Source organism: Carassius auratus, chromosome 25 (assembly GCF_003368295.1).
Source record: "Carassius auratus strain Wakin chromosome 25, ASM336829v1, whole genome shotgun sequence".
In the NCBI taxonomy this organism is placed as follows: Eukaryota; Metazoa; Chordata; class Actinopteri; order Cypriniformes; family Cyprinidae; genus Carassius; species Carassius auratus.
In genome coordinates this window covers 2493497-2565585 of record NC_039267.1, presented here as the reverse complement: position 1 = coordinate 2565585, position 72089 = coordinate 2493497, and the positions used below count along the sequence as shown (strand labels likewise).

General features: G+C 38.6%; 1 protein-coding gene across 2 annotated transcripts; it reads right to left on the bottom strand.

The window, feature by feature from the left end:
* Positions 1 to 15498: 15498 nt before the first annotated feature.
* LOC113042984 (PDZ domain-containing RING finger protein 4-like) lies at positions 15499 to 61858 on the bottom strand. Of its 2 annotated transcripts, none has more exons than XM_026202038.1 (10): positions 61637 to 61858; positions 35493 to 35746; positions 32272 to 32359; positions 30403 to 30501; positions 28467 to 28529; positions 28020 to 28121; positions 26833 to 26949; positions 17388 to 17717; positions 16957 to 17294; positions 15499 to 16810 (listed from the first exon to the last, which is right to left on the bottom strand). In XM_026202038.1, exons 1-10 carry the CDS (start codon positions 61703 to 61705, stop codon positions 16396 to 16398), a joined length of 1875 nt encoding a protein of 624 aa, XP_026057823.1. In that variant the 5' UTR covers positions 61706 to 61858; the 3' UTR covers positions 15499 to 16395. The 2 variants fall into 2 exon arrangements, with proteins under 2 accessions (XP_026057823.1, XP_026057824.1); XM_026202039.1 differs by lacking the exon at positions 61637 to 61858 and adding an exon at positions 43419 to 43488 and having other exon boundaries at positions 15500 to 16810.
* Between the last annotated feature and the right edge of the window lie 10231 nt (positions 61859 to 72089).

Genomic DNA, 72089 nt, shown 5'->3' with positions numbered 1-72089 from the left:
CTCCCTTGTGCATATTAACCAAAATCATTAGACACGATAGAAAAAGGGCGGAACGCCAAAGTTTCACGTGGAGCATTCTGAGATTTTTTTTTTCTCCATGACAGGCTGCTGGCTCCCACTGTTAATTTTTTTTTTTTTTTGTAAAAGCACTCTCTGTATTAGCTTAAAGCCATCCAGTTTACATTGGGTACTGTATTCTTTCAACTGCTCTAAACAAGTATTTTGGGTGACCTTTTTATTGAATGCTAGACATCAAGTTGTTGTTATTTTCATCTGAAAGAAGAACTTTTTTCAGTAAGCTAGGCCCTATGTGTTCAGGAAGCTTGTTTCAGTAAGCTATGTGTTTTCAAGGCTTCAAGGCTTTATTGAATGCTATCTCTATACAAGTGCAAAGTAATGCATTCTTGATCAGTCTTTTATTTTGTAATTTTAAGAGCAATAAACATATATTGCAATGTTAAGGAATTCATGTTTTTTTCATTCAGATATGTAAATCAACATGTATAAATTGTTAGTAGTCAATTAATGGGGACATAATCTAAATTGAATCGGTCTGAATCAAATAATCGTTAGATTAATCGATGCATCTGAAAAATAATCGCTAGATTAATCGTTCAAAAAATAATTGTTTATCCCAGCCCTAATGTTCAAGTGTTCTGAGACGCCTTTCTCTGCGTGAGCCTGAACACCAGAACACCGCGGTGTTTAATTGGGCTCTTTCACATCCTTTTGTTTATTCAAACTGTGATGTGTATTTGTTCGTTCAGGTGCAGGAGGGACTTCGCAGAAGAGAGCTCGGTTCAGTGTCGCTGTCCGTGATACGCGTCTCTCTCTCTCTCTCTCTCTCTCCCTCGCTCTGTCTCTCTCTCTCGCGCTCTCTTTCTCTCTCTCCCTCGCTCTGTCTCTCTCTCTCTCTCTCTCTCTCTCTCTCTCTCTCTCCGCACCGAACACAGCGCGCGAGTAACCAGCTGGATGCTTTAATGTTAAATCAACAAGCGGTAAGCCTTAAAAACACGTGACTTTGAGAATAGTTTAACGGAGATAATTTTTTTATCGACTGATATGAGTCTCGTATTAACGCAGCACGTTAACGCCGATAACGGCCCACCACTAATATATATATATGTGTGTGTGTGTTTGTGTGTATGTATGTATGTATGTGTGTGTATATATATGTATATGTAGATTTTTGTCAGTTTTGTTGTTTTTGTTCATCAAGTTAAACGAAATTAAAGACATTGGCAACTAAAATAAAAAAAAGTTTATATTTGCAATATTTTATTTCTGTGTACATTTGTATGTTGATGTTATTTTTGTTGTTTTTGTCAGTTTTATTAGTTATTTTAACGCCTATGTTTTTATTCTTTTTTTTTTGCCTTGCCAACAAGCTACAATAAAATAAGTTTTCTTTTTAAATCTTTATTTCATTTATTTTATTTATCCTTTTATAAGTTAAGTTAAATAAAATGTTGCCATAAGAATTTGCTGAATTTCAGAAGTTCACAATTTGTATATTTTATTTCAGTTAACATTTGTTTATTAATTATTAATTTATTATTAATAATATAATATTGTAGTATTAATATAAAAATTATTATTCATTTTAATTCATTTTGGTACATCAAGTTCAATCAGAATAAGAAATGTTGCCTTGGAAATATATAATTATATTTATGTAATTTATTTCAAGTAATGAATTTTGTATCTAAATAGTTTTTCATGCAAGCTAAACAAAAATGTCCTGAAATGCATTAATATTTAGTTTCTGAAGATGAGCTCATGTCGAAGTGAGCATCACAGTACTGAGAGTAAAATATCAGCACGACAGAAGTCTCATATTTGGATATGTTTGTATGCAGCAGATGCATTATGATCCATAAAGACCAGCGTGTGTCTGTGCTGAATGATAATAGAGCGGGAAATGACCTGATCCCAGAGCAGATCTGAGCTTCACAACTCATATTCTCCGATCAGCACAGGAAATAATCAAACTGATAACTGCACTGCTTCATACAGAGACACAAAAGAGAGCATGTGGACAATGCTTTCATAATAATGTTGTGTCAGAATTAAAACCGTCTTCAGTCTCTCAGACATTAATAACTCTGCATATGAATGTCCAGATCATACAGATGATATCAGTCGCTCTTCTCCTTCACCGCATGGAGAAGGAATCAGTGAAGTCAGTGTTCAGGACCTAATATTCTGCCTTTGTGTTCAGCAGAAAGAAGGACACCAGGCATTTTCAGATCTATTATTCCTTTATGAGATCAATATGAGATTCATAAACCCTAATAAGAGATTTCTGGACAGTGACGAAGCCTTAAACTCTGTTTCATAGAGCTGTATTGATTCTGTGAGTGTGTGTGACAGATATAGAGCTGAGTTCTTGTGGGAGTCAATTCTGTTTGAATATCAATAGAAATATTAGTTCTGTGTAATAGCAGGATTATTGATGTTTCACACTGCTCATACTCCAGCACAGATGGATTATTAATCCTGGGTGTTTATAATCTACTCTCCTCAACCCAGGCTTATCTTCTCATTTGCATATTAGCTGTGTTGCTGTCGTTTGATTGGACGATCATATGGCCTGTTTACATAATAGCTCTGGCCTTGCATTTCCTCATTACTGTGGAAGCATTGCTTTACAAATGAGTTTACATCTTGATATAATTCTGAAGTTATGTTCCAGCATTTTTCCTCTTTTCTTTAGAATTCTGAATTTGCATCTTAGTTTTGCAAAAAATAAATAAAAAATATATTATTTATAAATTCAAATTTTTTTATAAATCTGAGTTTACATGTCAATATTTTGTCTTTTTTCTTGTGAGATCATATCTCAAAATCTTTTTCATAAATCTGAATTTATGAGATCTTGAGATATTCCCCCTCATTAATCTGGATTTACATCTTGATATCTTCAGGTTTTCTTCTGATCAGTGTGCGTTTGTGTGTTGGGTCCTGGGAGCGCAGTGAGGTCTTCTTCTCCTCCTCCTCCTCCTCTCTCTTCTTCTCCTCCTCCTCCTCCTCTCTCTCCTTCTCCTCCTCCTCCTCCTCCTCTCTCTTCTTCTCCTCCTCCTCCTCCTCTCTCTTCTTCTTCTCCTCCTCCTCCTCCTCTCTCTCTCTTCTTCTCCTCCTCCTCCTCCTCTCTCTTCTTCTCCTCCTCCTCCTCCTCTCTCTCCTTCTCCTCCTCCTCCTCCTCTCTCTCCTTCTCCTCCTCCTCCTCCTCCTCTCTCTTCTTCTCCTCCTCCTCCTCCTCTCTCTTCTTCTTCTTCTCCTCCTCCTCTCTCTTCTTCTTCTCCTCCTCCTCCTCTCTCTCCTCTTCTTCTCCTCCTCCTCCTCTCTCTCCTTTTTCTCCTCCTCCTCCTCTCTCTCCTCTTCTTCTCCTCCTCCTCCTCCTCTCTCTCTCTTCTTCTCCTCCTCCTCCTCCTCTCTCTTCTTCTCCTCCTCCTCCTCCTCTCTCTTCTTCCTCCTCCTCCTCCTCCTCTCTCTCCTTCCTCCTCCTCCTCCTCCTCCTCTCTCTTCTTCTCCTCCTCCTCCTCCTCTCTCTTCTTCTTCTTCTCCTCCTCCTCTCTCTTCTTCTTCTCCTCCTCCTCCTCTCTCTCCTCTTCTTCTCCTCCTCCTCCTCTCTCTCCTTTTTCTCCTCCTCCTCCTCTCTCTCCTCTTCTCCTCCTCCTCCTCTCTCTCCTCTTCTTCTCCTCCTCCTCCTCCTCCTCCTCTCTCCTCCTCTTCTCCTCCTCCTCCTCTCTCTTCTTCTCCTCCTCCTCTCTCTTCTTCTTCTCCTCCTCCTCCTCTCTCTCCTCTTCTTCTCCTCCTCCTCCTCTCTCTCCTTTTTCTCCTCCTCCTCCTCTCTCTCCTCTTCTTCTCCTCCTCCTCCTCCTCTCCTCTCTTTCTTCTCCTCCTCCTCCTCTCTCTCTTCTTCTCCTCCTCCTCCTCCTCTCTCTTCTTCTCCTCCCTCCTCCTCCTCTCTCTCCTTCTCCTCCTCCTCCTCCTCTCTCTCTTCTTCTCCTCCTCCTCCTCCTCTCTCTTCTTCTCTTCTCCCTCCTCCTCTCTCTTCTTCTTCTCCTCCTCCTCCTCTCTCTCCTCTTCTTCTCCTCCTCCTCCTCTCTCTCCTTTTCTCCTCCTCCTCCTCTCTCTCCCTCTTCTCCTCCTCCTCCTCTCTCTCCTCTTCTTCTCCTCCTCCTCCTCCTCTCTCTTCTTCTTCTCCTCCTCCTCCTCCTCTCTCTTCTTCTTCTCCTCCTCCTCCTCCTCCTCTCTCTTCTTCTTCTCCTCCTCCTCTCTCTTCTTCTCCTCCTCCTCCTCCTCTCTCTTCTCCTCCTCCTCCTCTCTCTCCTCTTCTTCTCCTCCTCCTCCTCCCTCTTCTTCTCCTCCTCCTCCTCCTCTCTCTTCTTCTTCTCCTCCTCCTCCTCCTCTCTCTTCTTCTTCTCCTCCCTCCTCTCCTCTCTTCTTCTCCTCCTCCTCCTCCTCTCTCTTCTCCTCCTCCTCCTCCTCCTCCTCTCTCTCCTCCTCCTCCTCCTCTCTCTCTCTTCTTCTTCTCTTCTCCTCCTCCTCCTCCTCTCTCTCCTTCTCCTCCTCCTCCTCCTCCTCTCTTCTTCTTCCTCCTCCTCCTCCTCTCTCTTCTCCTCCTCCTCCTCTCCTCTCTCTTCTCCTCCTCCTCCTCCTCCTCTCTCTCCTCCTCCTCCTCCTCCTCTCTCTTCTTCTCCTCCTCCTCCTCCTCTCTCTTCTCCTCCTCCTCCCTCTCTCTCCTTCTCCTCCTCCTCCTCCTCCTCTCTTCTTCTTCTCCTCCTCCTCCTCCTCTTCTTCTTGTGTGTGGTGTATGAAGGCTGCTCTCACGCTCTCCGCAGGTCTGAAGGAGAAGCGGAGGTTCGACTGGAGCTGCGGTCACATGCAGAGCGTTCAGTGATGATGATTGTGTCTGTGGTCAGTGGATGTGATGAGATCATGCTATCACTCAGTGGATGAGTGTAATCCTGTAGAGACCGCAGTGAAATACTGATGCTCTTCTGCCTCATTTACCTGCTTTAAACACACAGTATCTGCAGTCTGTGAGTGTTTGTTCCTGATCTGATCTGATTTCCATCTTTAACACTGGGACAGGGTTTCCGCGGGGTCTTAAAAAGTCATAAATAGCGTGTTTCATTTTGTTTCATATTGTCTCGCCACCATGCTAGTGGATCTGCCGTAGAGTCAATTGGTTGATCTTGGAGATAGCGGGTTAACTCCGTGTCAGCGCGCGCTCTGATCGGTAAAGGGGCAGAGATTTCAGACCTCCGTTTATTAAGGAGATCTGTCACAAAACTCATCATCCGCGCCAAAGTTTTTTGAGCAAATTTCAAAGCCGCACCCGCCCGCCATCCGCTGATTGTTTTGCGGTCTATGCTTTGCTGATGCGAGCCGCAAAAAAAAAAAAAAAAAAAAAAAAGCCATTGTCTGTTCTGGAAAGGATGCAGCAAAAATATTTAATGCTAGAGTATGAGGCATAGGCCTACGCTGAGTTTCATTTGCGATGAGATGCGCTCTAGTTCACAGTACTTCCATGTCACGGTTATCATTGTCTGCTATATTTGCTTTTTATTTATTAAAATACATGCAATTGGTTGATGAAACATCTATTAAAATTAAGATAAAATTTGTTCAAAACGAAATTCGTTTTTAAGAAAGGTTTTCTACAAAGCAAAATTTTATGAAGTGGTAAATATCATGTCTGACGATTTACAAAACTTCATTAAGTGGTAAAAACCATGTCTCCCGATATATTGCGCATCTGATGATCCTATCTAAAAAATGAAAATAATTTTTGATAAAAAATGTTTGTAAAAAATATTTTAGTGACACGGTTTTGGCGGTTATAGAGTTCTAATGACGGTGTTCAACTATAACCGCCGGTCTCACGGTTATATACTAACCGTCACACCCCTACCAAACACGAGACGCTGAAAAGCTGAACTGAGTGGTTACTCTCGCTCTGTTCGGTGTGGAGAGAGAGAGAGCCGCGTATCACGGACAGTCCCTCCTGCACATGAACCAACAAATACTAATCACAGTTTTGAACAAACACAAGGATGTGAAAGAGCCCAATTCATTACCACGGTGTTCAGGTGTTCAGGACTCACGCTGAGAAAGGCGTCTAAAAACGCTTGTACACTGAATTTGTGCCGACAAATACATACAAAATATCTCAAAATACCCGCCTTGGAAAGTATGCTCGAAAAAACATATTTATTTGTCAGTTATTTCTTAAGTGAAAGTAAGCGTTCAAGGTCTCTTAAAGGGACCGCGCCTAATTTAGCTACTAGCTGCTGTAATGTTAATCCAAGAACATGAAAGAAAGATCACTCACTGCTCTTGACTGCATTACTTTGTAGTTTTAACAAGAATTTATGCACAGTCAAACCAAAAATTATCCAGACTCCAGATATAATTTTTGATATACATATTTTACTAGTAGGTAAAGGACACTAATACAGTTATGTAAGTGAGTATAAGCAAACTGTGACATATTATACCCAAAGAATCTTCATACAGTGAACTACTAGTGAAATAGATATAAATGTTTTATCTATCTATCTATATATAAAATTGGGAACAAATATTATTCAGCACCTTATAAAGCACCATGCATTGTTTATGTGTTTTGTTTTTTTCTGAATTGCTAATGAAAGCTTTTCACACCACAGTCTGAACAAAATGAAGCATTGCTTGGTAATTGGTCAAAAAGTATTGATAGTTGTGTAAATATTGTCATAATAATAGTTTTGGTTGATTACGTAGATTTCTATCAAAGTTATGACATTATCAAGACGAATTTGTTCTGACAGAGTTTAACTCTAAATTCTTGTCATATTTATAACCATTTTAGAAGCAATGCCAAATAAACTGTAATAATGTGAGAAATGTGTCTGAATAAATGTAGGTTTGATTGTATATTTCATTTTTATTTAATTTTATTTCATTTTACATTTAATTATTTAGTTTCTGTACCTTGACACCTACAAACTTGAAAAAAACATAAACATTCTGTAAATAGCAAAAACCCTTCACCGGTCCCTGCTGACCCCAGCTACGTCCTGTGGGTGTTCAATACTGTGACCAAACACCAATAACACTTATTTTGGAAAGTAATGCCATAAAATTGTTAAGTGTTCCTGTGTTCTTGATACTCAAGGAAAAGAAGGCGAAGGCTTCAGTTTCTTAATCTTAAGAAATAATAGAATAACTCTTCAAATAATAAAACTAGTTACTTTCAATGAAAGTCAATAATAAAGACTTTTGAAAGGAATTTTAAAGACTGAAGTTATTTATGGTAATTGGTGTAGGTCATAAATTCAAATCCTAATGTTCATGAAAAGGTCTTAAAAAGTCTTAAATTTGCCTGATGAAGCCCTGCAGAAACCCTGTGGGAACGACTCTGTTTCTGCTTCAGCTCAGTTTTGTTGAGCGCTGCACATTCGTCTGAACGCTCCTGATTCCTCGTGTAGTCCTCAGATTTGACTCCTGCTTCCAGAACCTGTTCACGTGTGCATGAGTCTCTGATCAAGCTTTGGCTGGTGACTACTGTTCTTTCTGCTTTTACTGTGAGATGTTTATGTGTGTTAAACAGCTCAGTATCAGTATTACTGGCCTTACATTACTGAACAATATCAACTTTGAATCTGGTCACACTCAAATAATTATATATCAACTAATACTGAAGATTATATTTTTACAACATTTTAAACCACAGAATATATATATTTTTCTGTTGTCTTTATAGGATTTTAACACTTTTTCAATTATTAAATCTAAGTTTATGTGATACAGTTGTGTGTGTGTGTGTGTGTATATATATATATGTAGTAAAAAGTAGTTTAAGTACTTTTAAAATGTTTTACATTATTTTTTGTCCATCTTATCAATTTTTTCAATCTTCGTATTATAATTTCATAATGGCAGCAAAAAAATAAATAAAATAAAAATGAACTAATAATTAATTGTCAAGAAAAATGTGTTCACATTATGCCAATGGGAAAGTTTAAAGTGTGTGTGTATATATATATATATATATATATCAATCAATCAATCAATCACCTTTATTTATATAGTGCTTTAAACAAAATACATTGCGCCAAAGCACTGAACAACATTCATTTGGAAAACAGTGTGACAATAATGCAAAATGATAGTTAAAGGCAGTTCATCATTGAATTCAGTGATGTCATCTCTGTTCAGTTTAAATAGTGTCTGTGCATTTATTTGTAATCAAGTCGGTTTCCTGTGGTCTTGTCCTGGTGGTCCTCTGAGACAAGGTCTTTACAGGGGATCTGTATCTGGGCTCTAGTTGTCCTGGTCTCCGCGGTCTTTCAGGGCAGTAGAGGTCCTTTCTAGGTGCTGATCCACCATCTGGTCTGGATACGTACTGGATCCGGGCGACTGCAGTGACCCTCTGATCTGGACACAGACTGGATCTGGTGGCCACGGTGACCTCGGAACAAGAGAGAAACAGACAAATATTAGCGTAGATGCCATTCTTCTAATGATGTAGAAAGTACGGTGTTATGTGAAGTGTTCCGGTTCCAGTTTACCTAATTAATGCAGCCTAAAAATCCTTTAACGGATTTGGATATTAAAAGCATATTAGTATGTTATGTGTATGCCAGGTTAAAGAGATGGGTCTTTAATCTAGATTTAAACTGCAAGAGTGTGTCTGCCTCCCGAACAATGTTAGGTAGGTTATTCCAGAGTTTAGGCGCCAAATAGGAAAAGGATCTGCCGCCCGCAGTTGATTTTGATATTCTAGGTATTATCAAATTGCCTGAGTTTTGAGAACGTAGCGGACGTAGAGGAGTATAATGTAAAAGGAGCTCATTCAAATACTGAGGTGCTAAACCATTCAGGGCTTTATAAGTAATAAGCAATATTTTAAAATCTATACGATGTTTGATAGGGAGCCAGTGCAGTGTGGACAGGACCGGGCTAATATGGTCATACTTCCTGGTTCTAGTAAGAACTCTTGGACTAGCTGTAGTTTGTTTACCAAGCGTGCAGAACAACCACCCAATAAAGCATTACAATAATCTAACCTTGAAGTCATAAATGCATGGATTAACATTTCTGCATTTGACATTGTGAGCATAGGCCGTAATTTAGATATATTTTTGAGATGGAAAAATGCAGTTTTACAAATGCTAGAAACGTGGCTTTCTAAGGAAAGATTGCGATCAAGTAGCACACCTAGGTTCCTAACTGATGACGAAGAATTGACAGAGCAACCATCAAGTCTTAGACAGTGTTCTAGGTTATTACAAGTAGAGTTTTTAGGCCCTATGATTAACACCTCTGTTTTTTCTGAATTTAGCAGTAAGAAATTACTCGTCATCCAATTTTTTATATCGACTATGCATTCCATTAGTTTTTCAAATTGGTGTGTTTCACCGGGCTGCGAGGAAATATAGAGCTGCGTATCATCAGCATAACAGTGAAAGCTAACACCATGTTTCCTGATGATATCTCCCAAGGGTAACATAAAGCGTGAAGAGTAGCGGCCCTAGAACTGAGCCTTGAGGTACTCCATACTGCACTTGTGATCGATATGATACATCTTCATTCACTGCTACGAACTGATGGCGGTCATATACGATTTAAACCATGCTAATGCACTTCCATTAATGCCAACAAAGTGTTCAAGTCTATGCAAAAGAATGTTGTGGTCAATTGTGTCAAACGCAGCACTAAGATCCAATAAAACTAATAGAGAGATACACCCACGATCAGATGATAAGAGAAGATCATTTGTAACTCTAAGGAGAGCAGTCTCAGTACTATGATACGGTCTAAATCCTGACTGGAAATCCTCACATATACCATTTTTCTCTAAGAAGGAATATAATTGTGAGGATACCACCTTTTCTAGTATCTTGGACAGAAAAGGGAGATTCGAGATTGGTCTATAATTAACTAGTTCTCTGGGGTCAAGTTGTGGCTTTTTTATGAGAGGCTTAATAACAGCCAGTTTGAAGGTTTTGGGGACATGTCCTAATAACAATGAGGAATTAATAATAGTCAGAAGAGGACCTATGACTTCTGGAAGCACCTCTTTTAAGAGCTTAGATGGTATAGGGTCTAACATACATGTTGTAAGTTTAGATGATTTAACAAGTTTATACAATTCTTCCTCTCCTATAGTAGAGAATGAGTGGAACTGTTCCTCAGGGGGTCTATAGTGCACTGTCTGATGCGAAACTGTAGCTGACGGCTGAATGGTTGCAATTTTATCTCTAATAGTATCGATTTTAGAAGTAAAGTAGTTCATAAAGTCATTACTGCTGTGGTGTTGGGAAATGTCAACACTTGTTGAGGCTTTATTTTTCGTTAATTTAGCCACTGTATTGAATAAATACCTGGGGTTATGTTTGTTTTCTTCTAAAAGAGAAGAAAAGTAATTAGATCTAGCAGTTTTTAATGCTTTTCTGTAGGATATGTTACTTTCCCGCCAAGCAATACGAAATACCTCTAGTTTTGTTTTCCTCCAGCTGCGCTCCATTTTTCGGGCTGCTCTCTTTAGGGTGCGAGTATGCTCATTATACCATGGTGTCAAACTGTTTTCCTTAACCTTTCTTAAGCGTAAAGGAGCAACTGTATTTAAAGTGCTAGAAAAGAGAGAGTCCATAATTTCTGTTACATCATCAAGTTGTTCTGAGGTTTTGGATATGCTAAGGAATTCGGATACATCAGGAAGATAACTTAAAAAGCTGTCTTTTGTGGTAGAAGTGATGGTTCTTCGATACTTGTAACAAGAAGTAGAATTTACAATTTTGGCTATATGAAGTTTACACAGAACTAAATAATGATCTGAGATATCATCACTTGGCTGAATAATTTCAACACTATCAACATCAATTCCATGTGACAGTATTAAATCTAGAGTATGATTTCGACAATGAGTAGGTCCTGAAACATGTTGTCTAACACCAATAGAGTTCAGAATGTCTATAAATGCTGATCCCAATACATCTTTTTCATTATCGACATGGATATTAAAATCACCAACTATTAAGACTTTATCTGCAGCCAGAACTAACTCGGATGTAAAATCACCAAACTCTTTAATAAAGTCTGTATGGTGCCCTGGTGGCCTGTGTACAGTAGCCAGTACAAACATAACAGGGGATTTATCATTAACATTGGTTTCTCTGGATAATGTTATATGAAGCACCATTACTTCAAACGAGTTATACTTGAAGCCTGCCCTCTGAGAAATCCTGAAAACTTTATTATAAATTGAAGCAACACCTCCCCCTTTGCCTTTTAGACGCGGCTCGTGTTTATAACAATAATCTTGGGGGGTGGACTCATTTAAAATAATGTAATCATCAGGTTTTAGCCAGGTTTCTGTCAAGCAGAGCACATCTATATTATGATCAGTTATCATATTATTTACAAAAAGTGTTTTCGTAGAAATGGATCTGATATTCAATAAGTCAAGCTTTATCATTTGTTTATCCATATTGCATTTGTTTTTTATTTGTTGAACCTCAATTAAATTGTTAATCTTAACTTGGTTTGGACGTTTTTTGTATTTTCTAGTTCGTGGAACAGACACAGTCTCTATAGTGTGATATCTAGGTGAAAGAGTCTCTATGTGCTGAGAATTAACTGACCTCTGTGACGGGAGGCAGCTAGCAGACGGTCGGTTTAGCCATTCTGTCTGCTTCCTGACCTGGGCCCCAGTTAGTCAAGTATAAACACTAAGACTATTTGCCATATTTCTAGACAGAAGAGTGGCGCCACCCCAGGAGGGATGAAGACCATCTCTTTTAAACATTTTTAAATATATATATATATATATATATACAAAACACACACACACACACACACATATATATATATAAATTTACGTCTGTTGATGACACCAGAAATCATTAGAAAGGGTGTGATTGTTCTGAATTGTGTGCAGAAGGCAGTGGTTTGAGTGTTTCAGTAGTGCATTAATCTGATCTGAGGTCCTGAAGCTGAAGGACTGATGAAGACGTGCTCCGATGATCTGATGGGATAATGTGATGTCATTATCACACGCTTTAATTAGCATATCAAAGATCATCTGCTCCATAAATACATGAAGTGACACGGCTGGAGCTGGTAAAGACTGGAGTGTGTTATCACTCTGACATTTCTGGGTTTGAGACCGAGAGAGAGAGAGATTCGAATGCATATTTAATATTAATGTTTTTGTGTATACATTTTATTTTTTCTTTGCTTAAAGCTAATTAAACTTATTTTAGGACCATCAAAAATAGTTCTGATATTTTAAATAAAATTTTTATAAAAAATTGATTTTAAAACAACCTTTTTTGACATTTAGTTTTAATGCATGATTGTGATCCCAAAGCCTCATTATTGTAGGGGATATAATTTTTTCTTTTTTTTTTTTTAACCAAATGAAGTCTATGTTAAGACAAACATTTCTCAAATCATAATTATGGTAATGCAGTCGGACTATGAAAGTAAGAAGCGGTTTTGAAGAAAAGATTTATTGGGTGTCAAAATATCACAATGACCACACATTCACCTGGCCAAGAGAGACGACTACAGATTACTAACTCAAACACACATCTACAGACCTAATGTACAACCACTGCTCCGGATTAATCCAAACACAAACAGAATCCTAACATGGCTTATAGTTAAACCAGTCCAGTGATGTCAGTATAGTCGAAGCTTAGGAAGCGTTTCTGAGCGCAGCAGAACCAGTTCCTCTCAGAGAAGAGATGTAACCCAGGCATAACTCAACACTACTAGATCAGGAAGAACTGCACGAGAACGCTTCTCTGTCTGTAGTCTGATCTAGCACTACATGTGTTGAGCTGCTGGTCATGATGAGGACAGGCCTCTGAGGAAGGGAAGCGTGTCTGAGGTAGAGTTAGTCCTGGACGGTTATCTTCAGTCGTCCACCGCTGATCTGACGAACTACACAAATCAACCCTAAAACAGCTGAACTATAGACCAGCAGTGCTGATTAAAGGCAGCAGATTGCACAATAATTCACTTTTTGCTGAAATGTAAACATTATCTTCAGATCCAGTGAGTGATGAGAAATAAAACAGAAATAAAAGCATTTATTATGAGTGACTTTCAGCAGAACAAGACGTAATAAAGGCTGATGTGAACTGCAGCTGTTAAGATACAAAGTACCATAGTAGTCAATAATAGATCAGGGAAATATGAGATGGGAGAAAAGTATATTTCATACGGTGTTCTCTCACAAAAGATTTGCTCCCTGAGAAACATTGGGGAAGCAATAGAGCAGAAATTAACATGCAGACAAGTCAATCAAAGACATCTGGAAAAATTTCACATTTCAAAACAAATGTAAAGTTCACATGATTTTTTTTTCTTTTTTACAAAAACAAACATTGATCATGATTAGATGAGCAAATGCAAAACACAAACTTAAAATTTTACAGAAACAAAAAATCTAAATTTGTAAAGCAGAATACAGTGTGCAAGGGGGTGAATGCAAAGTACAAATCCAAGCTAAAACAAGTATTGGGTAAAAGCAAATAAAAAAAAAAAAGTTTAGGTGAAAGCAAAAAAAAAAAAAAAAAAAAAAAAAGTAAATGCAAAGTTCAAAATCTAAATATATAAAAAGCAAAACCTAAGAGAGTAAAGGAGCCAATGTAAAGCACAAATTCACAATTTTGACAATGTTCAATGATGAATGTGAAATTTGATTAAAAGAATGAATGCTATGGAAGTAAAAAGCATGCTGAATAGCACTAACTGAAAAATAATGCATTGCATTAACATTACTTGCATTTTAATGCTTTGTATTTCCAGGGCTTGCATTTTTAGGTCCTGAAATTTTATATATTTGTTCATTTAAGCCGTGAATATTTCTATTAGGGATGTGCAACAGTGATCGAGTAATCGAGTACTCGACAGCGATGATCGATCACGTAAACGATGATCAAAATTATTATTATAATTTTTTTTATTGGTTATGGCAGCACTTGATGCCTCAAAAGACGTAAGACATAATCATTTCATCAAAGTCACGTAGTGATGACTGGCTTGCCTTTGAGAAGAACGAAGAAAAAACAGTTCAGGGTAAGCTGTGCAGTGCCAAGCTGTCACACACATCTACAACAAATACAATGCGCTATCATCTAAAATTTGTACATAAAATATCTGGCGATAACAATGCGGCAACTCAGACGAGCATTGAATCACCTGCCGTAAGACCTAAATGCAACGCAGGCAGAACCGAGAAGACGACAAAGCTGTTCGCTGAAATGGTGGTGAAAGATTTGCTGCCCATTAGTTTCAGGGACAGAGAAGGTTTACTTGTCCAGTGGTGCCTGGCTGTTCCTGCAACATCTGTTCCAGCGGAGCGAATTTATTCCAGTAAATGTGAACAGACTGCGCACTCGGCTCTCATCTGAGCACGTAGACCGCCTTATGTTTTTGAATAGACATTTGAATGTTTCACCGGTCGTGGTAAATATAATATCCATTTTTTTTTTATAATATTATTATTTTAGTTTTGAGCTTTAGCCATAGTTCAAATATCTATGCTATTGGTCTCTGTTTTATACCTTATAATAGTTGTCTGGTTAAACTTGGTGAACTTTTTTCTTTTTTAAAAACTAAGTTTCACCGCTGGATCAAAATATGCTGCTAAAGTTACACTGGAAGACAATGTTTTGTTAAAAAAAAATGCCGTTGAATAAAGCAGCAAAAAAAGAAAAAGTATCTTTGTGTGTTAATTTTTAAATCACAGACAAATACTGAAATGGTCTTTATAAAATAAAAATGCACTGGATATATTTGTAGCCTAATTACATTAAACATATTCGTAGAGATGACGAAAATCAAAATTATTAGTTTGTATTAGTTTTTATCTTAAATATATTTAAAATGTTATTCAATTATTTAGCAATAATCAGTGATTTCCATGCTGTTAAATAATATTTAAATAATATTTTGGTTGATCAGAAAGTGCAAATTGAATACAAAATATTAATTAAATATTAAAATACATAAAATAACTATAGTGACACTAATGTGAATTAATTGTACTTTCTTGTTTGTAAAGCACAATTCGATCGAGTTACACTTTCGGTCAAGTTCACATCTGCATCAGCAAATTTTATTCAGATAAAAGTTGCAAGAGCTAGTCTTTACGTCTGATTAATTAACATGAACAATTATGCTGCATATCATCGATTCGTTTCTTATTATTGATATTTTATTATTGATGTTATAATAATGCAGCCGAGCTTTTTTTTTCGTCATATTTGTGGGCATAGGCCTAATTCAATTATTATGGCTTTGAAAACATGCAGGTGGTTTATGGAAAATAAAACTTAACTTAAAAATAAAACTTAATTACAACTATTACACTTAATAATTAATTGAAATATTCACAGCTTAAATGAACAACTATATAAAATTTCAGGACCTAAAAATGCAAGCCCTGGAAATACAAGGCATTAAAATGCAAGTTGTGTGCAAGTACAATGTGCTATTCAGCATGCTTTTCTGTTTCAAAGACATAAGTCATTATTTTACTTCCATAGAATGCAAAGTAAAAAGTTTAATTTCTGAAAAATTATCTTGTGTGAAAGCAAAATTAAATAATTAAATGAGAAAACATGAAGTATAAATAAAATTGTAATAAAAAAATATCTTGGGCAAAAGCTAAATTTAGAATAATTTTTTTTATTAATAATTAATTTTAACTAATTAGAAATGTGTAATTCAAAAGAGTGAACAAAGTATGAATTAAAAAAATACAAATAAATAAAGTTGTTGGACGAAAGTTAACATTTGGTGATTAATTGATTTGATTTTCAGTGAGCAAACAGTGAAAGTTCAAATGTAAAATTAGTAAAAATTGCTCTTAGGCAAAAGCCAAACTTTAGTTGTCAAGTCAAAGTACAAATTCAAAATTGTGGAATAAAAATGTCTTCAGCAAAACTGAGATTTAAAAGTTTTCTTGAGGGACGGGATTTAAAACAGTAAAAATTCACTTGGACAAACGTTAAATTTAAGTAATGAAATGAGCGAAAGCAAAGTATAAATTTAAATACACATTTTGGAGTTTCGTGGGGGAATGTCAAACTACTGTTAGCACACTCAAAAACACTGAAGTAATATTTTCTCCCATGTCATATTTTTCTGTAGAAAGTCACACAGGTTTAGATCAAAAGTGAATTATGTAATCTTTCTTCATGTAGCCTACCATAGTTGAAACATTTCCGGTAACAAAAAAGCATAAAAAATGCAGTGAATCTCATTGAACTGCTTAGAAAACATTAACAAAGTGAAAAATATTAGTGTCTTTCTGATAAAAATGGCCGCATTGAACGAGGCAAGAGTTGATCGTACCACATGGGGTAAAGAGTGAGGAGTGATCTATACAGTGGTGACGGACAGGAAGGCGTTGTGGACGCTGGATCCCTCAGGTCTCTCCCCGTGCGTCATCAGCTCCTGAATGGTCATCCAGCTGTCCAGGATCTTCTTGTTCCTCTTCTTCATCATCTTGCGGTGGCTGAGCTGGAGGATGCTGGGCTCGGGGCGTCCCTCTCCGCTGCTCAGGGGGTTCTCCCGCAGACTCTCCAGCCGGCTGCGCTGCATGAACTCTCTCCTCCGCCGCTGCTCTTTGGCTCTCAGGAGATGCTGCTTGCGCTGCTCCTTGCTCCAGTAGCGTCCCATCTTCATCTCGCTCATGGTGTCATCATCAGTCGTCATGCCCCCGCTGCGCTCCTCCTTGATCTTCAGCGCTCGCTCCCGCAGGAGTCTGTCCCGGACCGGACGCTTGGTGATGTACCTGCCACAGATATTACACAACACTACTCCAGTAACACTGTCAATGGTGAAGAACTTGGCAAAATACATGAGGAGTTAGTGTTCGGTAGGGCATATTCAGATAGCGTACAGTGACTTGAGTAGAGTAAGAGAGTGAAGCGCTGGTACCTGGTGCCGTCGCTCCGGACCTTCACCTTCCACTCCAGCCTGGGTTCAGAGGGACTGACGAACTGCAGCGCCGTCTGCTGCTGGATCAGATGCATGTAGCTCTGGGGGCCCTCGGGGGCCGTCTGCTCGGACTCGGACGGGTTGCTGTGGTCGGGGCTGTCGCTCGGGGCCCGTCCGAGTGTTAGCAGGTTCCTGCGGTTGGTCAGGCTTACCCTGCGGTGCTCCGGAGAGCGGTCAGCGGCGAGCGGTGTGCTGCGTGAGCTCTCAGCCGTGTTATACGCACTCGAGCTGTCCTTGTCTGACCTCTCGGGACGCTCACGGGGTCCCAGCTGGTGCACCTGCAGGTAGGGACAGGTCTCATTTTAACAGTATTCTTACACAAGTGCCTAAAATGTTTGAGAGCTCTGTAGCTCCGCCGGTGGGTTCTGTACCTTCATGATGCTCTGGCACTCCAGCTGGATGCTGCGCAGCTCCTGGTTCAGCATCCTCAGCTCGTGCTCCACACCGCTGCCTGGGACGCTGCTGCTGCTGCTGCGTGTGTAGAACAGGTCGTACTCGCTGCCGCCGCGGATCTGACACTTGAGCTCCAGCAGCTGCCGCCAGCGCTCGTCCTTCTCCGCTCCGTCGGCTGAGCTCCGGCCCGACAGACACCGAGACAGCTGCTTCTGGATCTGAGCCAGGACGCTCTGCTCTGGGGCCGTGCTCGTCTCCTGACTGTAGGAGCAGGACGCCGCCATGCTTTCTTCTTGAGTAGCTCTGGCCTGCCGAGAGATTCGGAGAGAAAACATTTTTAAGCTCAACCAGAGTCAGCTGAGGCTTCATTAGCCAGCGTCTGTGCTCGTTTGGGAGATGGCAGGAATACATGATTACCTGGCTTTGTTTCAATTATTTCATACAACAAGAAATAATGCAGATTGTTTATCTATCATCTATCATCATTTTTGGAAATGTACGTTATATATATACATACAGGTGCTGGTCATATAGTTAGAATATCATCAAAAAAGTTGATTTCACTAATTCCATCCAAAAAGTGAAACTTTTATATTCATTCATTGCACACAGATTATGTTTCAAATGTTGTCTCTTTTAATTTTGATGATTATAACCGACAACCAAGGAAAGTCCCAAATTCAGTGTCTCAGAAAACAAGAATATAACTTAAGACCAATACAAAGAAATGATTTTTAGGAATCTTGGCCAAAAGTATGATCATGTACAGCACTCAGTACTTAGTTGTGGCTCTTTTCCCTGAATGACTGCAGCAATGCGGCGTGGCATGGAGTCGATCAGTCTGTGGCACTGCTCAGGTGTTATGAGAGACCAGGTTACTCTGATAGTGGCCTTCAGCTCTTCTGCATTCTTGGGTCTGGCATATCACATCTTCCTCTTCACAATACCCCATAGATTCTCTCTTGGTATTAAGGTCAGGTGAGTTTGCAAGAACAGGGATACCATGGTCCTTAAACCAGGTACTGGTAGCTTTGGCACTGTGTGCAGGTGGAGGTGCAGGACCTCAAGCAACGTGGATTGTGTGCCTCTCCTCTCTTCCTCCAGACTCTGGGACCCTGATTTACTTTCATCAGAGAACATACCTGTGCACCACTCGGCAGCAGTCCAGTCCTTTCTGAAGCGAGACGCTTCTGACGCTGTCTGTTGTTCAAGAGTGTCTTGACACAAGGAATGCGAAGCTGAAACCCATGTTTTGCATACGTCTGTGTGTAGTGGTTCTTGAAGCACTGGCTCCAGCTGCAGTCCACTCTTTGTGAATCCCCCACATTTTTGAATGGGTTTTGTTTCACAATCCTCTCCAGGGTTATCCCTATTGCTTGTACACTTTTTTTTCTACCACATCTTTTCCTTCCCTTCTCCTCTCTATTAATGTGCTTGGACACAGAGATCTGTGAACAGCCAGCCTCTTTTGCAGTGACCTTTTGTGTCTTGTCCTCCTTGTGCAAGCTAATTCTCAGCACATAGAGACTCTTTCACCTAGATATCACACTATAGAGACTGTGTCTGTTCCCTGAACTAGAAAATACTAAAAATGTCCAAACCAAGTTAAGATTAACAATTTAATTGAGGTTTAACAAATAAAAAACAGATGCAATATGGATAAACAAATGATAAAGCTTGGCTTATTGAATATCAGATCCCTTTCTACGAAAACACTTTTTGTAAATAATGATAACTGATCATAACATGAAATTACAATAACTTTTTCCCCTGGTGGCACTTGCGCTACTAACTTTTTCAGTTACTGGCACAAAACATGATTTGGTCACACAAATTATTTATAATAATTACTGGATAATAATGAACAATAATGAAACTGTATTGCATACAGATCTGCTTTTTGTTTTACTTGCCATCTTTTAAACCACATGCCTTGTTCTATTTCTTACAGTACACACAGTGCATTGCTCCGTCTTGTAGCTGGGGTTAGAGGGGCCCCGGTGCAGGGTGTACAGTGGGACATGTTTAATTTGTACTGTATGTTCATTCTATTTATTTATTTGTGCTATTTACACAACACATTTAAGTTTGTTTTTGTTAATTTAAAATAGCACTGCATAGTCTTCACTGTAAAATAAAATACACAATCAAACCAAAATGTATTCAGACACCTTCAACATTTCTCACATTATCACAGTTTATTTGTTGTAGTTTAGAAATTGGTAATAAAATATGACAATAACTCAGAACAAATTCATCTTGATAATGTCGGATAACTTTGATAAAAAGATATGTAATGGAATCAACCAAAACTTCAGACAGCTGTCAGTATGACAGTATTTACACAACTATCAATACTTTGTTGAACAGTTACCAAGCAAGCAATGCTTAATTTGGTTCAGTCTGTGGTGTGAAAAGGTTGCATTAGCAATTAAAGAAAGAAACACTTAAGCAAAACATGGTCAGGTCCCTAATTTTTTTTTTAATCAATTTCACTGGTAGCATTAAGACTTTTTGGGTATAATATTTCACAGAGGACTATCACAGCCAAACTATGAAAATATTCCGGAAAATACGGTACTTTCATTTTCATACATTAAAGACACTGACAGCAGAGCTAGTAAATAAGGCGCGGTCACTTTAAGAGACAATGCATCCATTACACATCCAATTTTTTTGTAACTCTTTACTTTCACTTAAGACATAACCACATACTTTTTCGAACACACTATCCAAGATGGGTATTGACTTTTTGTATGTATTTGTTGTCGGTACAAAAGCAAGAAGACTTTGAGACGCGTCTCTGCTTGCTCCCTGAACACCAGAACACCGAGGTGCTGAATTGAGCTCTCTTTCACTTTTCGCTCTTTTTTTTTTCTGTTTATTTAAACTGCGATTTGTATTTGTTCGTTCAGGTGCAGGAGGACGTGAACGTCCTGAAGGAGAGCTCGGTTCAGTGTTGCTGTTCACGAGACGTGGCTCTCTTTCTCGCACCAAACACAGCGTGAGTAACCAGGGCTGAAGCCAACTTGATGTGTTGAATGCTCGGAGCACGTCATAAAACGTATTCTTAAAATACACATTTCTGTTTTAATATAACATAATTTAACGCAATGGCAATGGCATTTCAAAAGGTCACATATGCGACCATTTTGCTCGCAGTTTAGTTCCCTGTCATAATATAGATGTGCTCTGCTTGACAGAAACCTGGCTAAAACCTGATAATTACATTATTTTAAATGAGTCCACCCCCCAAGATTACTGTTATAAACATGAGCCGCGTCTAAAAGGCAAAGGGGGAGGTGTTGCTTCAATTTATAACAACATTTTCAGGATTTCTCAGAGGGCAGGCTTCAAGTATAACTCGTTTGAAGTAATGGTGCTTCATATAACACTATCCAGAGAAACCAATGTTAATGATAAATCCCCTGTTATGTTTGTACTGGCTACTGTACACAGGCCACCAGGGCACCATACAGACTTTATTAAAGAGTTTGCTGATTTTACATCCGAGTTAGTTCTGGCTGCAGATAAAGTTTTAATAGTTGGTGATTTTAATATCCATGTTGATAATGAAAAAGATGCATTGGGATCAGCATTTATAGACATTCTGAACTCTATTGGTGTTAGACAACATGTTTCAGGACCTACTCATTGTCGAAATCATACTCTAGATTTAATACTGTCACATGGAATTGATGTTGATAGTGTTGAAATTATTCAGCCAAGTGATGATATCTCAGATCATTATTTAGTTCTGTGTAAACTTCATATAGCCAAAATTGTAAATTCTACTTCTTGTTACAAGTATCGAAGAACCATCACTTCTACCACAAAAGACTGCTTTTTAAGTTATCTTCCTGATGTATCCAAATTCCTTAGCATATCCAAAACCTCAGAACAACTTGATGATGTAACCGAAACTATGGACTCTCTCTTTTCTAGCACTTTAAATACAGTTGCTCCTTTACGCTTAAGAAAGGTTAAGGAAAACAGTTTGACACCATGGTATAATGAGCATACTCGCACCCTAAAGAGAGCAGCCCGAAAAATGGAGCGCAGCTGGAGGAAAACAAAACTAGAGGTATTTCGTATTGCTTGGCGGGAAAGTAGCATATCCTATAGAAAAGCATTAAAAACTGCTAGATCTGATTACTTCTGTTTTAGAAGAAAACAAACATAACCCCAGGTATTTATTCAATACAGTGGCTAAATTAAGCGGGAGCGGATATGCTTTGAGGTGAATAAAGATCCTTAAAATGTTCTACTAATAATTTTATCTAAAAAAATTTTTTTTGAAGTTTTTATAAAATCATATGCTAACAATGCCAATTTCAATTACAATTTCGTTATTTCAAATGTGGGTGCGTTGCACGTGGCAAGCGCGCTTATAATGTAAAAGACGCAGACGCGACCACAACAGTGCCCAACATCAAATGGCAAACATAATGCAAGCGGGACGAAACTGCTCGTGTGTATTTATATATACAGTATTGTTCAAAATAATAGCAGTACAATGTGACTAACCAGAATGATCAAGGTTTTTCGTATATTTTTTATTGCTACGTGGCAAACAAGTTACCAGTAGGTTCAGTAGATTGTCAGAAAACAAACAAGACCCAGCATTCATGATATGCACGCTCTTAAGGCTGTGCAATTGGGCAATTAGTTGAAAGGGGTGTGTTCAAAAAAATAGCAGTGTCTACCTTTGACTGTACAAACTCAAAACTATTTTGTACAATCCTGTGAATCACTAAACTAATATTTAGTTGTATGACCACAATTTTTTAAAACTGCTTGACATCTGTGTGGCATGGAGTCAACCAACTTGTGGCACCTCTCAGCTGTTATTCCACTCCATGATTCTTTAACAACATTCCACAATTCATTCACATTTCTTGGTTTTGCTTCAGAAACAGCATTTTTGATATCACCCCACAAGTTCTCAATTGGATTAAGGTCTGGAGATTGGGCTGGCCACTCCATAACATTAATTTTGTTGGTTTGGAACCAAGACTTTGCCCGTTTACTAGTGTGTTTTGGGTCATTGTCTTGTTGAAACAACCATTTCAAGGGCATGTCCTCTTCAGCATAGGGCAACATGACCTCTTCAAGTATTTTAACATATGCAAACTGATCCATGATCCCTGGTATGCGATAAATAGGCCCAACACCATAGTAGGAGAAACATGCCCATATCATGATGCTTGCACCTCCATGCTTCACTGTCTTCACTGTGTACTGTGGCTTGAATTCAGAGTTTGGGGGTCGTCTCACAAACTGCCTGTGGCCCTTGGACCCAAAAAGAACAATTTTACTCTCATCAGTCCACAAAATGTTCCTCCATTTCTCTTTAGGCCAGTTGATGTGTTCTTTGGCAAATTGTAACCTCTTCTGCACATGCCTTTTTTTTAACAGAGGGACTTTGAGGGGGATTCTTGAAAATAGATTAGCTTCACACAGACGTCTTCTAACTGTCACAGTACTTACAGGTAACTCCAGACTGTCTTTGATCCTGGAGGTGATCATTGGCTGAGCCTTTGCCATTCTGGTTATTCTTCTATCCATTTTGATGGTTGTCTTGCGTTTTCTTCCACGTCTCTCTGGTTTTGCTCTCCATTTTAAGGCATTGGAGATCATTTTAGCTGAACAGCCTATCATTTTTTGCACCTCTTTATAGGTTTTCCCCTCTCTAATCAACTTTTTAATCAAAGTACGCTGTTCTTCTGAACAATGTCTTGAACGACCCATTTTCCTCAGCTTTCAAATGCATGTTCAACAAGTGTTGGCTTCATCCTTAAATAGGGGCCACCTGATTCACACCTGTTTCTTCACAAAATTGATGACCTCAGTGATTGAATGCCACACTGCTATTTTTTTGAACACACCCCTTTCAACTAATTCAACTAATTGCCCAATTGCACAGCCTTAAGAGCTTAAGAGAGATTATTCTGGTTAGTCACATTGTACTGCTATTATTTTGAACAATACTGTATATATTTATATAAATATATATATATTTATATAAATATATATATATATATATAAATATAAATATATAAATATAAATAAATAAATATATATATATAAATATATAAATGGGAACCACTGATCTAAACCAACAACATGTATGTTAGACCCTATTCCATCTAAGCTCCTAAAAGAGGTGCTTCCAGAAGTCATAGATCCTCTTCTGACTATTATTAATTCCTCATTGTCATTAGGATATGTCCCCAAAACCTTAAAACTGGCTGTTATTAAGCCTCTCATAAAAAAAAACACAACTTGACCCCAAAGAACTAGTTAATTATAGACCAATCTCGAATCTCCCTTTTCTGTCCAAGATACTAGAAAAGGTGGTATCCTCACAATTATATTCCTTCTTAGAGAAAATGGTATATGTGAGGATTTCCAGTCAGGATTTAGACCGTATCATAGTACTGAGACTGCTCTCCGTACTGGGTGTATCTCTTTATTAGTTTTATTGGATCTTAGTGCTGCGTTTGACACAATTGACCACGACATTCTTTTGCATAGACTTGAACACTTTGTTGGCATCAGTGGAAGTGCATTAGCATGGTTTAAATCGTACTTATTTGACCGCCATCACTTCGTAGCAGTGAATGAAGATGTATCATATCGATCACAAGTGCAGTATGGAGTACCTCAAGGCTCAGTACTAGGGCCGCTACTCTTCATGCTTTATATGTTACCCTTGGGAGATATCATCAGGAAACATGGTGTTAGCTTTCACTGTTATGCTGATGATACGCAGCTCTATATTTCTTTGCGGCCCGGTGAAACACACCTATTTGAAAAACTAATGGAATGCATTTCTTACTGCTAAATTCTGAAAAAACAGGTGTTAATTTTAGGACCTAAAAACTCTGCTTGTAATAACCTAGAACACTGTCTAAGACTTGATGGTTGCTCTGTCAATTCTTCGTCATCAGTTAGGAACCTAGGTGTGCTACTTGATCGCAATCTTTCCTTAGAAAGCCACGTTTCTAGCATTTGTAAAACTGCATTTTTCCATCTCAAAAATATATCTAAATTACGGCCTATGCTCTCAATGTCAAATGCAGAAATGTTAATCCATGCATTTATGACTTCAAGGTTAGATTATTATAATGCTTTATTGGGTGGTTGTTCTGCACGCTTGGTAAACAAACTACAGCTAGTCCAAAATGCAGCAGCAAGAGTTCTTACTAGAACCAGGAAGTATGACCATATTAGCCCGGTCCTGTCCACACTGCACTGGCTCACTATCAAACATCGTATAGATTTTAAAATATTGCTTATTACTTATAAAGCCCTGAATGGTTTAGCACCTCAGTATTTGAATGAGCTCCTTTTACATTATACTCCTCTACGTCCGCTACGTTCTCAAAACTCAGGCAATTTGATAATACCTAGAATATCAAAATCAACTGCGGGCGGCAGATCCTTTTCTTATTTGGTGCCTAAACTCTGGAATAACCTACCTAACATTGTTCGGGAGGCAGACACACTCTTGCAGTTTAAATCTAGATTAAAGACCCATCTCTTTAACCTGGCATACACATAACATACTAATATGCTTTTAATATCCAAATCTGTTAAAGTAAATGGACTGCATTTATATATTGCTTTCAAGAGACCACATGACAAAGCGCTTTACAATTTGCTTCACATTCACCCATTCACATACACATACACAAACTGACAAGGCTCCGTCCAGCTCATCGGGAGCAGCTGGTGTTAGGTCTCTTGCTCAAGGACACCTCGACACTTGGTCAGGTGGAGCTGGGGATTGAACCACCAACCTTCCGGTTTGTAGACAACCTACATGAACCACTGAGCCACTGCCTAATGCAGCCTAAAGGATTTTTAGGCTGCATTAATTAGGTAAACCGGAACCGGAAACACTTCACATAACACCCTATGTACTTGCTTCATCATTAGAAGAATGGCATCTACGCTAATATTAGTCTGTTTCTCTCTTGTTCCGAGGTCACCGTGGCCACCAGATCCAGTCTGTATCCAGATCAGAGGGTCACTGCAATCACCCGGATCCAGTACGTATCCTGTTGGGGAAGTCGTGGCCTGATGGTTAGAGAGTTGGACTCCCAATCGAAAGGTTGTGAGTTCGAGTCCCGGGCCGGCAGGAATTGTGGGTGGGGGGAGTACATGTACAGTTCTCTCTCCACCTTCAATACCACGACTTAGGTGCCCTTGAGCAAGGCATTGAACTGAAAGACAGCGGAGACCAGGACAAATAGAGCCCAGATACAGATCCCCTGTAAAGACCTTGTCTCAGAGGACCACCAGGACAAGACCACAGGAAACAGACTTGATTGCAAATAAATGCACAGACACTATTTAAACTGAACAGAGATGACATCACTGAATTCAATGATGAACTGCCTTTAACTATCATTTTGCATTATTGAGACACTGTTTTCCTAATGAATGTTGTTCTGTTGATTTGACGCAATGTATTTTGTTTAAAGCGCTATATAAATAAAGGTGACTTGACTTGCAAGGTGTCAATGGTCGTCTTTTGGACAACTGTCAGGTCAGCAGTCTTCCCCATGTTTGTGTGTCCTACAGAACTAGACTGAGAGATCATTTAAAGACTTTGCAGGTGTTTTGAGTTAATTAGCTGATTACAGTGTGGCTCCAGGTGTCTTCAAAACTGAACCTTTTCACAATATTCTAATTTTCTGAGATACAGAATTTGTGGTTTTCCTTAGTTGTCAGTTATAAACATTAAAATTAAAAGAAATAAACATTTTAAATATATCAGTTTGTGTAATAAATGAATATTATTTACAAGTTTCACTTTTTGAATGGAATTTGTGAAATCAACTTTTTGATGATATTCTAATTATACGACCAGCACCTGTGTGTGTATATGTATATATATTAATTTAGGAACATTTATATACTTGTCATGGAAAACGACAAAAATACAACTAAACTAGGATTTTTTTTTTTTTTTTTTAAATAAAATCAAATGAAATATTAAAAGCACACGCATAAATGTGTGTGTTGTTTTTTCAGCTACTGAAATAAAAATGTAGTCAATATAATGAAAAAAAAACTAAACTACTAAAAATGAGAAAAACAAACATTAAACTAATTAATTATTATTTTAAATTAAAAATATTTTGAATAGGATATTATTAATACATTTTCTGTTTCCACTTTAATTGTAAATAAAGTTTCAGTAATTGTGTTTTTTTAATGTTTTTGTGTCAATTTTCTTTTTATTATTTTGAGCTATTTATTGATTTTTATTGATCAGTTTTAGTTTATTCAGTTTTAATTCTTTAAGTCAATCTAAATAAAAAGGATAACTGTTGTTTACATCTTCTCCAGCAGAAGAAATGAAAGGAAAGCAAGGTTTACAGCTGAAGAGTGTGATGGTGTTTCTCTGACCTTCTGGTCCTGCTCTCGAGCCGCTCTCTTCATCTCCTCCTCCTCTTCCTCCTCCAGCATCTCCATCTTCAGCTCCTCTAAGTATTCACTGTGCTCGTCATCCAGCCACGGCTCGTCCTGAAACACCACACACCTCACGCATGAACAAGACCACGCTCTTTTGACCCATCATGAGCTTTGAGTTCAGCTTCATCATCAAGAACTGCACTCGTTATCCTGAAGCCCAGTCCAGCTATCTGTCAGTGCTACCATGGAAACAGTGTCCACTCCCATGATGCACTGGGAACGATGTAACCGGCTCAATCAGCTCTAGGGAACACGTCTAGGTTTCTAAAACATTTATTTATTTAACATTTACATTTATTAAACAGTTATTTGAACATTTATCAAACTCCAAGACTTGTTTTTTTTTTTTAAACAAACAGTTTTCTTGTGATTTAGAACGTTATCTAAAGAGTAAAATTTGTTTTAGATTGTTCCACTAGTTCTATTTTCACTCATGATATAGCAGCATTCGAATCTTTATTTCTTATTCTAAGAAATCATGAAAATGTATCAAAATCAATGATATTTTAGTATCACTGAGGTACTTTAATAGTAATTTTTTTTATATATTATACATCTGTTTAAATTTTCAAATTTTTTGTTATTTTGTTGTTTTTATGTTCCTTGTTCCTTTTTATTTCATTTAAAATTTAAAATAAGCTAAAATGTTATTATATATTTTATATATATATATATATATATATATATATATATATATATAAATACATGACAAAACACAAAATTAATAAACTAAAATTAACATAATTAGATTTTATGTTTTCTCTATTTTAATTCTAATTTAAAGTTTTAGTATTTTTTGTGTTACTTTTATATTTATTTGAAAGTCTGTATAGTATTAATACATTTTTATTTTTCAGTTTAAATTTATTTAGTATTCGTTATTTTCTTTCTTCAACAAACTAAATTAAAATAAGTTTTCCCTTGGAAAGGTTTTTTTATTTACTTCCTCTTAACATTTATTTTATGCCAAGTTAAAAAAAAAAGTCTTTAAGGATAATACCCTGTTTATAGTAAGATGGACTGCTGGGTAAACAACATGAATATTAATGAATGAATGATTAATATTCATAAGCCATGCAGGTGTGTTTTATAACTCGGTAGATGTGTGTGTGTGTGTGTACCTGTATTTCTGGCCTTGCGACCAGCAGCACAATACTCCTGAATTCTTCATTCGAGAGAACGGCCACTGCTTCCTGTCTGTTCTGAACGTCCCGCCCATTTATCTGTCAATCACACACATCAGCCAATGAGGCGCAGCGTTACATTACTACAGTTCTTCCTCAGTATTTCTGTCCTGTTTTATATTTCTGACCCCACTGGTCTTGCTTTTAGCAAGTTTCAGTTTTTGAAAACTGTTTCAGTTTTTGCTGCACATGATCCTGAAGAGTGAGTTTACTGGGAAGCACAGAGTCCATGGAGAGCGTCTCAGAAACACCTCGGGATGCTTTCCTGAGCATCAGACCACAGCTGAAAATACACCGTACCCTGCTCTCCCTCGGGTCCTGTAGCTGCCGGAGGAATGTGCTGCTGCTGAACACAACAGAGTTAATGAGTGAAGGTGAAGTCACCTGTAAGATGCGGTCTCCTTCTCGGATCCGACCGTCTCTCGCAGCGATGCTGTTCGGCTCGATCTGAGGAGCAAAGAGCAGATTTCAGATTCTAAATCAATCACGTCATTCACAATTATGGTCTGTGGATCTGATTGGCTAAGACTCCAGCCAATCCCTCGCTCCTCTGTGATCAGAACGCATTAGGGCCCGCCCACTTCTTCCTATTAATTTTCCTCATAAAGACTTCAGAAAAGATGCAAGACTTAACAGCTTTAGTGATGAAAGAACTACAATCCCATGATGCACTGCGAATATCACTGAGTTAAGAACAATGGAGAAATTATTTACTGTTCAATTAAAGATGTGGATTTTATACATAGAAACAATATATTTAGTTTATTGCAAATTAGGCATATAAATATTTTAGATCTAATATACGATCAACACACACGTCTTGTTTTCTGCTAAACTAAATTATAAATTGAATATGCTGTATAAATTATTTTATTATCACTAAGTTACAGTGAGTATTTGTTTTATTAGTATTCTCTTTTTTTTTTTTGATAAAGTCTTAGTAATTTTGTTCTTGGTATATTTATTTGAGTTTTTTCAAATGTGTCTATATAGTTTTTATACATTTTTATTCCAGTTTTATTTATTTTAGTACATCGAGTACTACTTTTACAAACTAAATGAGATTTACTTTCTTGGCAACTAGCTGAACTAAAATGATTTTAAAATGTATTTTATTGCAGTTAGCATTTATTTCAAGTAACAAAATAAGTTTTATTTTATTTTAGTTTCAGTTTTAGTTAATTATAATAATCCTGAACATCTTAACACCTGAAGTCATTAAGCTTCTCCAGTAAAGGTGTCTTGATTAAAAACGGTTCAGATATTTATACTAGAAAACAAGTCTAAAATAAAGTGTAAGCAGCATTACGTCATTCACAGTCTCTGATTGGTGGAATTAGCCTCACAGGATCATGGGTAATGTAGTTTTTCACTAGGAATGCTGCTGTTAAACACAGTTAATGGAAGCTTAAACCAATTGATTAACAACTTCTAGGTCTTCTTTAAGGACTCCTGTGGAGAAATTAAATGTGATTTTACTCCCAGAAGCAGCTGCTGTGCTTCATAGAGACACAAGCTTCTGATCGCTCAGATCCGAGCTGAGCTTCTGTGTGTTCATTAGATCGAGACACACACTGAACACGTGAGTAATGAATGAAGAGGGCTTCATCTCTCTCGGGCCGTTCTTCACTGAGATCACGCTCTCTGCTCTTCAGTTTTTAATAAGCCTGTAAGTGCTGACGGATCTGTATTCAGTCGTGCTGCAGAGACCTGATGAATCTGAGAGGACTTCTAATGAAGCCGGAGCTCAACACACACACACACACAGAGAAAGATGTGTGTGTGTGTGTCAGTCTAATGTACTGCTAAAAAAACTATTCTGATTATGTTTCTTGAGCATCATATTATTCTGATTTCTGAAGATCATGTGACACTGAAGACTGGAGGAATGATGCTGAAAATACAGCGGAGCATCACAGAAATAAATTACACTTTAACACAGATTCACACAGAAAACAGATGATTTACATCAGAATAATATTTCACTATTTTTACTCTGTTTTTTTAATCAATTAAATGTAGTCTTGGTGAACAGGAGACACTTCTTTCAAAAACATTACAAAATCTTGGTTGTACAGATGTTACATGACCGGGGCTAGTTGTCACACTCAGTCTAGTAATTTTTATTTATTTCATAATTCACTATTAAAGACATTTTAAAGGCTTTTATGATCACATATCAGACTTAATGATTAAAACTACATCTGAGTGTTATGTGTGTGTTTATGTCGCTCTAATGGAGGTTTCTAAGCCATCGTCTCATCAGGACTGATTATGAACAGAAACATGTAGAAGTGTGTGTGTGATGTGAGCGGTGCACCTCGCTGACGTAGATGTCCTCGTCCTCGTCCTCGTCTGTCCTGTAGCACAGCGTGAGTCCCAGCTTCTCCTGACTGCTCAGTCGAAGCAGCTCCACCTCCTGCAGAGAGACACACACACACACACACACACACACACACACACACACACACACACACACACACACACACATACAGTTACATCAGTCAACAGACTCCACTGGAAATTGAGTTTTTTGCACTGGATTTATTGAAGGATGTATTCATTTAAGACTGACTTTAAAAAAATGTTTGTTGTTTGTTTAGTAGGATTTAAATTTTTGTAATTTTTCAGTTTGTATATTTTTTTTTGATGTGGGATTTAGCAATTTAAAACAATTTAGAACAATTTTTAAACATTTTTAATGTTTTAGTTTTTATTTTTTGGTCTATTTTTATTATTATTATTTGGGGAATTGTTTTATTTGTTTAATTGTTTTATTTACAATTGTTTTTATTTAACTTGACATCTTGAATAAAATAGTATTTTATGACTACATAAGCATTTACAAAAAAAAAAAATACAACAAATATTTACAAGTTTGTTTTAAAACAAGATTACATTTTATTTCTTTTAGTTAAAAACACTTTTATTTTTTGATTTTGTAATGTTTCAGGTATATAATTTGCTTTATATTTTTATTTATTTAGGTGTAATTTTAATGGAGACTTCATTTGAAACGTTTTGTTATTATTCACTCATTCATTTGGTCTTACATTTGAATTTAACTTTTATATTTGGGTTTTATGAATTTACTTTTAAAATTTCTTTTTATTTATTTAGGTGCTTTTATTTTATTTATTTTTGGTGCAAGATATAAATTAAACAATTGTATTTCCTTTAAATTTACTGTAAACTAATATTGTTATTATTATTATTTTTTGGTGTAGGACAAAGGAAAAAAAAAGCAGATTTTCACTAAAATATTGCTAAAATATTAGAGAAATAATTATGTAGAGATTATCACACTAATACGTGACCTCATAAGGGTCAGTTTTGTGTAATTGAGATGTATACATCTCCTGAAAGCTGAATAAATCATCTCTCATTGATGTGTGGTTTGTTCGGAGGACAATATCTGTCTGAGATACAACTATCTGAAAATCTGGAATCTGAGGGAGCAAAAACATCTAAATATTGAGAAAATCATCTTTAAAGTTGTTCATATGAAGTTCTTAGCAATGAATATTACTAATCAAACATTAAGTTTTGATATATTTACAGTAGAAGATTTACTAAATATCTTCAGTGAACATGATCTTTACTTAATATCCTGATGATTTTTGTCTTAAAGGAAAAATTGATAATTTTGACCCTAACACTGTATTGTTGTCTATTTCTACAGATATAGCCCAGAGACTCGAGACTGCTCTTGTGCTCCAGGGACACAATTCAACGTGTAATTTCAAAGCTGAAACAGTATTTTCATGTATAACATGTTTCTGGGGTCAGGCAGGAGTCAGAGGATCTATATTTCATCTGCAGACATCCAGAGGCAGAATAATCACACGCCTCTCAGAGAAACCTTACATTCATACATCCTGAACAATCTCACCTGCTCCTTCCCACAATGCATTCTGCACTGCTTTAACTGTTCAATTAAAGATCTAGTTATTTTCGTCTTGTTTTCCAGTACGTAATGTTTGCTAAATTCTAAAATGGAATGTTCCTTTAGCATTCGCAAAACCAAAAAATAATAAATGAAAAATGTAAAAAATGGACATTTTGCATGTTCAAAGAATAGTGTTTTCTTCATAATGTTGGAGTTGTCAGCACATGTTTAATGAGCCGGGATCAGCCTGACGCTGTTATATCTTCAGTGTTTGTGAGTCTCCGGTGAAAGGGCTCTCACCTCGTACTGGAAGTCGTCGTTCCTCTCGCCGTCCGCTGCCATGTTGTCCTCCGAATATTCCTGATCCAAGGTGTGCAGAGAGAGACAGCTGAGCAGAGAACACACACTAGTGAGCGACACATCACGGGACCATCACAGAGAGGATCACAATCACTTTCCAGAACATTCTCCTTCACTGTTCCTGACTGGTGAATGATCTTCCCATCCCGATCCCGATCGATGAATCCCTGACAATCTACAAGCAACAGATGAAAACTCATCTCTTTCAACACATATATATATACACATTTTATTTATTCCTTCTCTTTCTGGCTTGTACTCATTTGAACAGCGTCTAAACCTTGGTATTACGAGCACTTCGTGTGTCTGTTTGCCTCTTTAAGAAGAATTACTTTGTGTCCCCCAAATTTAGTTTTGGATAAAAGCATCTGCAAAATGACTAAATATAAATACTGAGTGACGTTTTCAATAATTTCATAGATATTTCTGGTGGTACATTCATTTAGTGTTTTTTTAGCAACATTTGTCTTGCTTTATCTGCCATGTGACATGATGAAACATAATTCAGTTGCCTTCCTCTGTGGACACGTTTGCACTGACTCCGAGTTTAATCTGAATCAGCCGTTTTAACTCTAGTCTGTTTTCAGTTTGAGTGTTTCATCATGTGATTTGTTTTTACACTGATTCATCCCAGAGAATAAAAATATGTGTCTCTGGAGCACAAACGTCTCGAGTCTCTGGGCTATATCTGTAGAAATAGACAACATTACACTGTGTGAGTCTCAATTATACATTTCTCTTTTATGACAAAAATCATTAGGATATTAAGTAAAGATCATGTTCATGAAGATATTTAGTAAATCTCCTACCGTAAATATATCAAAACTTAATGTTTGATTAGTAATATGCATTGCTAATAACTTCATTTGAACAACTTTAAAGATGATTTTCTCAATATTTAGATGTTTTTGCTCCCTCAGATTCCAGATTTTCAGATAGTTGTATCTCAGACAGATATTGTCCTCCAGAGGTTATGAATGAGAAACATTCCATGAATGCGTTTTATGAATTCCCATCTCATGAGATACAGCAGGAAAATGCTACTAAAGGTCTCAATAATATAATATGAGGTTATATAATAATACGAGCTCTGGAGTTCAGGCGTCACATGTGGTGAAGAACGAGCGCAGAGACTGCAGAAGTCAGCCGATGGAGACACAAACACACATCATGCATCTTCAGCTCAGATGTGTCGTGTGCGTCTGCTCCGAGTCTCCTTCATCTCTATCATCTCGTCTGCTGTCCTCCGCGTGACTCGCGTGCGTGTCTGTGTTTTCTTCTGCTCACGGCTGATGCTGTTCATTAGCGTGTGCTAGCGTCTCTGGTACAGTCAGGTGGTTTATCATCTGTGTGCTGACTCTATAAAGCGAGCTGAGCAATGATGCTGAAGCAGCCTGATCACTGGATTCAGATCTTTTTACACAAATGTACTGAATCTACTCCATTTACTACAGTATCTTTCCATTTCTTTCATCCACCCACTCATCTAAATGCTGAACGGTCCTTAAGGGTGAGATTACTGTAAATTATTCCTGAATAATGCATATTTCCAGGCACTATTACAACAACAACATTCACCGAGAATCCCTGAACGCTTTTGTCTGGAAGAACAAAGGAAATCAGAAAGCCCACATCAGCACACCACGCACCAAAGAGAGTTCAGAAACTAAACCTGGATCTTGAGCGGGTGACAAATTTAGACTATGAATTATCCACGGCATTAATTACCTCCCTAACCACCGCTCTGTGCCTCAGACGCTTTCAATTAACTTCCCAGCATGCACTGCAGCCGGCCCTGCGTCTCCTGAGGAGAAACCCAGATACTCCTGTGAACCAGTCCAGAAAACCTCATGTTCTTCACACCGGAATGTTCTACCAAACGTTTGTTTGTAACCTTCAAATAACCATCTAAACACAAGAACGCTGGACATTTGAACATTGGTAGAATATTAAACATAAACATTCAATAATACTATATTTTAAGTGGAAAAGTTAGCAGAGCATTGAAGAAATGTCTTCCTAACCTGTAAATACCGTTTTTAATCATTATGCGATTTAACTATTGTGGAAAATTATAAAAAAAAATGAATGTTGAAATCATTAATATTTACAGTAGTAGAATGCTGTTGTAACCTTTAAGTAAAATTCTAATAACCAAAGGAAAACTGGACATTTCAACAGAAAATAAATATTAAAATAATGCTATTATTCGGGTGAAAGTGAAGTTGGTGCAGTGTCATAAACATTTTTGTAACCTTTAAATAACATTACAATCATGATAAGAAACATTCAGAAACAACGTTCCTTCAACGTTTTCAGAATCAGAAAGATTGTGTTTCCACACACTAGGATTTGTCTTGAGCTTCCAGTATGGGTGACACGCAAATAATATCTCAATATTTCCTGGGATCTAGTCGATAACGATAATTAGACTACATTTCGCTCAGTGTATTATTGTGCTGGTATCTTATACTTCTAAAGTTTTTGATATTCTCTAATTCTGTGTGATGGTCAGTTCACACTGATAGAAATGTATCATTTCCAATAAGTTTAAATTGATTTTGACCTTTTATGGGAATTCTTACCTTTAAAAAGCCATTTTTCTAAAAGTTTGCAAGTCAAATTCTTACATTTAATCAGTGAATTACAATAATAAGACATTTGGGGGTTTAACAGGCAAATAAATATCAGAACAATTCATCTTTGCACTGCAGAGGAAACACAGAAGCTGCGTCTGAAGTGGGATTTAGATTTACACACCGTTTAATGCAGAGCGTTTCATCTGCAGTTACTAATGCATAAATGTTTTGATATATTAAACAAAAAACACTGAATACTGATCAAATAAAAATACCTTAAATGTGGAATTAAAACGGCCAGTAGGTGGCAGCAAGCCACTGTTAATAAGTGAGTCATTGTGATTGAACCGAATCATTTAAACGGTTGATTCAGATTCAGGAAGGAATCACTGTCATGCTGCTCAGAGACTCAAAACAGAGCTGTGCCTGTGTTTTAAACCTTTGTTGTTGTCGAAATAGAGCATAAATAGGCAGTTTGTTTTTTTGTTTCTTGAACTGTTGTAAAAGACTCAGCATCACGTATGTAATCATGGTAAGTTTTAAACGGACAGACATGAGCTATGTGCTGAATGTGTTGGTCACCTGTCGGACAGGAGGAAGGGGCAGATGTCCGGCACCGGTGGTGTGGCCGGACGCAGTTTGGCCAGAGCCATGATGTGCTCGAAGGTGATCTCCGTCTGCGTGCACACGTCCACCAGCTGGACGTCCTGCGCTGACCCTTGACCCCGGGGCCGAGGGGTCCGCCGGAGCACCTGCACCACGATGGGGTCTTTAGCGCTGCGTAAAGCCTCGGCCGCCTCCTCATGACTGGCTCTGGACAGATCCCTCCCGTTCACCTGAAACACACATTACTCACTGACTTCAGTGCGAAACACTCACAAACACACAGGACTCAGAGCAGGAGTCAGGCTGAGAACACATTAGATGCCATTAATCGATTTTAAATAATAATGTTTTCATACTATGTGTGTGTGTGAGTATTTACATAAGGTTACAGTGCATATACACATGTGTATTTATCTATACATATACATTGTAAACATAAAGTTTTATTTTGAATCAATTAATCACAACTAATCGATTTGCAGCCCTACTCAGAATTCACATTTTGCTCTCTATGAATGTAGAAAGGAGCGTGAACATCCTGCTAAACATCTCCTTTTGTGTTTCTAGGAAGCTTTACAAGTTGAAATCCTAAATGAAGGAATGATGAATTAGATTAAAATTTTCATGCATTTGGATCTCACCATTTTAACAAAGTAATAAACTTAATGAGATCCATATTTGTTAGTTGAGAAATTAACCGGTCAGATTTCTGCACTTAAAAAAGCATAGTATAGTTCAATTGTTTGCATGCATTCATTTCCATTTTTGAAATGCATTTATGAAATAGCTTGGAATCAGCATTTCTGTTCATTGAGAAAACAATTACTTTTATTCAGTTAAAGACTGATATTTTAGTGACATTGAAGTCCACACAAAAAATACATATTTTTTCATTTTCATACGCTTTTGTTATATTTAGTAGGTGTTTTTTCCATTTAAATTGATTTTTTTTTTTTTTTTTTCAGTTTTGTTTTATCTTAGTACAAGTTGAAATGGCAAATGTTGCATTGGCAAATAAAATCTTTTTTTTATTTTTATTTAAAATTATTTCTTTTTTTAGTTTTCGATTTTTTATATTTTATTTAAAATAATGATTTTTTTTTTTTTTTTTGCAATTTTAATTTTATTTTACTAAAATAACCCTGGTTAGCATGAACATGGGTAAATATGACTTATTGATGGTACTTGGTGAGTGTATTTAATCCACATTCAGTTTATTTCTCTATTGCAGAGATCTGAGCGTGTCTATTAATCAGTGATCTGTAATTAACTGCTCATGACTGAACTGAGCAGACTGAGTCTCACAGGACACTGATTGGCTATTAATGACACACATTACATGAGAAACGAACGCTTCAGAGCCTCGTCCTGCTGATCCCAAGAGCTGTGTGTCTCTCAATCACACGATTCCTTCATTCTCCCGGTGTCTGGATCATCAGAGTTTGAGCTGCAGTGCTGATTATATTCATGTTATTCTAGTGTACTCAGCACTTCATGATGAATTCATCGGATTGGTTCATTATAGATGAAAATAAAAAGAAATGTGTTATAAAAAGACACTGAAAACATATTTTGATTCTGATTTGTTGAGCGGCTAATGTCAACTACTGAATCAACCAATGGAGCGAGAGTGGGCGGGCCTATCTGCTTGACTGACCAATGACAGATGGGGGCGTGTCATCTTTTAACATTGCTCCTCTGATGTATGAAAATAACTCAAACTAGACAAGAAACAAAAATAAAAAACTATGGACATATTGAAAATAATAATAACAATAATAATAATAATAAACGAAAAAAATAAAACCAACTAAATGCATTTTTCATTTTCATTTCATTCACTTAATTTACTAAAATGACAAAAAATAAAACAGAAATAAAATGATTTAAAATCTTACACGTATTCAAAAAAAGACTTCAAATGAAAACAAAAAAAATACAAAAAATAAAACTAATTAAATATATGAATAAAAACTATTATAGCATTTGAATGACTACAATAAATAAATAAAATTGTTATTCAGAAAACTGCTTTACCAAGACTTTCTCCCATATATATATAAGTCTTGGTAAAGCAGTTTTGTGAATGATGGAGGAACTACCAGCGTTTCTTCAACACTATAATCCCGGTGAAGACGAGTGATGTGATATCGATGTGTTCATCATCAGATCGGAGCGAGGGTTTGCTGACTGAATGAGGATGAAGTGTGTACAGACCAGGAGAGGAGACGCTTCTGTTCAGTCATGTACTGCTGATCCAGCCAAACACATGATCCAGAGATAACAGCTGAGATAACCTGATCAGCTCTTATAAAGCAGTGCTTCCTCTGGAGTAAAGCAGAGACTCCAGATGTCTTCATTGTGTGAGAACCAGGACACATCTCCAGAGGAAACACACCAACACTAACCTGCTTCATCTGGGAATAGCCCACAGTACACCAACTTCAACACCAATTCATCTTCACAAACTGTACACAAGACATGGTTTATCCACCAAATTTCTATAAAGTGCTCTAAACACCCAACCAATTTATAATACGCATATTCCACTGAGACGAGAACCCACCAGGCCCAAAAACATGAAGATTGGATTTACTGCACCTTGTCCTAATATCTTCTTTTTTTCTAGTTTTCCAGATTATTTCTTTAACCTATTGGCAAGACATTCTGACAAAATCTTATATTCTGTGGTCAATAAAGCAACAGGCCTCCAGTTCTTTAACAAAGACAGATCTCCCTTTTTAGGACGACATGTGACAGGCCAAACCCCATCTTTAAAACACTCACAGAAAACCTCATAGAGATCAGCCATCAGCAGCAGGGGAACGTCCCGAGCTGAGCTGTGCAGCAGATGGAAGTTCATCAAACATTAAAAAAGAGTCCAAGGCAGTCTTAGTTATATAAAGGTAGGGCTGGGCGATATATCGATATAAAAAAATATATCGATATATTTTTAGACGCGATATGGAATTAGAGCATATCGCATATATCGATATAGTTCAAATTTGCGCTGCTCCCCGCGCCACCGCCCCTCCTCTTCGATGGGGGGAGGGGGGATGGGCAGGCACAGAGCCACTCTTCGACAAACATGGAGGAAGCAGGTACGTCTGCGGAGCGCGCGGAGGAATTGGTTAGTAAAAGAAAAAGCAGTGGCTCAGTAATTTGGAGATGGTTCGGATTTAAAGTATCAGATGAGCAACAACATCACGTTATTTGTAGGGAGTGCAATAAACAAGTTACAGCCAGGGGTGGAAGCACTACAAATCTTTTTCACCACCTAAAACAGTGGCACAAACTGCAGTACGAAGAGTCTTTGAAACTGCGCGCTGCAGAAGCCACAGCCGCAAGCCATCGACAACCCGAAAAAGCTCCAGCCCCAACACAAAGCTCACTGCAAACTTCATTTTCCCGCAACGTGCCTTATGAAAAGAAAAGTGTCAAGTGGTGTACTATAACTAAAGCGGTGTCCTATCACATTGCTAAAGATATGGTCCCCATTGCAACTGTGGAACAAGTCGGATTCCAAAACCTACTGAAAACTATGGACCCGAGATATGAGCTTCCCAGTCGCAACTACTTTGCACGAGAAGCACTGCCACAAATGTACACTGAACTCAGACAGCGCCTTGCTGACCAGCTCGCTAACGTGACCCATTTTGCGTTGACCAGCGATATGTGGTCGAGCAGGACATGTGAGCCTTACATGAGCGTGACAGTTCACTTCATTCAAGACTGGGAGATGAAAACAGCGTGTCTGCAAACAAGTTATTTCCCCCAGGATCACACCGGTGAGCACATAGCTGAGGCCCTGCAGGACGCAATTGCAAGCTGGAAACTCCAAGAAAAGTATCTGGTTGCTATAACAACCGACAACGGGAGCAACATCGTCAAAGCGGTTGAGCTGAACGAGTGGATGAGGATGCAGTGCTTCGGTCACAGACTGCACTTGGCTATTGGTGAGTGCAGTGTTGTAAGGAGTATTCAGATATTTTACTTTAATCAAAAACATTAAAATGTTAGTTTTTTTCTCTGGATTGAAAATAGCAAACTGCAAAGTAACTAGAAACTAATGTTGACACATGACACATGGACACATGGAGTTTTTAGTGGAGTAGAAATATGAAGTAGCATTAAAAAATAGCATACATATTAAATACTAAGAACAACGACAAGAACGGAACACGAGTAAATGTACATACAGTATAGTCATCATTTATAAATTATACAAAAATACTAATACATAAAAATCACTTACATGATTAAAATTCAGAAAAAAAATATAATATTTGATATTTATGATTAGTACTGGTGTTGATTAAAAAAATAAACTATGAAAGAGAAAATGTATCCTTTATTTAGCCAGGAAAAAATCCCATATAATAATCTCTTCTTCCAGGGAGACCTGGTAAAAAAACGGCAGCACACATAGTTTCAGAAAAATAAATAATTTAAACACAAACAATCCAACAATAAAATAAATATTAATATAATATAATATTAATGTAGAATATTTCTAAAGCTTGATTTTGGATTAGTTGTATGAATGTGTTAAAGTGAACCCTGAGTCAAATTTCTTGCATAAGCACATTTGTTTAATAGTTTTTTATGATTCTGACAGGACATGGCATGAATGACAAGCGTGTCACCCGGGCCATTTCTTTGTGCAAAAGAATTGTAAGCAGTTTTTCGTACAGCTGGAAGAAAAGGAGACATCTTGCTGAAGTCCAGATTCAGCTGGGTCTGCCAAGTCACCAACTCATAACCGAGTCTGCCACACGCTGGGGATCCAGGCAGCAGATGATAGAGAGAGTCCTGGAGCAGGAAGGAGCACTGGCCAAAGTCCTGTCTAATGACAAAAACACCAGGCACCTTGTCCCTACCTGGCAGGACTTAGAGGTCCTAGAAGCAGTCCAAAAGGTCTTGAAACCTCTCCAGGACTTTACTGATGCTTTATCAGGTGAGGAGTACGTCACTCTATCATATGTGAAACCTGTGCTGCACCTTTTTAACGAAAGTCTCCTGGCATGTGAAGAGGGTGATAGCGAGCTTTGTAAATCGATCAAGACCAGCATTGTTGAGTACCTCAACAGCAAATATTCTGACCCAGCCACTACTGACCTTTTGGAGATGGCTTCATTTGTGGATCCTCGGTTCAGGGCCACCTACATCCCAAGTGAAAAAGTGGAAGCATTGAAGCACAGAGCTGTCTTGGAGGTGGAGACGCTACTGGCTGATCAGAGCAGCTGTCAACCGCCTTGCCTATGTGTGCCCACTGTGCCTGAGCCTGCAGATGGAGAAGCAGCAGTAGCACCAAAAGCTAAAAGACTGGCAAGCTTCTTCAAGAAGCGCACAGCCACCACCACTGCACCAACCAAGAGGGGGGCTATTGAAAATGAACTGTCAAGTTACTTGCAGTCCGCAAGTGTGGAGAGTGACACTGATCCTCTCAAGTGGTGGAAGGATCATGAAGTTTTCTTTCCATCTCTGAGCCACCTGGCAAAAAAGTATCTCTTGGTACCAGCTACCAGTTCACCCTCCGAAAGGGTTTTCAGCTGTAGTGGCAATATCGTGACCTGCCACAGAGCATCTCTGAAGCCGGATGCTGTTGACAGGCTGGTGTTTCTCGCACAAAATCTTTAAACGAAGGAGGATACGCTTGTCTATCTTCTAATGTCTACCTCAAGACAGAATTACTGTTTATCAAAGTAAAAAAAGAGGGGGAAAATGTTTATTTAGTTGATAATCTGTTTCTTGTGGAACTGGTTGAGACTGTTCAGATAAGAAATTGAGTTAACAAAAAGGAAAAGGTAATCTCAAGCTGATGTTTTTTTTTTTTTTTCTTAAACTGAGCACTTTATTTTGTTCTTTCTTTATATGTAAATGCTGCCCTTAAGTTACTAGGGTTTGTCATATTCTTTTGTAATATTCATTATTTGCATCTGTGGATTTGTTAGAAAGGAGAATAAAATCTGTTATTGGATTTTAATAAGCCATTAATAGTTGTAAAACTAAACATTTTTGATATTTGTACTTTTCTCATATAAATATATTTATTTCGGAAAAAGATTGGCCTATTTTATTTTAAAATGTTTTAAGATTTTTTTTTTTATTCAAATGTGCACCTTATGGAGCTTTGATTTCAAAAAAGGTACTCCTGTCCTATTGTTATACAGTATTTTGTTGTACAGTTTTTTTTACATTTTATTGTTATTTGAACAGCTGAGCATTTAATTATGAACCAGGTGAAGAAACCCGTTTACTATTTATTCATTTGATTTTGCAACTGTTCACTGAAATGGCCGGTTTCAATAAAACTACTTGTGACGTCATATTTGGCTTTGACTTTGACTGAACATTTGCTCTCACTTTGCGGAAAAAATATCGGGATATATATCGTATATCGATATTCAGTCTAAATATATCGGGATATGATTTTTTGTCCATATCGCCCAGCCCTATATAAAGGCCTTCCTAAATTGGACTGATTCTGTTCAGCACAGTCCAGATCACAATGTTCTGTGGTGTATATAAGATCCACTGCATGAAGGTGTATTTCTGCAGTGTCAGTGGTGACCCTTCATCAGGCAGACGGAGGCAGACCATCGGTTTCTAATTCTACATCTGAAAAAACGTACTTCTCTCATGTCCCACATTTGGTACATACACATTTATGAAACCTTCAATTTCAACCTTCACTAAGACAAGACAAACTTTTATAACTTCTTCAGAACTTCAAATATTAACTCTAGTTTCTGGAGAAAAAAGAATCGCCACACCTGCACTAAGATTTGTCCCATGACTAAGTATTTGTTGCCCCTTCCAGCACATTTTCCAATCAGCTTCATTATCTACATCACTATGAGTTTCCTGAAGCAATACAACATTTAGTCTTTTTAGCTTTATGCTTTCTAATAGCAAATCACGTTTATGTCTATCCCTCCCAGCATTAACATTAATGGAGCCTAGCCTCAAACTAGCCATACATGTATTTGAAAGCAGAAAAGACAGACATAACAGAAGAAGAAAAAGAAAAGAAACCCATGTGATGCATTCCTGATCAGTTTAAGAACTTTTTTTTTCTTTCCTACATTTTCTTATCACTGTAAGATGCTTCTTTAGTCGAAAACGCTTCTTTTCACTCAAAATATCAAAACCAACTGTTTTTTGAAAGACTGTGACAGATCTAACAAACTTGTCAATATCTGGGAAAACATCTTTAACATTCACCTGTTTGCCAAAAGTATCATCCAAAAAGTGATTTATTTCCTCAAGGGGATATAAGGAGATGTCCCTGTGAATCTGTATCATCAGACATGGCATCAATGCTATCATTGCCTGTACACGTTAATAACCCGCTCCGATTCTTCACCATTATAGTTCCTTTGCTCAATGACGTCATTCACCAGCTGTGGGGTTCTCAGCATTCCCGCTGCGAGTGACGTCACTAGCGCTGTACTCAGCTGACAGACACTGGTGGACACGCTACGTCACCACAAATAAAACATCTCAAATTACCAGTACTTGCATAAACCATATAAGATCTCCCTTCATGTTTTACACGGAAAGAAACATCCCAAGTATTTTCTGGAGTGTCCAAAAACATGTACACTTGTCTTCTAAAAGACTGCACATGTTTTAAAGACGGATGTTTACAACCTAAAGAGATCGTTCTAGACTCGCTAGCAAACTTACCGAATCTCGCTAATTCACGTTCCAACGCCTCATTAGAAATGAAAGGCGGGAGATTTGAAATCATGATTTTGCTAGAAGGTGCATGAAGCGGAGTAACCTGCACAAGATTATCACGTATGACAATACCATTCTCAATCAACATAGAGCAGCGCTTTCCTCTTTTACAAATACAACAACCGCTTTATTCATTCGGGAGCTTTCAAACCCTACCTCATCTCCCACGGCCACGAGAACGAGAGTTTTGATCAGATCAGTTCTCACTAAACGCCACTCTCACCACAAAAACCCCCAGCATGCACCAGAGACAGAGTCTCGAGAGAGACCGAGAGAATACAAATAAAGTAAGAAATTATACTAAACTAAATAATACAGTTATGTTAAATATTCATTATATTGATTATGTTAAATATACATAAATATAGGACAGTTAATAAATTAATTAAAATAAATAATTATACAATTATATTAAAATTATTAAATATTAAAATATTTAAGTAAATAACTTATAAATAATTATAACTAATAAATAATGATATACTAAATAATATAATAAATATACAATGAAAACTGTTAAAATAACAAATGCTGAAAAATATAATGACATTAAAATAATTAATACTACATTAAAACAACAAAGGCTACGCATACAATTATACTAAAACAATTTAAATATATTTTAAACCCTTTTGATAAAAATATAAATTATAATAAGATATTCAAATAAGTATTCAAGCTAATAAAAATTAACATTTCACTGAAATAAATTAATTTAATTAATTTAATATAAATGATTAAAATTACATTGAAAGATAAATATTACTAAGTAAATAAAAACAATAAAAATATAAATGAGTAATAAATAAATCAATTTAACATTGCAGTATTATAGCAAGTAGAAATAAATATTATTAAATTTTATTTTATCATTTTATTATATAATTATATTCAAATAAGTATTAAAGGTATATATATATATATATATATATATATATATATATATATATATATATATATATATATATATATAGCCTATATATATATATATATAAAACAGATCAAATAGAAAATAATTATATTTACATAATTTAATTATTTAATTAAAATAAATGTAAAATTTTAAAATGACACTTACAGATATATTAATATATATTATAATATAATATATAATATAATTAAACAATACAAATCTGATCAATAAATAAATACATTTAGCATTGCACTATTAAAAACAATTACTAAATAGAAACTTAATAGAAAATAAAAAATGTCCAAATAATATTTTAATATTAATATTTTAAATTGTTATAGTATAGAGAGTATGCCTATTTCAATGAGTCTAAATTTGGTATTTATTCATATATATCCATCTTTTACATTTAAAGACATGAGGATGAACATGTTTGGGGCATCTATAGATCACAGAACAGATCTGAAGATGATGAACAAACTCAGCTGTAGGACATGAAGCAGAGGAGCCATTACCCACAATGCACTGCTCATGAGGCAGTGTACACAGAGCTGCTGTGACAGTCCTCTGACCCCATCATCCTCCATCACACACGATTCACACGAGTCAGTGTTCAAACTCTCACTGACTCACTGAATCACTGACTCACTGAATCAGCAGCTGAACTCATGCTCTATCTGAATCTGATCAGTTCATCTCCAGTTCATTTGATCCTGATCTCAGCTGAACTAACTGAGGCTTTGCTTTAGTTCAGTAAGATTCATGTACCATATTTTCCGGACTATAAGTCGCACTTTTTTTCATAGTTTGGCTGGTCCTGCGACTTATCGTCAGGTGCGACTTATTTATCAAAATTAATTTGACAGGAACCAAGAGAAATGAACCAAGAGAAAACATTACCGTCTCCAGCCGCCAGAGGGCGCTCTGTGCCGCTCAGTTCTCCTGTAGTCTACACTGAACACATAGAGCGCCCTCTCGCGGCTGGAGACGGTAGCGTTTTCTCCTGGTTCTAAATAAATGCGACTTATAGTCCGAAACGGTACATGTCTGAAGTAGTCTTTTGATGAAATAATCATAACATGAACATGATTAACATTATTTAACCTTGATTTTCAGCAAAGAAATAACTGTCTATCAAAACGATAAAATAAATGATGAAAAAAAATTGTCATGGCAACATTTTTTATTTTTATGTTTTAGCTGAAATACTTTATTTCAGTTAACTTTTTTTTCCCCCCAATTTTTATGGTTTTAGTTTTTTTTGTAAATAATTTGCATACAATTTTTTTTTTATATTTTTTTTTTAATTTTAGTTAGTCATTTGTATTATGTATTATAGTTTATTTATCAAAAAATATATTACAACTTTTTTTGTCAGACAACATATTTTGTTTCGATTAACAAAAATGTTTTTGTTATTATTATTTTAGATGTTTAGAATGTTGAATTATTATTATTTTTTTTTAAATATTTTCTTTAAATTTGAATCATCTGTTTAGTCTTGTTTCTTCTCCTTTTTTGATGTTATTTAATTTGATTTATTTCAGTATTGTTCCAGTTAATGTTCTGTAAGTGATCTCTAATAACCCTGTCACTGAATCACTGACACAGAGGAAGGAATCAGTGTGAAGATGATGAAGAGTGTGTGTGTGTGTGTGTGTGTGTGTGTGTCCTGAGTGTGTTCACACCTGCACAGAGACGTGATGCAACACACTGAAATCATCCTGAATCAGCACACACACACACACACACACACACACACACACACACACACACACACACACACACACACACACACTGAAACTGAACGACAGACAGTGTGTATATATATCTTCATGAATAAAGACCCATCTAAAAAGCTATAATTATAATTATTTGTAGAATTTTAGACTGTTTGAAAAGTAAACTATTTTGTTACATCATTGTACCATTATAATTAAATACTGTTAGATGTATTTAAATCTAATTTATTTTTTATCATTTTTAATTTATTTATATTTTATTACAAAATGCAATTAATTTATTAGAATAGTATTCTAATTAAATATATTTATTTAAATCAAGTTATTTATTTTAATCAAATGTATTTATCTAATTTTCATTTTGTAATTTTAACAAATATATTTAAATCAAATAGTATTTATTTTTTATCAAAATTTATTAATTTATACAAACCAAACTGTTAATTTATTTATAAATTAAATGTTATTATTGTAATACATTTTTATTTATATAATCAAGTTTTTTAAATCAATGTTTTATTTATTTATATAAATCAAATTATATTATATTATATGTTTTTTGTACCTTCTTTAATTTAAAGTCTCGATCATGTCTTTTTGTAATTATATGTTTAATTATAGATTTCTGTTTTGTGTGTGTTTGAGTTTATTTAGTCTTAGTGAGAAACATTGTCTTGGAAACTTAACTAAAGCTGTATTTATAGTGATGTTTTTAGTTGGACTCGCTCTGTGGTTAGTAAAGTCCTGATCAGGAGCAGTGCTCGAGCAGAATAACTCATGTGTGTGTGGGCTGGGTTATTTCCCACAATGCCCTGCAGGTGTGTGAGATCTGCAGATGGAGGTGTTTCCCCTCAGATCAGGTGTGTGTGTGTGTGTGTGTGTGAGAGATCGATCAGCGCTGCAGACGCCCACACACACACACACACACACACACACACACACATCGTGTTATAATAACTAGACACATTCTCAACTGGCGTTTTATTTTTCATTTTAATGTTAGCACTTCTGTTTTGTGCCCTTTGTCATTTTAATAATTTTTTTTGTTGTTGAAATATTTAGATTTAACCATCTAAATAGCTAAATAGCTTATTTTAACAAGGCAACATTTAAATATATATTTTATGTAATTTCAGGTTTATTTTAATCAACAAAAATATTTGTAATAGTCATTTGAGATATTGTATTAAGTATTACATTACTTTATTTCATTTAGTTATCAAGGTAACACTTTTCATTTCAAGTTTCTTAATTTTTCCATGTAATATTTTATTTTATTTAACAAATGTATTTATTTTATTTAGTTTTATTCATCTTTTTTACTTTACCTCTTATTATTTAAAACATAAAATTAAAATTTTATTGTTATATTTCAGGTATTGGACTAGGTAACATTTTTTATTTAAGTTTTTTAGGTTTTTTTTTTCATCTAATAATTTATTTTAGGGTTAGGCTTTAAAAAATAAAATTAAAAAGGTTCACACATTAAATCTGTTTTTTTTTTTTTTTTATAATAATAATCACACATTAAAATGTCACTAAAACATAATCAAGAAGTCACTCCTTTTAACAGCCGATTAGAAACATGAACTAGAAAAGTTATGGTAAAATGAATCAGACACAAGTATATAACAGTAAAACAACACCAGAAAGCAATCCTAATAAACTATTATAAAGTACAGGTCTGTCGTACTCGTCTGATCAGTGTGGCTCATGAATATATTAATTAAGATGAAAGTTCAGTAAATGATTCAGTGTAAGGTCAATCGTCATCATACGGTCGACTCAGAAATGATCTTCTCCTGTCAATCATTCCTGTGATTGACAGCTGTGTTGTTTATGGCGGGAATCTGACACGTTTGTGTTTAGCTCCAGTTTCCACGGCGACACTAACACACGATTCCTCTTCTTGTGGGCCAGACGTCAGACAGGAAGAGGAAGGAGAGACACAGATGAGATCCGACACAAACAGCTCGTTTATTAAAGAAGGAAGAATCAAACCATATCACTCTTCTGAATTAATTAGGTTCACACATGAGCACAACACTGGATCTCATTCATACAAAACATGGCTTTCCCAGAAGCCTTTGTGCTCCTGCATTGAGGAGCGACTCGTTAAAGTCAAGTGTGTGTGTGTGTGTGTGTGTGTGTGTCTCTCGATTATATATATATATATTTTTTATATATATATATATATATATATATATATATATATATATATATATATATATATATTCTTTTATATTTAGTCTTAATATATTATATTTATGGTTTAGTTTTAGTAATTGTATTACTTTAACTATCATTTTTAACTATTATATTATTTCTGTTCTGTTATTTTATCTCTGGGAACAATTTTAATTTTGTTTGCCATCTAATATTTATATTTAAATTTATTTCAACTTTATTTCAATTATTATTATTATTATTTAAATTATTCATAGTATAGTATATTTTATTTTATACATGTATAAAATGTGTATAAACATAAACGTGTATATGTTTATTTGATTTATATTATTATATTATTTATATTTAATTATAAATGATCTATTTAATAATTATAATTAATTATAAACTAATAAATTATCATTTATTTTTCTACCCAACATGCCCTGAATGACCTAAAACATGATTCAGACAGAAACACATTTACAAAAATACTATCCTAACCAGATTTCTGCACAGAATATTATATATATTATATATATATATATATATATATATATATATATATATATATATATATATATATATATATATATATAATTTTATTTTTAAAATTGTAAATAAAATATAGATTATGAAAGAGTGCCCAGTCTCGGTCTTTCTACTTCGCAGAAGTTTAATTCAATGCTGTTTTATGTAATATCTTTGTAATTATCTTCTGAGTGTCTCCACACCACATTTTTGTGAGTGTTCACAATTCTTTTGTCATTCCTGTATTGGATTCTCTCCGTGTGAGGAGATGTAAATGGACTCAGGTCTCTTTTGTCCTCCCTCTTTTATCATGCTCTTCAGCCAGACGCGTCCCATCATGCCCTCTGTCACCCGGTGTCTTATCAGGGCGGCCGCAGAGGGTCTGCTATGAGTCCCGTATCCCTGCATCACTCACAGGTGATAAAGCTATTCTGTTCTGATAGTACTAACATTTGTGGAAATGTCAGAACAGATACAGAAGCGCAGAGATCTGCCGTAACAGCACAGACCATCTGCTTATTAACACACCAGGAGAATCCCACAGAGACCCAGACACAACCAACAGAGGAAGAGACGCGCCGTCAAACAAACATACCCGAGAAAAACACCCGAGAAAAATACCCGAGAAACACAGCCGAGAAACACCCAATTCCATTTTCCATTTTTATTTATTTAAATGGGACAGTTAGGGCTGTGCAAAAAATCGAACGCGATTTTTATGCACATCTCATCAGTAAAGATGCTCCATTAATTAGAAGTATTATCTCCAGCACGTGTGTTCAGATCAGGGTTGCCAGGTTTTCACAACAAATCCTGCCCCGGTGCTTCTCAAAACTAGTCCAAAACTAATCGCGATTCCAGGAGGTTCCCAGATAAAAAAAAAATGCTTATTGGTATTGGGGTTGCTTCAAAACGCGGACATGAAAAACAACCGCAGACTTGGCAACACTGGTTCAGGTGGAGCGGCAGCTACTACACAGAGCCGTAGTCTACCGACAACTAACACAAAATCGCTTTTAAAATCGACAAAGAATCGCCTCCGATTTTAAAATCGATTTTGTGTAGATTGTCAGTGAATTACGGCTCGGTGTAGTAAATGCCAACCAGTGTTGCCAAGTCTGTGGTAATTTTTTCATGTCCGCGGGTGGAAGTGACCCCAATAGAAATAACGTGATATTTAGCCCCTAAAATGCAAAATTTACCAAGGGAACCATGCCATAAAACTTAAATTTTAACCCCGGAAAGCAATTTTTATCAGGGAACCTCCTGGAAACGCGATTGGGCAACTTTTGGACTAGTTTTGAGAAGCAAATGGGAAGGATTTGTTGTGAAAACCTGGCAACCCTGATCTGAACACAAGTGCTGGAGATAATACTTCTACCCGAGAAACACAGCCAAGAAACACGCCCCGAGAAACACGCCCCGAGAAACACAGGCGAGAAACACAGCCTAGAAACACGCCCCGAGAAACACGCCCCGAGAAACACAGCCGAGAAACACGCCCGAGAAACACAGCCGAGAAACACAGCCGAGAAACACTGCCGAGAAACACGCCCCGAGAAACACAGCCGAGAAACACAGCCTAGAAACACGCCCCGAGAAACACGCCCCGAGAAACACAGCCGAGAAACACGCCCGAGAAACACAGCCAAGAAACACGCCCGAGAAACACAGCCGAGAAAAACCCAAGAAACACAGCCGAGAAACACAGCCGAGAAAAACCCGAGAAACACAGCCGAGAAACACTCCCGAGAAACACAGCTGAGAAACACGCCCAAGAAACACGCCCAAGAAACACAGCCGAGAAAAACCCAAGAAACACAGCCGAGAAACACGCCCGAGAAACACAGCCGAGAAAAACCCGAGAAACACAGCCGAGAAACACGCCCAAGAAACACGCCCAAGAAACACAGCCGAGAAACACGCCCTGAGAAACACAGCCGAGAAACACGCCCTGAGAAACACAGCCGAGAAACACAGCCGAGAAACACAGCCGAGAAAAACCAAAGAAACACGCCCGAGAAACACAGCCGAGAAACACAGCTGAGAAACACGCCCGAGAAACACAGCCGAGAAACACGCCCGAGAAACACTGCCGAGAAGCACAGCCGAGAAACACAGCCGAGAAGCACAGCCGAGAAACACAGCCGAGAAACACAGCCGAGAAAAACCAAAGAAACACGCCCGAGAAACACAGCCGAGAAACACAGCTGAGAAACACGCCCGAGAAACACAGCCGAGAAACACGCCCGAGAAACACAGCCGAGAAACACGCCCGAGAAACACAGCCGAGAAACACGCCCGAGAAACACAGCCGAGAAACACAGCCGAGAAACACGCCCGAGAAACACAGCCGAGAAACACGCCCGAGAAACACAGCCGAGAAACACGCCCGAGAAACACAGCCGAGAAACACAGCCGAGAAACACGCCCTGAGAAACACACCCGAGAAACACAGCCGAGAAACATAGCCGAGAAACACGCCCTGAGAAACACACCCGAGAAACACAGCCGAGAAACACAGCCGAGAAAAACCCAAGAAACACGCCCGAGAAACACGCCCGAGAAAGACAGCCGAGAAACACAGCCGAGAAACACAGCCGAGAAACACAGCCGAGAAACACGCCCGAGAAACACGCCCCGAGAAACACAGCCGAGAAACACGCCCCGAGAAACACAGCCGAGAAACACGCCCCGAGAAACACAGCCGAGAAACACAGCCAAGAAACACGCCCGAGAAACACGCCCCGAGAAGCACAGCCGAGAAACACGCCCCGAGAAACACAGCCGAGAAACACAGCCGAGAAACACAGCCGAGAAACACGCCCCGAGAAACACAGCCGAGAAACACAGCCGAGAAACACAGCCGAGAAACACGCCCGAGAAACACGCCCGAGAAAGACAGCCGAGAAAGACAGCCGAGAAACACAGCCGAGAAACACCGCCGAGAAACACAGCCGAGAAACACGCCCCGAGAAACACAGCCGAGAAACACAGCCGAGAAACACTGCCGAGAAACACAGCCGAGAAACACAGCCGAGAAACACGCCCCGAGAAACACAGCCGAGAAACACAGCCGAGAAACACACCCGAGAAACACAGCCGAGAAACACAGCCGAGAAACACAGCCGAGAAACACGCCCGAGAAACACGCCCGAGAAAGACAGCCGAGAAACACAGCCGAGAAACACCGCCGAGAAACACAGCCGAGAAACACGCCCGAGAAACACGCCCGAGAAAGACAGCCGAGAAACACAGCCGAGAAACACCGCCGAGAAACACAGCCGAGAAACACGCCCGAGAAACACCGCCGAGAAACACAGCCGAGAAACACAGCCGAGAAACACGCCCGAGAAACACAGCCGAGAAACACAGCCGAGAAACACAGCCGAGAAAGACAGCCGAGAAACACAGCCGAGAAACACAGCCGAGAAACACGCCCGAGAAACACGCCCGAGAAAGACAGCCGAGAAAACACAGCCGAGAAACACAGCCGAGAAACACAGCCGAGAAACACAGCCGAGAAACACGCCCGAGAAAGACAGCCGAGAAACACAGCCGAGAAACACCGCCGAGAAACACAGCCGAGAAACACAGCCGAGAAACACGCCCGAGAAACACAGCCGAGAAAGACAGCCGAGAAACACAGCCGAGAAACACAGCCGAGAAACACCGCCGAGAAACACAGCCGAGAAACACAGCCGAGAAACACAGCCGAGAAACACAGCCGAGAAACACCGCCGAGAAACACAGCCGAGAAACACGCCCCGAGAAACACAGCCGAGAAACACAGCCGAGAAACACCCGAGAAACACCCGAGAAACACAGCCGAGAAACACCCGAGAAACACAGCCGAGAAACACAGCCGAGAAACACAGCCGAGAAACACGCCCGAGAAAGACAGCCGAGAAACACAGCCGAGAAACACGCCCGAGAAAGACAGCCGAGAAACACAGCCGAGAAACACCGCGAGAAACACAGCCGAGAAACACGCCCGAGAAACACGCCCTGAGAAACACGCCCGAGAAACACGCCCGAGAAAGACAGCCGAGAAACACAGCCGAGAAACACAGCCGAGAAACACACCCGAGAAACACGCCCGAGAAACACAGCCGAGAAACACAGCCGAGAAACACAGCCGAGAAACACAGCCGAGAAACACCCGAGAAACATCAGAAAAACACACCTGAGAAAAATGACTGAGAAATGCCTGATTAACTACTGTATATAATATTTTTTTCCTCTTCACTTTTTTTTTCTTTTAAATAAAACTCAATGAAAGTTAGCAATGTTGCCTTGGAACCTAACTAAAATAAAACACATTAACATTATATTCAATTTCATTTTGATTTCAGTTAAAATGCATTTTATTTAAATTAAATGTTTTAACAGTTTTAGTTGTTGTAGTACTTTAGCTTAAACTAAATGAAAATCGAAGTGTTGAAAAAGAATACTTTTTCAAATGATTGTATTTCATGTTATATTTTATTTTATTTCAGTTATAATTTATTTTATTTCAATAAAAAAAAATTATATTAAGTATGTTTTACTTTAGTATTCCAGTAAAAAAAATATATATATAGAAAGTATATATATATTTTTTATTCAGGTTATGCTTATTTTATTTTAATTTACATAATTAACATTTTAGTTTTACCAGATCAATGCTCTGAAAGCATTTAGAGATTAAACAGAACAAACACTTTCTCACAATCATCCACTGCTCCAGTTCCTCGTCTCTATGATGAAGTCAATTAACAAGTCCTCCGTCTGTCTGGGACAGAGCGGATCAGACGACTGCCAGCAACAGACGCCGTGTGTGTGTGTGTGTGTGTGTGTGTGTTTCCAAACACAACACAAGAGAAGAGCTCAAGCTGTTCACACACAAACACACTGAAACCAAACATTTGATCACGTCACTTGATGTCTTCTGCATTTAGGGTTGGTTTGGAGAGACCACGTGTTCAGTGAGGCTCTGGGTTTGATTTAACAACACTGCAGAGAAATCAGCAGCACTGACTGAAGAATAACAGCGCTCATGACCAACCAAACACACAGAGCATCATCATTATGACTTCAAATCCTGATCGGATCAGCATCCGGAATCAGTGTAAGTCACTTGTACTCTGTGATTTCACACATTTACATGATTTTAGATTATTATGATGGACCTATATTTTGGCCATACCAACACATGATCTCACTCGTGGTCATTTTGAGCTGTTGACCATGTCTGTTTAGGTGACAGAAGTGTTAGATAAATGATACGTACCATACACACATGGACAGAGTCTACTAACAGTCCTGTTGGATGCATAACATTTGTTTCAATATTTTATCAATTGACTAAATATGTTGGGAAAACTAAACAGTTTAAATCTGGTTTAGGGTCAGTAATAAATAAATAAATATCATAAATCTGGTATTCTGGTAGGTATTGAAGAGTGAATTTTAAATTTTACAGTTTCTCATGTTTTCTCCTTTATTTTCCAAACACTGACAAATCCCAGTCTCCCTTTTCTGCATAATGCAATATATCCTCTCAACCAATCACAGCGCACCATTCCACACACTCTAGACAGTAATGCGTCGCTCTGAAGACACCCCACATCCCAGTTTTCCTCATCTACCAGAGCTGAATGATGAATCCCATGTGATTGTCATCCTCATCTCGTCAGTGAAGCTGGTTCTGGGGTTAATATTACAGTAAATCTCCATCGTGTGCTTTCAGATGGAGCGACATTTCATACACAGCTGTAGATCAGTGACAAGCTGCGTTATATCATGTTCATTAGATGAATCAGATTCGATTATGAACGTGATATAGCGTAGCTTGACAGTGTTAGTGTGTTTATTAATGCAGCACACAGCACTTATCAACTAAATGACTGTAACACGGCAGAGATGAATGCACTGCTGGAAGCTGAATGGAAGGCAAATGTCATTTTGGAGTTTCTGGGGTTTATTATTGTTGTTCATGAAGAAATGTGATGTTATTGCTGTAATTAATTTATAGCATTAACCAGATGACCCGTTGAACTGATGAATGTGTTTTAGTCCCGTGCCTGGATATAAGAGGAGTATTGATTCAGAGGATCAACTTACTATGTTGTGTCTTTTCATCAGTTTCAATATGAAATATAACTTTTATATTTTGGGAAAAATAATATATAATTTTATAATGGATCTTAAAAAATCAAAACCTGGATTAGAATTGTTTAATGTGATGCTATGTGAAAGATTGAAACAGAAAAGAGTGGTTTTCATCTGGCCTCTCTCTGGTACAGAGAACACTTTTTATTCTCAAATTATTGTGTTTTGGAACCAAACTTGTCATATATTCATATTTAAAAGTCTTTGCTGCTCACCAAGTACAGTAAAACATTTTAATAAAATATTATTCTAATGTAAATCATCTGTGTTCTGTGTGAATCTGTGTTAAAGTGTAATGTATTTCTGTATTTTCAGCATCATTCCTCCAGTCTTCAGTGTCACATGATCTTCAGAAATCAGAATAATATGATGATTTACTGCTCAAGAAACATGAAGATTATTATCAACGTTGAACACCGTTGTGCTGCAACAGGATTCACAGATGAACAGAAAGTGTAGTGTGTGTGTGTGTGTGTGTGAGAGTGTGTGTGTGTGTTTGTGTGTGTGTGTGTGTGTGTGTGTGTGTGTGTGTCTGTGTGTGTGTTCACAGATGATAAGAGCCCTCTCGAGAGTCTTTCTCAGGTCTGATATGAGTGTGTAAAGGTCAAAGCGTCTGAAGTGTCACGTGCTGAAGGTCAGTCTACAGATGGGGAATGAATGAAAGACGTCTGTAACAGAACCAGCAGCTCATCACGGAGTACATCCATCAGATTCACCTGAAGATCAGTCTGAATCTGACAGATGACAGCTGTCAATCAATCACATCTGAGATCTGGATCCTGACTGAGCTCACACTTTCTCCAGATGATTATACACAGTGCATTACAGACACTTTTTCATACGACACATTTTGGACATTTTTAAATATCTAATTAAATTTGCAGTAATCTGAAATTCATTAAAAAAAAAATCATGAAATTCCAGAAAATAAATGTGAACATTGGATAACGCCTGGCTCCACACTTTCCTTCATTCTGACGACATATTAGAGTTCAAGGTTTTTACTGAGGCGATATTGGATTTCTCTTATTACTCCATAAATCAGAAAATACCGTCAGCAGCCAGAATAAAAATTAAGAATAAAATGTTATAAACCAGTGTGAATGAAATATGAACAAACCCTTCAGTAAAAACCTTCAGAATACAGAGAGGAATAAACTGTGAGTTCTGGTGTGTGTAAGTGTTGCTGAAGAGGAGGAAAACTTTCAAAGAGATGGACTGGAGCTCAAATCTACAGACAGAAACACAGTCTCATAAAATAAACTCTTCACTGTATATATATTCATTCCACATGTCATGGATGCACAATAGAGCAACCATCTCCAAACGGAGCGGTGCATGTAAAAACACTGGTTTATCTGGAGTGTCTCACCTGGAGATCATGAAGTTACTGCAGTCAAACAACAGTTTGAGTCTCATTCACTTCTCATTTTACATGATCTACTAATCTAGAATGAATCAGAGTATTTGCAGGATTGATTCAGAAGCTGAATCTCTGTGAACCGCAGATTGATGTCTGTTTGTGATGCATCATCTCAGCCAGCACACACACACACACACACACAAACACACACACACACACACACACACACACACGCACGCATTATTAATAGATGTGTGATGATGTAACTCTGCCATGGTTCTTCAGTCTCAGGGATCTGTTCATATTCCTGCCCGAGTCAGCAGCTAGAGACTGATTCCCTCTCATCACTGATCCACACGAGAGTCACAGCTGCTTACAGCACAGCGAATACAGCTTTATTTCTTCACAAATTCTGTTTCTCAGTTTCATTCTTCTGGACTATATTTTAACGCTTTAACTAAATCGCAATAATCAAAAGGATGTGTAATCAATTTAATTCTCAAAACTTTTACAATCATTTGTTTATTTTTTATTATAACAATAACAATGTTTTATGAATTGTGTTCTATTTTCATAAATTCTATTTGGTTTGTTTTAATTAACATCATTACAACTTAATATTTAGCATTTTAATATTTATTGCAATTTGATTCCCTGTACTGCATTATGATTTACTCCAAAATGTCCAAAATCTCAAGACATTTCACATTATATTTTAAATATGATTTTTATGACTGGAATTATGACATTCAAATTTTAACAACAATCCTGTTTTTCAGAAATTCTATGTTGTCTATTTTAAATTTGTCTGGATTCTGTGTTTTATGATATAATAATTGTTAGCAAAAAACAAAGCACTAATCAAATTAATTCACTAAACTAACAATTTAATTAATCTTTGAAAATGTAATTAAATGTAAATTGTTTCTTTAATTTATTGGCGAAAAAATTCAATTAAAACACTTAAATTTAATGGAGGAAAAAGTGTGCGATATTCCTTAAATAATGTTTTTATAAACTAAATTATTATTTATTTATTCTTTTATTTTTTAGTTTCTTTGTGTATTTGATGATAGTTTTCTCAGATTAAATGCTTAAGTAACTTAACCCCCAGGAAACCCAAGATGCAGATGACTTTGCATCTTCAGTAGGACACAAACTGAGATATTTAACTCAAGCCGTTGTAGTCTGTTAGTCATATAATCACAGCTAAAATAAAATAAAACTAAAAAAAAACATAAACAAACATAACCAAGTGAAACCCTGTGGCTCATGACAATACATCGATGTGTTAAGAAACAAAACAAAACAATAAAGTTTAGAAACTGAACAGTATTTATAGAATTTGTATAATTAATATATATATATATATGCAAAATAAGACAAATAGAAAAGAGATACAAATTAAAGTAATTTGTTGGGTAAAGTAGATTTACTTAACATGTGTACGTTTATTTAACATCTTTTGTTGGTTAACATTAATTAGATATGTGAACGCCTCAATCCAGTGACAGGGACACACATTTGGAGGGACAGGATGTGTTTTGGATGTGCGGTGTCCTTAAATAACATTATAGTCTCATCCCTTCACGGCATACATTACATTTCCTCATAGTTTTATCATCCTATATTAGTTTTAGCTTGTCAACGTCTGGTCTTCATCACAGAAAAAAAAATGTTCGTTCACAATTATTTTCATCCTCGTTGATTAAATTAATACTGTACTGTAGAAACAAAGTCACCCTGGGGGTAAGCAATCTTTGGGTGAACATCCAAAATTCGGCAAATTCCACTTTGTTTTTCCATTTTTCTGACTGGATTCTGTATTTTCTGCATCACATAGCTAGATGCTCATGGAGAACCAGGATATTAAAACACAATCCCACATGAATAAAACTGAGAATGAGGAATTAAACACATCCTTATTCGCTCTTTTTAACAGTACAGCTCTCCATCTCTCACAACAACGTCTGTTTCCAAACAGGTTTCCCAACTCTCCCTCACTAAACCAAGGAAAGAGACTCAGAGAAACAATCAGGAGCTTCTCTCTCTCTCTGTGTGTGTTTCTGCAGGTAATCTCACGGCTGTGGACACCAGATCAATCAAGCGGCTCATTTTTCTGGGCTTTTGTTCCTGGTTCCAGCTGTGAGGTTTGAGGACCATCAGTCAGCGAGAGGCGGCCGGACAGAGAGATGGATTGGGACATTTGTAGCGTACAGTTTGGTGAGGAGGGGGTCACGGGGGCCCCGGGGCCTCGGGCCGTTCCTCTCACACACACACACACACACACACACACACACTCGTCCCAGCAGTGATGAAACTCGTTTATCAAACACACCTGTCCAGTTCACACGTTCAGAAACACACTGATTTTATGAAGTCACTGTGTAGATATCATGTCTAAATGTATGAATGAACATGTTAACTATATCTGCATTAACCACATATCAAATCTAAAGAAACAGACGAGTCACTGAACGGGACACAGACATTCCTCTGTTTCCTGAGAGACACTAGGAAGATATTTCAGAACAGCACGCATGATAACAGCATCCCCACACAATAAAGACATCCCTACAGGATTCCTGGAGCTTCACTGATGGAGAATATCTGAACCATGAATATGTGAAAGATCAGTCTGTAGGTGGCGCTCTTCATCTCTGTCTCTGGAGACCAGCACAGCATCACAGGGCTTATAGCCCATCAGTACACACACAAACACCAGCGCGCGTGGAAATGTCACGTCTGTGCAGCGATGTGTTCCACACACATCTGTAGAAGGACTAATTATCCCGGAGAACGACACACACCGCTGGGTTTGACTCTCACTCTCACCAGCAGCGCTTTAACACAACTACACTCATCAGTGTCTATACATTCTTTCCTTATTTTGGATTCTCTTGCATATCTTACACATTTATGCTTATTTATTTAAATGCATTTAGTGGTTAAATAGTAGAACAAAACTCATACTAAAGGAACAACGGTTGTAGTACTATGGTTCATTGGTGGTTTTACTGTGGTACATCGATATATTCAATGCCAGTGGTGCTAAAGAATTACCATATAAATATAGATATAAAAATATGGTGAAACTACCATGGTACATGTCCAATAACTGTGCTATTAGGCCTATGTCAGAACAGGCATCAGGATCAAAAATAAATGGTATTATGATAAAAAAAAACATTGTAAAACCATGGTACATGTCAAAATAATGTAAAAAAAAAAAAACATGAGATTATCATGAAAACCAACTGTAAAACATTGAAAAACTGTGGTATTATGTATAAAACATAGTATTAGTATAAGCAACATTGTAAAACCATGGTATTTGTCCAAAAGCTATGATATCATGTGAACTAAAGACAGGTTTTGTGATGAGAAAACACTGTAAAACAATGGTGTGTTTTGTACATATAGAAGATTGTGACACCTTGTTTCAGACTATTTGTAAGGTAGCATTACTATTGCAAGGCAATCCCAGAATGCATTGCAATGTGGTTTATGACATAAAGGAGGTCAATATAATACCTGGCGTCTCTATCCGTTAGCATTCTCATTCATCTCAATAGCAGCTCCATGATTACATCATCAAGTCTCAGAGTAACAGCAGCACAAGACCTGGACAGAGCTCCAGAACGCCTGAATCAGATCCTGCACACGGCTCAGAGTGAAGACTGACACACACACGGACACACTCTCAGCCGCGGGTGTGTGTGAACATACTCACGAACACCTCGTTTACACCATCTCACGCTCTCAAACACCAAACACTCACTCACGCACCGAGAGCTTGTGTTACTGAACACACAGCTCCGAAGAGAAGATTCACAACATCAAACACCAGATCTGAGGATCTCATCTCATCAGGACACACCACAGAGGAAAAACCCATGAGATGTGGAAAAACAGCCCAAAATAAAGAATCAACTCCAGAAACCACAAGAAATATTGGCAAACACGCTGAGATTAATGTTCTCTGAGACGGCACATGATTGGCTGATCCTCAAATCATGGGCTGTTTCTGTTTTATTAACGGCCTAATTCTGTTAATGTAGTGGTTTCGGTGATGCTTGAATGCAGAAGCTCATCAGACCCACGTGATCTTCATCGCTCTGATTAAAACGATCCATGCGGAGGAGATTCCTCAAAACTCCTCGTTACAGAACAACGGCAGCAATTAACCAAATGAATGTCCCGTCATACACACGGTTTTATTAGGAGCCGGAATCATTTTCCACGAGCGCTAATGAGACCACAGTGAACATGAGTGTGTGTGTGTGTGTGTGTGATACAGGGGCTATTAAAGCTCTTCAGCACATATGAAGAGTTAATGAAACCTGCAGCAGAGAATCAATCAGCTGCTCCAACAGAAGACCACCGCTGGATCATCTTCAGCTCGCTGGGAGTCTGGGGATGCTGTGGTTATACACTCACTGTCTGCTGCTATAGAATCAGTAAACGCTCCACAAACACATCAGATCTCCCAAAATAATCAACTGATCCGTGTTTGTGTGTGTGCTCACACTTACGCTTATTTACTCTATTTACTAGTACTACACAACTAGTTTCACAAGAACTACTGTGGTGGTACCATGGTCCATTGGTGGTTTTACTGTGGTATTTTGATATATTCAATGCCAATGGTGCTAAACAATTCTCATATACTGTACACATCCCAAAGAATACTGTGAAACTACCATGGTACATGCCTGAAAACTATGGTATTGTGTCAAAAAGATACATGGTTTTACTGTACAGCACTTATCCAAAACACCAAGACATTATGCACCTTTATACTGTGAAACATCCAGAGTGCCATGTCCCAAAGAGGTAAAACCATGGTACATGTCCAAAAACTACAGTATTTTGTGGAAAAATGCATTAGACTACCATTAAAAACCGCTGTAAAACAATGGTAAAAAATATGGTATTATGTGAAAAATAAATAAGTCTACCATTAAAAACCATTTTAAAACAATGGTACATGTCCGAAAAATATGGTATTATTTGGGATGAGAAAACAACACAAAATACCATGATTAAAGATACACGGTATTACCACAAAACAAAAAACATTGTAAAACCTTGGAAAATATCTAAAATCTCTGACGTAAAATATTACTATAAAAAGTACTATACATGATATTACTCTGGAAACCATTGTCAAATCATGATGCACATACAAAAAAACAAAAAACAAAAAAACTATGGTATTAAGTGAAAAAAATCATGGTATCACCATGAATACGCATTTTAAACCATGTAAGCTACATGTCCAAAAATACATAATAGAACCATGTAAAACTATGGTATTATGTGAAAAACACAGCAAGCATCAGTACCTACAATAGAGAGTATTGTCCTAAAAAAGCCATTGTAAACCACGCTGCATGTCCAAAACCAGTGCTACTGCCCTGGTACAGATAACTAAGTATGACAGCATGCCTAAAAGCAGACAGAACCCTGACAGATCAGCAGCAGCACGAGCGTGTCTCACCTGTGAGATCTCGTACAGTAGTTTGTAATGCTCCTCTCTCTTCTGTAAACTACACAGATTGCAGCCCATCCTCGTGCTCAGGGACACAGCAGCCGTCTCGCGCTCCCTCCAGAACGGCTCGCGCGCACACAGCGCCTCTCATCCGCGTGTCAGCGCACAGACCTGCATGCACAACCACAGCCTGTGGCACCCGACCCGACAGTGTTTCAGATCCACTGGCTCTCTCCTTCACACATACACACACACACACACACGCGGACACGCCCCCTCCAGCAGCTCAGCCTATGAATAATGATGAGAGGGGTGTGTCTACATCAGTGGGAGGAGTCAGTGGGCATCAGAGCTCAAACAATGAGGCTCTTTTGTGTCAGTAACACTGATGTCACACACACACGCACACACACACAGCACTGGTCAGATATTGTGTTTTCTGGTGGAGATTTTAAGTGGTTGTCAGTCTTAAACTGTTATTACTGGCTGGGGAGAAGCAGTTCACAATGCAATTGATCAGAAGCTTTTCTACATAATGTGCAAAAAGCAAAGTAGGTCACCAACCAAACAACCAACCTATAGGGACTTCAAACACACACACACACACACACACACACACACAATACACACATGAAATATGAGTATTATCCATCCAAAAGCATTGCTGGTAATTTTAGTTTTATGGCTTATCATAAATCTATACTATTTGTAACACATTGTTAAGCTGTACAAGCAAACTCAGACATGATAATGTCCAGTTGGTAAACCATGTACAAAAACTATGGTTTTATGTGAAAAAAAGCAAGTATCAAGACCAAAAATACACAGAATTACCATTGTAAAGCCATGGTACAGATATATTTCCAAAAACTAATGATTTATGTAAAAACACAGCAAGTATCAATATCAAAAATACTGGCATTGTTTAAAAAAAAAAAAAAAAAAAAAGCATGGTATCACCCCGAAAACCACTGTACATATTCAAAAATACATGGTATTATCATGAAAAAGCATTGTAAAACTATGGTGAACCAAGGTGACCGTCCAAACATACATGCTATTATGTAAACTCCATACTCCATATTTATCACATACTTCACTTATCACTCCATTAATCAGAAAATACTGTCAATAAAATACATGAGCACCATGTTTTTAGGGATAAAATATCAGATGAACCAGTGTGAATGAACAAAGCCTTCAGCAAAAATAAAACTCAAAGTTCTGGTGTGTGTAATTCCTGCAGAAGTGGAGGAAAATAACTTTGAAAAATATGTATCTACTATTGAAATCTACAGACACAAACAGACTGTACAAAAGTGTATTCTGCATGATTTCTTAACTCGAAGCTGAAGAGGACAATGGAAGCAACACCGAGCAGAGCTGAAGAGCATCATCATGTCCATCACAGCAGGTGTGATAGTGTGCTCTCGCAATCAGAGCAGACCAACCACACGCTGCTGAATTAACCAGCTCTAATCGCTCTGTAATAGGCCCTGGAGCTCCCATCACACACACGCACACGCACACACACACACACGCGCACACACACACACACACACACACACACACACACACACACACACACACACACACACACACATGCACAGCTCTCATCAGCTGACGATCAGTCCATTCCCTTTGGGAGAAAGTAATCGGATTTGCTGGCTTTAATTTTACTGAGACGCCCTGGGGACAAAACATGAGGCACAGAACCACACACTGCCTTAAGACCAGAATAAAACAATACATTAATTACACTGTAAAACTATACAGACATCACAAACTAATAAAATACAGAAATAAACAAGAAGCAAACATGAATAAACATCAGTTTATTTGTGTTAGCTGTGTGAGAAGATAAGAAAGAGACGCGATGTGACCAAATCCACGTCCCACCTCAAAATGATCATTTAGACACTTCACAGATCAAATAACACATACATGTTGTTCAAGAATGCATGGCAGTGCTTTAACACAAGCTCCACGTGTGTTTTAAACTCTCCTGCTTCCTGGGATACAGTAAACAAGTTCCTTTCTAAAACTGAAGTACGAGTCAAAATGATTGTCAAAAATGTTGTCTAATAGTAAAGATGCTAAATATAACCTGGTATACTTCTTTAGACACACTTTTACTTACAGTATCTAAATGGGAACATTCCATAAATACTATACAGTTTTTATATACAGCTAATTAAATACTATAACCTAGTTCTAAGCCCACAATCTAAACAGAAAATATCCCTTGTTTTAATAGATATTTTCTTATTTTTTATACCACGTTTGCAAACGATTTCTTCCACAAAACAAAGTTTTGGGAGATAATAACAAAGGTTTGCTCACTGACCCATGGGTTCACTCTATCAGTCATAAAACAACCAATCAATCATTCTATGTGTGGTTAATTACTCGCATATAAGTGTTAAAGCACTGTTATATATATGAATATTAGACTGGGTAATAAAACGGAATATGTGAATTTAAATCATGTATTCTGCCACTGAATGTGTGTTCTCATAAACAAGAGCAGCTTATAGTGGAGCGTGTGCGGCGGGAAAACAACCAATAGAAGCACGTTCAGAGTCTGATAGATGTGAGGAGGGCCCTATTAAATACAGTTTATTTATAAAAAAAATTAAATCATGAAACGTATACAAAATCATGAAACGTCACACACACACAGACACAGTCACACACACTGACACACTGACACACACACACACACACACACACACACACTCACACACACACACTCTCACGCACACTCTCACACACACTCACACACACACGCACTCACACACACTGACCACACACACAGCAGATAGCTTTACTGCTGTGGGCGCTAATGGCTAATAGCTAACAGTGCTCAATGAATCAACCTCTGACTGAGTCTCACCGAGCGACACAAATTACCCACAACCCCACTGAGACAGACAGGGAATGTTTTCCAGTTTATCTGGTTTAATTAAACCGCGCTCGCGTCTGGAGGAATCAGACCTGCCTCTCCACGCTCAGCCCGAGGGGGTTTTGTTTCCTGATGGGATGTTTGGGTCACATCGCACACATTCACTTACAGCTGCTGGACGCAGATACAGACTGAGCAGCGCTGACCAGTCCAGCTTCAGCTGTGCTTATCTGCCTGACAGACCAGCAGTAATGTCCAGAAAACAGCAGTGCTGTCATCAAACATAATCTCTGATACACACACACGCTTCTAATGCTCTACATGATCAACATGATGCTGTTAAACCTGCTTCACACTCAATCTACTGCTGTCTTCTGTTGCATTGAGAGTTCAGAGTCAAAGCTCTTTTAGTGTCACTGTGCAAATGTCCAGTTCCTCTTCAGGAACTCGAGCTGCGTCAATGCGCTTTGGGGAATGCGCCCAGCATGCACGACTCTGAATATCAGCTTCGCGTTTTTCATCAAGCGCTCTGTGTGTGAATGTCAAACCGTTTGTCTTGTGAGTCTTATGTACTGTTGTCTGTCCAGTTAGAGCTCCTAGACATGCCAAAGAGCAAGGCGAAAGTTAAGTACACCGATGGTGATTCCAAATCGTGCTATAGGTTGTGTGTTCCTCCCTGCCCGAGATATATAACGGGTGGGGATACACAGCCTGTGCGTGGTTTGCCTGGGTTCGAAGTATGCTGAGTCGGCTCTCGAGGGGGCCGACTGCCCGCACTGTGAGCGTATGTTGGTGTGGCTGCTTCGTTCCCGGAGGGCTCTCTTCGTGGAGGGGGCCTTCGCCAGATTAAGCATTGATTGGCCCGCCGAGAAAACAGCTGAACCGCAGAGAAGCAAGCTTGATGAACGCTTCCTGCGCGCGAGTCAGCCACCTCCCAGCCGGGGCCTGACATTTTTTCCCGAACTGCATGAAGAGATCGCCAGGTCGTGGAAACGGTTATAGAGCGATGCCCCGGGTGGAACAGACGCTCGCAAGTTATCTGTCCCCTGGCGCGGCATCGTCTCTAAATGCCCCGGCATTGCCCTCAAAGCCACTCAGAACAACTTCGGCTTTGGTGGGCAAAGGGTATGCTGTCAGGCTGGTGCGTGTCTGCACACCATGGCGGTGTTACAAGGCGTACCAAGCTGACCTGCTTAAGGAGCTAGATGAGGGAGAGAAGATCAAGTCCCACGATATATCAGAGCTAAGAAGGACTGCTGATCTCTCCCTACGCGCCACCAAGGAGACCGCTCGAGCGATTGGGCGGTCCATGGCAGCTATGGTGGCCGCGGAGAGGCACTTATGGTTGACCCTGTCTGACATGAAAGAGCGGGATAGGGTCTGCCTCTTGGACGCCCCGATTCAGCCGACTGGCATGTTCGGCGAAGCAGCTTTCAGGAGGCCCGCAAACAAACGGCGGCGTTCCATAAGTTCCTCCCTCATTGCTCCCTTGGGGCATCTGGGCGGGAGATGCCCCAGCCGCACCCTAGCTCCTCGTACCGCGAGGCCCAGAAACAGAGCGTCGCCTCTCGTGCTCCTCTGCGTCGGTAACGAGAGTCTCGACGATGCTCTTGGCCGAGGACTTCCAAGCCCAAACAAGATCTAAGGGCAGTTATCGAAGCTAAGAAGTCCTCGGCCAAGAAACCCTGACGCCAAGAGCCCAGGATTTCAGAGGGCAGCCTCTGCTGGGGTAGAGCGGTACACACCGCAGTATACGGTGCCAGTCTCGCCTCAGTGCCCTTTGGGGGCCGGTCTGCCAACCCTGCCAGTGTTCCAGGGCGCAGCAGGTCCCAGCGAGCATCACTCTCAGTATCTTCCTCCCGTGCGCGTAGCGGGGCTGAGACGCTCGCTGCCCCTGCGGGGGCCTCTTACACCAGAGATCAGTCTCGAGAGACTGATTCCCTTAGTAGATTATTTAGCAGCGTGGAAACTACTGCCAAATGTATCTCGATGGGTCCTGCACACAGTAGAAAAAGGCTACCGTATTCAGTTCGGCTCCGTGCCGCCAGTATTCAACGGGGGCGTTCAGACGATAGTCGGCCTCAGGCAGGGACTGGTTATGGAACAGGAAGTGAAAACCCTATTAGAGAAGGAGGCCATCGAGGTGGTCCCTCCTCAGGACAGGGAGTCCGGATTTTACAGCCGGTATTTCATAGTTCCAAAGAAGGATGGGGGGTTGCGTCCGATTATAGACTTGAGGGTCTTAAATCGTTCAGTTATGAGACTAAAATTCAGAATGCTCACAATCAAGCATGTTGTAGCTCAGATCAGGTACGAGGACTGGTTTGTCACAATAGATCTCAAAGACGCATATTTCCACATATCCATCCTTCCACAACACAGGAAGTTTCTGAGGTTCGCTTTGGGGGGCGAAGCATGTTCACAAAATGTGTAGACGCGACTCTGGTCCCCCTGCGCATGCAGGGCATCCGCATTCTCAACTATATCGACGATTGGTTGATCTTAGCTCAGTCAGAGCAGGTTGCGGTTCGGCATCGAGATGTCGTCCTCGCACATATGGGGGAGCTGGGTTTGAGACTGAACGCCAAGAAGAGTGTGCTTTCTCCGGTTCAGAGAACCACCTATCTATGCATAGTATGGGATTTGACCGCGATGCAGGCACAATTGTCCCCTGCTCGTATCGAGCCGATCTGCATCTCAGTCAAGAGAGAATCAAAGAAGGCCAGTCACTCACTGTCAAACAATTTCAGAGATTGTTGGGTCTGATGGTAGCTGCGTCCAACGTGATACCTCTTGGCTTGCTGTACATGAGACCCCTACAGTGGTGGCTCAAGACCAAGGGATTTTCCCTGAGGGGCAATCTACTTCGCACTATCAAGGTCACCCTGCCCGTGGTCTGTGGAGCGATCGCCATCTTACTTGGCATATCAATTGTCTAGAAATGCTAGCCATTTATCGTGCACTGAAGCACTTCCTCCCAGACCTAAGGGGTCACCATGTGTTGGTGCGCACCGACAACACATCGGTGGTCTCTTTTGTCAACCACCAGGGAGGTCTGCGTCCGCGCCCTTTGTACAAGCTTGCACACCAGATCCTGGTGTAGTCCCAGAGCAAACACCTCTCATTAAGAGCAGTATATATTCCTGGGAAATTAAATATGGGAGCAGACATACTGTCGAGGCAGGGGCTGAGGCCCGGGGAATGGAGACTTCACCCAGAAGTAGTGAAGCAGATATGGAGAGTATTTGGCAGGGCTCAAGTAGACCTATTTGCATCTCAAGAGACATCACAATGTCCCCTTTGGTTCTCTCTAGTTCATCCAGCTCCTCTGGGACTGGACGCTATGGTACAGACCTGGCCGAGGCTTCGTCTGTATGCATTTCCCCCTATTGCTCTGCTCCCGGGAGTTCTGGCGAGAGTGCGCCGGGATGGGGTCCGTCTGTTGTTAGTAGCCCCGTTCTGGCCGGGCCGAGTATGGTTCTCAGATCTAGTCTCGCTCCTCGACGGCTCTCTGTGGGAGATACCGATCAGGACAGACCTACTCTCGCAGGCGCAGGGTACGATAATTCACCCTCGCCCGGAGTTGTGGATGCTGTGGGTGTGGCCCCTGAGGGGGCACAACTGTTAGCAGCCGGTCTCTCAACTGAGGTTGTTGAGACCCTTCTCCAATCCAGATCTCCCTCAACGAGGAAACTGTACGCCCTAAGGTGGAAACTCTTCACCTCATGGTGCAGAGACCGCGCTTAGACCCAGCAAACTGCCCGATTGGTACAGTTCTGGAGTTTCTACAGGCTAGGCTCTCTGCAGGGTTGACCCACTCCACGTTGAAGGTCTACGTGGCGGCTATTGCAGCCTACCACGCCCTTCTCGATGGCCAGTCTTTGGGAAGACACCCCCTAGTTACACGTTTCCTCCGTGGTGCGCTGAGGCTGAAACCTCCAGTACGGTCCCGTATTCCCACGTGGGACTTGGTTGTGGTGTTAGAGGCAATGTGCAAACCCCCATTTGAACCTATTCAAGATATCTCAGACAGACATCTCACACTTAAAACCTCCTTTCTGTTGGCTATCACCTCTCTGCGGAGAGTAGGAGACCTTCAAGCCCTCTCAGTGGCCCCTGCTTATCTTGAGTTTGCACCAGGCATGACTAAAGCGTTCATATACCCTCGAGCGGGATATGTTCCTAAGGTTCCCTCTGTTACACCACAACCTGTAGTGCTGCAGGCCTTCTGTCCTCCTCCATTTCGGGAGCCCGACCAAGAGAAGCTAAATTGTATGTGTCCAGTTCGAGCGCTGGACGCATACGTCCACAGAGCTGCCCTGTGGAGAAAGACCGACCAATTGCTTGTATGCTATAGTCGAGGCTATCAACGCTTCCTATGAGTCCTCTGGTCGTCCCCCGCTGTCGGGATCCAAGGCTCACTCTACTCGGGGTATGGCGGCCTCCAAGGCCTTCTTAGTAGGTGTATCCATGCTGGACATCTGCAATGCTGCGGGGTGGTCCACGCCCTCTATGTTTGTTAAATTCTATGGCCTAGACATGCCAGTCACTCCAGGCGGTGTTGGTACTCGTTCCCCAAAGCGCATTGACGCAGCTCGAGTTCCTGAAGAGGAACGTCTCTAGGTTACGTATGTAACCCTAGTTCCTCGAGGGAACGAGCCGCTGCATCTCGGAGCCATACCCCCGGCACCCCTGTCGGCGCCAGCTGCGTGGCACGTGCTTTTATAGCTTCCTGGTCGGTTACGTCACTCCGCCGGTGACGTCACGCTCTTCCATTGGTCTGATTTCACAGGATATTCAGAGTCGTGTGCGCTGGGTGCGTTCCCCAAAGCACATTGACGCAGTTCCCTCGAGGAACTAGGGTTACTTACGTAACCTAGAGACGCTTCTAATCGTGTGTTTCTGATTCTGATCAAGTAAAGGTCAGAATAAGGTCAGTAATATCTCCAGATTAACTCTAACTGCACTGAAGCAGCTCAGCTTTACTTGATTCTCCATCAATCATGTTTTAGAGTCTCAAATCTGATCCTCATGAGCTTCACAATGAAGGAGGAATGATCTTCACAAGCCTCCAGAACATCTCACATCTTCTGAGGAGCCTTGATTTCTTCAGCTGTGTTATATGTGCGGATCATCTACATCTCATCTCATTACTGGAGAAATAGAGTGATATTCAGATCAGTTTATATCAGTATCTGCTCTACTGTTAGAAAGAACTGCCTGAACTGCGTTCTAATGATCTCACTCTAGTCTCTGTTTTACAGCTGAACTTGTGACTTTTGTCCCTGTTTAATACAATATTAGGAAAGTTTCTGGTCCACAGTGTGAGATGTAGATTCAGAGGCTGGTGAAAGAGAACATGAATAAATCAACCCCTCTGTGCCACGCGTCGCTCTCCACACTCAAGTTCTTCAAAAGTTCATCGTTTCAGAATATCTGCAGTGCAATGATTTCAAGTGAGATGTTCCATCACCCACAGAGACACATGGACCAGAACATGAATTATTCATCAACAGAGTACAAACACACACACACACTGCGCTCGCTGTTTATTTACATCTGAACTTACACACTTTTCAGTTTTTCAATCAGATTCAGAGTCAGAAAACATGTTTATCCTGCCAAGACGCTCTGGTTTGATGATTTCTGAGAGACTAAACTGTTCTTCATTTCATTCCTCATATCTATCAGAAATAGAGATAATTTTACTGTCTCTCTTAAAAAATAAATCCCCCAAAAATTATAATTATTGACTTATCTTTATCCCTAATCTGTATTCTGTTGTCTTTTTTCGCTGTTTTTGAAAAAGTATATCCGGCTAACACTCATTGTTTGGTCCAAGATATTTAGTCCTAAAACTGAGATTTATTTTGATTGCATGTAAAATTCTCATCTATTTGGATAATGCAGTTTTAACATACACTAATAAACGTGATGTAATGTGTATTTGTCATTCATAACTGAAACAAGTCAGCTTCCTGTAATAGTATTAATAAACTCAATGTGTTGGAAATACACAATTACCAGGTTTATTTATTATCAATAAATCCTTTTGTAAAAGCTTTTGTCTCAGTCTCATGTTTGAACTGATTATTGCTTGTTCCACAGTCCATATTCCATATTTTAACCCATTTCTATACTTATTTACCTTAATAACTTGTATTGCTTCGTGATGAACAGATTTATGCTGATTCTAAGCAACTTGAATAAATGCATTTTAGAAAATATGATTATTTAGGTAAAATCATGCAAACGGTAAATAATAAACAATATCATGATTCTTTGAGTGCAGAAATCTGTTTCATTAATGTATGACTGACAAATATGAATCACATTATGTTTATTAGTTTGTTTGTGTAAAAACTACTATCTAAATGGAAGGAAATTTTATATGTAATTCAAATACATCAATCCTAAATGTCTAATTGTTTTACTCTAATGATGTGGTGTCTGCTGGTAATCTGCACAGATGTTCCTCTGGTTTATTCTGCAGAAGCTCTGTGTTTAAAGCACGATCATGAAATACGTCTGACTGCTGAAGTGTGGTAATAAAGTTCTCTGAAGAGAAACACAAAAGATTGAAACATTCACAGGAACATGGAGTTCCCCATCAAACCCGTGCCAGTGTGCACGAGCGTGAGAGGAAAGTCATTTAACTGCTCCGTGAGGTGACAGCAGCACTTACACACACCAGATCTTACAGTTTTATTCCTCAGTATTCTGAAGGTTTTTATGAAGGGTTTGTTCATATATAATTCACACTGGATTATTCAACACATTAGGCCTAAAGAGAAATCCCAAATCCCCTCTGTACATGTCAACACAAATTAAGACATTGATAAACTTTATCCAGTGTTCATGTTTATTTTCTGTAAATGTATGCACATATTAATGCATATTTAATGCTTCGCTTGTGTAGTTAAACATGATATTTTCTGTAATCAATCTCCTTGAGAAGTAGAGTGTTGTATTTCAGTGTTCACCTGGAGTGTCTTGACTCGTATAACATTAATAATGCAGTAATATAAATGTTGACATTTAAATCTTCAGTACAACAAATAGCACATTAATAGATCTTCCAGTGCAGTATTGATATTCACTTCTACATTCGTAATCTAGGATGGGGTCCGTCTCTGATGAGGAAGGGCTCTCACAAACACTGTTCTTCTCCGAGAGTGAAAGCGTGTGACCGTGATTGGTTTCAGCAGCAGGAGTGTTTCTTCTGACCTCCGGGGTGAAACTCTTTTACAAGGCTGTTTTGTAGCCCAGCAGACAGGATTGACTCATAAAATGCTGTATGTTCACGGACACCGTTCTATAAAATCCTGACAGCTACATTTGTTTCTCAAACGACGTGCTCAGAGCCGCACTTACGGCCGGCGGGGGAAAATGATCCAGACACGCTTTCTTCTTGACATGACTGAGAAACTTCAAGATCTATGAGAGAGAGTGAATTTCCTCGAATACGTCTAGCTGAAATCTCATGCATTCATCAGTCCCTTCATATTGAGTTACAAAACACAGGTTTGACACTCATCCATCCAAACTGATCAGAGT

What these genes read in the sequence shown, in the direction of transcription:
- LOC113042984 (XM_026202038.1), bottom strand. Translation starts at nt 61,705, where the DNA reads ATGGGCTGCAATCTGTGTAGTTTACAGAAGAGAGAGGAGCATTACAAA. An exon ending in AGGACATCTACGTCAGCGAG is followed by an intron (nt 28,530 to 30,402) that starts GTGCACCGCTCA and finishes TTTGCTCCTCAG; the next exon opens with ATCGAGCCGAACAGCATCGC. An exon ending in GTCCGGAGCGACGGCACCAG is followed by an intron (nt 16,811 to 16,956) that starts GTACCAGCGCTT and finishes TATCTGTGGCAG; the next exon opens with GTACATCACCAAGCGTCCGG.